This window comes from Coregonus lavaretus, assembly GCF_964263955.1.
Source record: "Coregonus lavaretus genome assembly, chromosome: 19".
In the NCBI taxonomy this organism is placed as follows: Eukaryota; Metazoa; Chordata; class Actinopteri; order Salmoniformes; family Salmonidae; genus Coregonus; species Coregonus lavaretus.
Window position 1 is genome coordinate 11,226,707 of NC_140006.1, and position 72,089 is coordinate 11,298,795.

The 72,089-nt window shown below is 42.5% G+C and overlaps 2 protein-coding genes across 3 annotated transcripts; both read left to right on the forward strand.

Moving 5' to 3' along the window:
• Positions 1 to 592: 592 nt before the first annotated feature.
• On the forward strand, positions 593 to 38,190 carry LOC311147045 (transcription factor E2-alpha-like). Of its 2 annotated transcripts, none has more exons than XM_084183652.1 (21): positions 593 to 892; positions 4,953 to 5,045; positions 5,929 to 6,001; positions 11,675 to 11,748; positions 16,751 to 16,826; positions 17,597 to 17,637; positions 17,943 to 18,072; positions 20,268 to 20,317; positions 22,237 to 22,339; positions 23,064 to 23,203; positions 23,342 to 23,480; positions 23,671 to 23,723; positions 28,691 to 28,769; positions 29,345 to 29,421; positions 29,575 to 29,754; positions 29,946 to 30,045; positions 30,183 to 30,315; positions 30,640 to 30,693; positions 34,105 to 34,355; positions 35,185 to 35,331; positions 35,438 to 38,190. In XM_084183652.1, the coding sequence occupies exons 2-20, from the start codon at positions 4,992 to 4,994 to the stop codon at positions 35,322 to 35,324; spliced, it is 1,947 nt and encodes a 648-aa protein (XP_084039778.1). In that variant the 5' UTR covers positions 593 to 892; positions 4,953 to 4,991; the 3' UTR covers positions 35,325 to 35,331; positions 35,438 to 38,190. The 2 variants fall into 2 exon arrangements, with proteins under 2 accessions (XP_084039778.1, XP_084039779.1); XM_084183653.1 differs by having other exon boundaries at positions 34,108 to 34,355.
• Positions 38,191 to 62,879: 24,689 nt separating this feature from the next.
• LOC311147052 (methyl-CpG-binding domain protein 3-like) lies at positions 62,880 to 68,730 on the forward strand. Its single transcript, XM_084183663.1, has 7 exons — positions 62,880 to 63,037; positions 64,873 to 65,035; positions 65,117 to 65,254; positions 65,997 to 66,087; positions 66,194 to 66,371; positions 67,052 to 67,210; positions 67,412 to 68,730. The coding sequence occupies exons 1-6, from the start codon at positions 63,024 to 63,026 to the stop codon at positions 67,203 to 67,205; spliced, it is 738 nt and encodes a 245-aa protein (XP_084039789.1). The 5' UTR covers positions 62,880 to 63,023; the 3' UTR covers positions 67,206 to 67,210; positions 67,412 to 68,730.
• Positions 68,731 to 72,089: the final 3,359 nt, after the last annotated feature.

Here is a 72,089-nt window from a genome sequence, read left to right on the forward strand (position 1 = left end):
TTGTGACTGAATTGTATAGGCCCTGTGCAAATAGTCTATATGTATGGCTTGTTGTTGTATCTAATATGAAGATACATAGTTTGCAATGGTTTTCAAGTTAAGCCTTTACCAATAACTGCATAATTCACTGTTATTGCAGTTAAACACATTATTAAAATGAAATGCTGTCCAAAGCACGGACCATAGCGGATCCATGATGGGGTAACATTGGAGGCAGGCCCAACGAATAATGTCGATATATATTTGGACTTTCTTACTGTCAATCAGATTCTCGTGGCATACCATTGGTTGTGCGTCTGCGGTATTATCGTTCCATCTCACACTGTTTCTGGTCTGTCACTCTTCGGTTTTCCGCAGTCTCCCTCCGCAAGTTGACGTAGTTCTCATGGTTTGCGATTTAAAAAATATGTCATTTTAATGCAACGACAATAACACTGATGCTGTACAGTATTTTAGTTTTTCACCATATCGATGTGTTACTGGATGTTTATTTAAAACGGCAGTGTCTAGTTGTAGGGCGTTTGAAATCGGACACCACTGGTGTTTTAAGGTCCTCGTAAGCCGCGGAGGGATAATCGTTTGGAACCGACAATGTGGAGGCTGTTAACATGTCTACTCGGAAGATAAAATGGTTACAATTGTAGCAACTTAAAGAATCGATTGAGATATCACAAGAGTTATGAAGATATTTGTATACATTGTTTCATTTTCGTGACGTGGACTGTATAACGAACCAATAAAGGTTTGGGAGAACACACGATATCGTCGTTCGCTCTTCATCTACAGTCCGGAGCACAGAGAGGGAATATATCCCCAACTTTGTTTTTCTCTCTACTCCAAGCGTTCATTTTTTTCCTGTTGGATGCCACATAATTAAAGAGGTTACTGAAAGGTAAACACACCACACGCTGTATATTAGTGAACGATATTATGATATTGCCCGGCATATGTTTTGCGGGGGCATTGTGCAACTTTAGCCAAGAATAATGAGTTGTGTGAGTAGCACGGCCGGTGAAAACGGGGTCTTCAGTTTTTGTCCGGCCTGGGCTATGGGAGCGAGCATATGCAGCAGTTGGGCAGTAACTACTTGCAGCCTTGTGGGAAAATACTTCTTTGTTCACTTTGGACAACATTGTCAAGTTTAAAAGTAACCTAACATGCCAGTTCGAACGGCTAAATTATCGTAGTGATACTACTGCCACTTCTGTATCAATATTTTCTTGAATAACAAACGAAATGTTTTAGACGGTTCGACATTTGGTTAAATAATTAGAGGAAAACTTCGTGGTGTAGAGTAAAGTTGCGCCCATAAAGGCACGCATGCATGCCTCTATTTTCTGGGTCAAATAGGCTGTTTGATATTTTACATCGTACGTGTATTATAAAATAAATGATCTTATTTCTATCAATTCCTAGTTATGTGCTCCTCAACATTTTCCACTCAGTTTATTTCGCATTTGGCAGTAAATTCCTTTTCCCCCACCCTCTTCTCTCGCGTTGAACCCCTTGAACAGAAACATTCGCAGTGTAAGTACGCACGGTTCAACACATTTTATTATCATTTTTCCATCAGCCCCATTGAATTGAATACGCAAGGAGAGCAACTCTTACTCCATTGTTCTAGCATTTATCACAAACTTTGTCAGGGCCTGACTCTCTTTGTGTTCTAGAGTAATACGCTAGTGGAGAAGTCGTGTGTATTCGACAGCTAGTTCACAACCGGTTTCTCACCCATGCCAAATGCACGAACTGAACAATATAATTTCTGGGTTGAGATAAAGCTTTTGTTGTTGTTATGGTAAAACCTGCATTCTAGGGCTTCCGTCGAAATCCTAAAAAACAATTTAGATTCGCCGACCGGGATGGCCGAAGTATTTTTTTTGGGGGGGGGGGGCAGGAGCAAGGGGGTTGTGGGGTGTCAGTGGGGCCCATTATGAAACTTCGATTTTAGGGAGGAAGCAGATTTCCTTCTTTTGACCGCAGCGAATGGGACATTCAGATAACTGTCAGGCAACTATTGAACGTCTGCTGCAGCAAGATTTTCTGAACCAACAAGATCATAATACATTCCTCTTCAATAGCAATGCATGTGTCAGTGTGCTCCTTTATATTTGTCATGTCCATCAAAAACATCCTGATCATGTGATTCTAAGTAGGTTATAGTATACTTTTTACAAGGCTTATTTAGCAATCATATAGCATATTCATGATTACATTCCCCACAGTCACAAGTTTACCAAACAGTTTTGCATGTGGCCCCTCTGATCTTTGCACTTTATTGTGCTTGGCCATGGGGTGCTGCCTGCCTGGTAGTGTTTCAGATGCTGCCTGCCCGAGGGAAGGTGCACTAACCATCACCAATAACACTGATGCTCAGCACACATAGGCTACTCTTGTTCTTGATGTGTCTGAAATCATTTCACACAATCAGAACCCAGGGCTTGTCAGTGCCCTGAGCTGTTCATTCACCTGCTTAGATGGTTGTGTAGTTTGAATTTAGGAACGCATAGATTTCGTTGCCTAAACCTCGAGTTATTACATTGATGTCCATTTTTGTCACATTACCCTGGAAGCTCTGGCTGAAGTTTATGAGAAAGACACTTGAGACCTGAGTTGTGTTCATCAGGTACAAACGGGGGGAAATGTTGTGAAACGGAAAACAACCAGGTGCGTTGTTTGATCAAACTAATGGGGTTACTGTGGTGGTAATATTCAGACATTTCATAGCATATGTAATGGCCTTTGATGCTGTGGCTGGTATTGTTCTTGGTGAGAGTATCTTGAAGCAGGTTGGTTTCTTAGGTTGCAGAGGCAGCCAGGGCTGAGGAAGGAGGAGAGAGGCGAGTATTGGCTTTGTGGTAGACCAGAGGCCATACTCCAGATAGCTGTCTGATGGGGAAAGCCCAGAGTTCATGTGACGCTAGATCTCTGATAAAGGTGCTCAGAACCTGTAATACCCAATGATTAAAGCAACACTAGTAGTTCATCCCAGAGTGTAAGTTTGCCAGTAGTTTCCCTACCTCAAGGGATTCCACAGCACCTGTTTTATAGATTGAGTTATGTAGCACAAATCTGCAGGCCACAATTCCAAATGAATGGGAAAGATTTGCATCTAATTCAATAACAGAGCAGGAAAACTTGTAGCAGTGAAATAACTAGTAGGCTATATTTGTGCCATCCCACCCTCTTAATGGCCTTTGAAGTATGTGTGTGTAAATGGTGATTTGTGTGTTTTGCCAACCCTAACATTGGTCATTCTATACAGAAGGCAAGTTATATCATGATGACACGATGCTTATGACATTTTCATCATGATGGCCGACTGGGTATCAAACCTGATTTACTTTTGTATCCCAAGACTGTTGCATGGGAGCCCCTTGCTCAGGGAGCAAACTTGAGTCTTCAGGTCTCAGACAAGGTCACTTATCACGGAAACCACCTCCACTACATGCTCTGTCAAATGTAAACTTATGTTCTGCCAAGGGATATGGTAATGTGATGTATCCATTCCAAAGAGAGGTCTAACCACACAGTAAAAAGTGGTTGCAATCAATTTAATGGTTTGTATAGAGAAATCTTGGTGTCTTAATAAGCAATTTGTTGGTGGATTTGAATCATGACGCTGAAAATGTACCCTTGACACAGGAATCAATTTAGTAAGATTTGACTTCACGCTTTTGTCACTCTGATTCTTCTGTCTTTCAACTATTTGTACCTCTAGAACAGGGGTCTCCAACCTTTTCTAGCATGAGAGCTAATTTGAGAGCCCCCCACGTACAAATTAAGTTATATATTTCCTCATGATGTTTTCTCCATTTTATTTTTCCTGATTTTAGATTTTTTTGTTTTTCACTCAAAATTACAATTGTTCATAAAGAAACAACGAAATTGGATGTCCTGTGTCCATGCCAATGCTTAAATCACATAAGAAGACTATTTTTGTTTTTAAGGTGTGGAAGAAAACAAACACATTTAGATTTGAGTGTAATTCCCCTTTAATTGTATCTAACGAGTGAGGAATGTGCCGTCTAATGTCCTGGTCTAACAATGGTTCTTTACTGTTGCTACTCATTACATGGCAAAGTATGCAAATAGTATATTCAAATTATATACTTACTCATGTTATACTTCTGCCAGATAAGCCTACTTTGCAGTTAACATTTAATTGAGAAGGTTTTGGGGAAGGTATTTCTGTCAACCCACAAGACTGTTATCGCATCAACGGCCTACACACGGAGTGATGGACAAACGCACACACCACACAGACAGACAGGGGCAATATTGCTGGAAGTTTATTGGCAGATGTTGTTTTAGGTTTGGCTTTTTAAGCTAATAGTGGGCAACCAGGGTGGGATAATGTCAATGTTGTGTTGATTATATATTAGCTCGAAGCTTGCGGTGTCTGATACTTGGGAGATTAGTTTGACAGTTTACGCTGCAACACGTGAAAATTGCATGTACTTTCAGTATTGTTTGGCGAGCTACTCATAGGTGGGCTACGCGCTACTGGTAACTCGAGATCGACCTGTTGGAGACTCCTGCTGTAGACCACGTGTCAAACTCATTCAATTGAGGGAGAGTGTCTGCAGGTTTTTGCTCCTCCCTTGTATTTGATTAATAATAATAAATAATATGCCATTTAGCAGACTCATTTATCCAAAGCGACTTACAGTCATGTGTGCATACATTGTTACGTATGGGTGTTCCCGGGGATCGAACCCACTACCCTGGCATTACAAGCGCCATGCTCTACCAATGAATCTAATTGATTAGTTAGGAACTCCCCTCACCCAGTTGTGTAGGTCTTAATTGGATACAAATTGAAAGGGAAAAACCAAAAACCAGACACTCGGCCCTCCATGGAATGAGTTTGACAATCCTGCTCTAGACTTTGCCAGTTTGTCTGTTATCCCACAAAAGATCAGTTCTCTCTCTCTCTCTCCCCCCCTCAGTTGCTGAGACTGTGAGGGCCAAAGGAACAGCAGCAGAGAATGGCTACAGTGGGCACAGACAAGGAGCTCAGCGACCTGCTGGATTTCAGCGCGGTGAGACATCTTTACTGTCAACAGCCTTAGAATATCTTTGTTCCCAATACTATAATATATTTGTCCTGAACACCTCCTTCGGGTATAAAGTAGGTTGTTTGTAGTCTAGTACACATAATCTCTTTTATATTTAGATAAATAGTTTATGTACACAGTAACACTTCAACACACCTTTTTGTTGTAGAAACAAGACAGTGTATATAAATCCAAACCCATAAAGATAGACTTGCCAATGACCATTTGCTAAAATGTCTCGTAACTATAATAAAGTATGTGTTTTTTGTTGTATTGTTTGAGATAAAAGGTTGGTACGTAAACTGAATAGCATGTTTTCAATCAGCCTGTGTTGTCATTGGGCAGTTTTTGTGAGTCACTCGCATCAATGACTAACTCCTAGCTTGGCATTTTTTCGATTGCTTCACACTGTTGACAGCTGCGGTAGTCTTAACTGAAAACGACTAAATCCTTCTATCGGATAGGTTCAATTAGCGCCTAGCACCGAACAATGTAACATCAGAGGTGTAATGTAATCGTTGTTATTGTACTTTGGTGTCTATTAAGAGCAGCTTTGGGTTCCTGTAGTCTAATGAAGATGACACGTTTTGTGAAGTGTTTCACACAGGCTAGCCATTTTTCTCAAGACATAGATGTCAAAAGGAGACTTCTGCTTGTTTTTTTTTTAAAGTTCAGGGCCCATATCCACAAAGAGTGCTGATCTAGCTTCAGTTTGGACTTTTAGATCATAATGAATAAGATTGTATGGACAGATCTGAGATTAGCACTCCTACTCTGAGATGCTTTGTGGATATGGCCCCAGGGCCTTTTATTTTTATACCCCATTTCTGGTTGAATGTTTTTGACCCAGTGTCTGTCTCTGTTTCAGATGTTTGCACCACCGGTGTCAAATGGGAAGAACAGGCCCACCACTCTAGCCAGCAGCCAGTTTGGAGGCTCCGGTAAGACCTGCCCTTTTGGTTTTAATACAACAATAAATGCCCACTGACTGCTTACGGCTCCCAATTAGCTTTTCAATAAAGCCTAATTATGGTACAATCATTTAAGCATTTCAGTTAACATGGTCTTCGTCAGGTCACCTTGGTGATAGTACAACAACATTTTGACCAACATGGTCTTCATATGTGACCATATGATCTAAAATGGTCAAAATCCACCTTTCCCCTACTTCTCATCTAAAGCTGCTCCAGTAATGTTGTTATTGCTTGTTAATGGTCCCCTATAGATGTCTTTAAGGAACAGCTTGGCAGCGATGGGCTGTTACAACCCTTTCAACAACACTTTCTTATTTGTCTTCGGAGAACCCTCCCCACTGTCCCACCTCTGACCCCTTCATCCCCCCCGCTGTCCCTCCTCTCACTGCCCCGTAGGGAGTGCTCTCAGTGAGGTCAAATCACAGTAGCTGTATCAATAATCTAAATATCCTAAAATGGCTTTGGCTAAAATGGCATACTGTCCTTCATTATCACTGATGGGTCGAAGGATTGGATATGATTCCACCATATTGCTTCCACCAGTCTTCTCCTTCCAGATGTTTGTTAATAAAGTTCATAAAGAAAAGGAAGCAGCTCCAGTCTTCCCCTCCCGGTGTCCCCTCCCTCACCTTCTCAGCTGCTGCCTCTCCATCACGCTCTATTGAGGGTGTTAAAACAGGAGGGGTGATGGGAAATGACCGTATTCACCCCCAAATTCCCAATCACTCACCCTGTGGGGGGAAAAACTATTTCCGTTATTCTTCGCTTCTCCTCACCCCCAAACAACTAACCAACCACCATCCCTCAATAGACCCCATCTCCTTTTGTTGATAACCATCCAAGATCAACACAAGAACCATGCTCTACATCGGGGTTCTTCAATTCCGGTCCTGGATGGCCGAAACACCTGTTTTTCATCCTCTCCTTCTAATCAGGGGCTAATTCAGACCTGGGACACCAGGTGACTGCAATTAACTACCAGGTAGAAATAAAAAACAGAAGTGTTTCGGCCCTCCAGGACCGGAATTGAAGAACCCTGCTCTACATCCAACTTGCATCCTCTCTGTCTCGGCCTCAAACCACTTTCCTTCAACCCTCTCTCACCCCCCCAATCACTTGTCCTCTCCTCTCCACCAATCATTTTCCTTCACCCCCTCTTCTCCTCCAATCACCTTCTTTCGCCCTCCTCGATCCCCTGAACCATTGATGTAGGTATTTTCAGGTCGTACCTGAAAAGAAACAGGATATTGAAGGAGCAGAAATAAGATGAAAGGGACGGAGTAGGTGAAGCGGGGAACCAATCTACAGTGTTTCTCTAAGCTTGAGGGCCACTTAGATTTTCTTTTGTAGCGACAAAAGGTGCACGCTTACAGAAGAAGGCTGTTACTGTTCTCAATCCAACGGCTGCTCCTGGTATTGTGTGGCAGCCCTCAGCACAGGTCTCCACAATGCTCATCAGAGGCCAAAACAAAGGGATTGGGCCGCAGAGAGAGAAGTAGATAGGCAGGCAGCATATGTGGCCCAGTGTATGATTTCACCCTGGAAGCCCCCTACCCATCATCTCACAATGAGGAGGAAGAGGCTCTCTGAGGGAAGGTTCCTAGTCTCTCTGCACTACCATCTCCTTGGTAGCATTGGTTAGTATCTGCTCTGCCTTGCCTTTTTTATAGATTTGATTTAGATGAGCTGTAGTTATTTTTTAGTGCTCATCCCTGTAGAGTGGAAAATGGTTGTCATGGATTAGGATGAATTTACCCTGACCCAAGGTACTGATCTATGGTGAATGTTGGGGGAAGGGTAAGCTGATCACAGATCTGTGTCTTTGGGAGACTTGTACCCATAAGAACGGTTGTTGTCATGCATCCCTAGTTCTCACTGACTTTGGGTGTCTGTGCAAATCCATTCCGACCAAGTTTCATTTACTGGCAATCAGAAACTGAGATTCTGAACTGGTATTTTTAAACTCTGGCTTGGGTTGAAATGCAAAAGAGGAAAGTATGCGTTTTGCATGAACTTTCTGTTCTTTAGGAACTTTCCTTCATGTGAATGGAAATGGTAATTCAGTAACTTGATCAGATTTGCTCTTGAATTGGATTCCTTGTGCGGTATTACATTTACATTTTAGTCATTTAGCAGATGCTCTTATCCAGAGCGACTTACAGTTAGTGAGTGCATACATTTTTCATACTGGCCCCCCGTGGGAAACGAACCCACAACCCTGGCGTTGCAAGCACCATGCTCTACCAACTGAGCTACAGGAGGTATAGAAGCATATTCTGTCAGACTTGATCAAACCACAACTTTAAACATAACATACATTGTCCAGAATATAATGCTTGTAGCTTCTAACTGAAATGATAAAAAAATTAATTGCAATATGAAAAGTAGCATGCCTAATCATGTTCAAATGTGTAATTTCAAGTTGGTGTTGAATATTGTCCTCCCAGCATCATAACACTGGCTCTTATTAATCATTTCAGGCACATCATATAACACACAAGATACTGTTGCGTATCCATTGTAGACATTCCCTAAATCATAATCACACTCCTCCTTAATACTTATTAGGCATCATGTATTGTGTCTGGGTGACTCACATTTCTGTCATACAGGGCAGGGACGGAAGAAAGGAAGAAAGTGTAGACAGCCAGACAATACACCAATCAGTGCCAGGGGAATTATCCAATAAAAACGAAGTGTGTATGTGCCTGCATGTTCCCTGTGTGTTGGTTCTGTAGCCTCATAGCTTGTGTGACTCAGGCTGACTGGTCGTTTCCAGTATCTCTTCCTGTGGTATTATAGACCAGCCTCGCTTAAAGGGGTGGTGAGGCCCGGGTTTAAAGGGGAGACTCGCTAGTGAATGTGTCTGGCCTGACTCAATCCTCTCGTTCTCTGAGCTAGCGTGCTGTGACGTTCACTCGCTCATTCTTAACTCAGTCACAGAAGTTTCCCTGGGGGGGTAAACCCTATAAAAGAGGTTAAGGTGTAGAGTTCCTGCCTCCGTGTTTTTTTAGGGTTGTTGTCATCAGCAATGGCTTGGTAACATAGTAGACAAACTACTCTCAAGATTCTTGGTTAAATGAATCCGTATAATTAGAATGTGGAGTTCAGTACCGGGTCCTCTCTACAACCAGGGTTCTGTGGACAAGAGCTGTGTGGTTTTCTCTAATGTTCTTGATGTCTTATATCAGGCTGTCATGGTAACGACTTGCAAGAGGAAGCCATTTGAAGTTTGAGAAAACAAAGGAGCGTCTAATTAGACGAGTCTCACTTATTCTCTCCTTTATACTAATCAGTAGATCTGTTAATTAGAAGGAAAACGTGGAGACCTAATGAATATGCATGAAAGCAATTTTAATGATTTTTTACTTCAGAGTTGCTCACTTGCCCTCTCCCTCACTCAATATGAGTAATTTGTGTGGTGTGAAACTTTCTTCATCTTTTTTTTCTCCCCGGTTCAAACACAACTCCCCCTCCATACATTTTAATACAGTCCAAATCCCTGCACCAACCTTTAAAATACCTTGCAATAAGAGTTGTGGTGCTACTTACTACTTACCCCAGAAGGTCTAGGAGAGCGCTTCCTTCCATGCATTCCAGACACCCCTCTTCTCCATTCGCGCCATACTTCCTGTCGTCCCTTCCTTCCTCAGGAGAACACATGAATAGCCCGAGGTACGAGGTTCTAGCTACCCGCAGAGCTCCCTGTTAGCCCCATGCCTTTGTGGATCTCAATGGTGTCAGTTCAGATCTACAGCCCCCTCCCTTGCATCTGTCAGTCTTCCTAAAGAGCAGTAAGGTATACCCACCATGTTCATTTCCTACCCCAGCGGCTATGCAAAGTCTTCCACATTCTTCAGATGACTCCATTTTAGCCGCCTATTCATAGTGTTGACTTGAGGAGGAGTGTGTGGCTTATGAAGGTCCGGCCTGATTCAGTAGTAGGATACCAGACCAAAACTTCCTGATAATGTTTGTCGGCAGCCCTCGACAGAGTCATAGAGATATTTAAACGTCCATTGCAGCCGTTTTTATCGCTATCAAATCATTTCTGGTTAATAATTACCTTAATGTGATTGTTTTAAATTAAAATGGTCAAAAAGAAACTAAATGTGCTTCTTAGCAAAGGGCAATTTCTCAAGCAAGAATTTTGATAGACTGCTCCCAGACAGTCCTGAGTGGGGAGGGGAAAACTGAGAATTAGCTGTTATTGGCAGAGAGGTTTGGAACTCTCTTTTTTGGGGTCTATTAACCAATGTACTGCATGGTAAGGCCAAAACTCCATCCCACCAAAACAGGCTGAAATTTCAGCCGGTCTTTTCAAACAACTCTTACACTAAAAGGGCATTATCATTTTCACAGTATTATTCCAAAACTCATTTATTTATCGCTACACAATATTAGGCACATTTAATAATTTGTGCGAGCTATCTCATTAATTGGTTCCTTTGCAATCCACGCAAGAAATGTCTAGGGGAAACACTAGTGTCATTTCAGTATTGGAAAGGACTGGTCCATATGTGTGCTGTTCTATGTCTGCTGTGTACATGCCCTCTCTGAGTCTGTTCTACTGCTGGACATGGAGAGTGACAGTCACGTTGAGGCAACAAACCCCTCATCTCCTTCATCTGCGATTCTGCTGCTATCTCTCCTATAGATGAGTTGTCACGGTGATATAGCAGCTCCCTCCACTCTGAACCCATCATTCTCCTTGATGGCAGATCCAGTCGCGCTTCCAGCCTGCTCCCCTCCGCCCCTCTCCATTTTTGTTATTAGACAACAAAACAAAAATATGAATATTCATAGAGCAAAGCCTTATTAATATGCACAATTATGCAAATCAGCACACAATTAAGCATCAGCTTCCCCCCAGAGATGCTGGGTAGCGGTAAGAGAGGAGATGGAGGGGGAGGAGAGAAGGGCAGGAATTTCTGCTTCACCAATCTTTAAAATCACCCTCCCTACTTTCCCCCTTTTCAACGCAAATCCTTTGACCAGGGACAACATGCATGACGTGTACCTCTTAGTCCGTTGTCATGCGAAGGGATGGTGGTACGAACAACTGCTGCGTTGCCATAGACAGGAGTGGAGAGAGAGAGTGAGAGAATGGCAAATGTTGAGGATGATTGTAGGAGGCTCATACTGGGTGTTAATTATTCAAACTTCCTACAGCTCATAGCTACACTAAGTGACAGTGTGGTGGCAGAGCTGTCACTGGGAGCTGAAGTTGCAGCGCTCAGCCAAAGGTTATTTAGAACACTCCCAGCCAGTTAGGAAGCAGCAGTACTTCCTAACTGGGTCACCCTCACTTGCATATTGACTTCTAGCCTCTATCTCCCTAGTACTGGTGTAGATCTTAAAGGATTAGATGGGTATTGGCATTCTCTTAATGGATCCCCCTTGCCCTCCGATTGGCTAGGTGGAATCTTCGCCATTTTGGTCACATCTCCAACTTCTCAAACCTACAAATGCTCAGGGGGAGTACTAGGGACTAGAGGTTTATTTGGAATTGGGCAAATGACTACCAGTCTACTACTAGTTTTGGTCCCTTTCCCTCTCCTTATCTCCTTTCCTTTTTCAGTCCAACATGGTTCTGTGTGAGCAGGTCCAACCCTATGTGTTCCATGTTCTGTGTTCTAGGTATGGATGAGCGGAGCGGTCCTGGCCCCTGGGCATCAGGAGAACAGAACAGCCCTTCCTTCAACCAGGGACGGGTAAGGGAACACTGCACACTACATACTGTATACTACACACTACAGTGACTACACACCGATCAACATGGACATGTTTTCTTACACGGGGCATCTTACTAATCATTAAACTGATATTGTTTAATAGTATATGACTAGCAGGGCTCTAAATAAATAAAATAATTGGTAGCACTGGTGCTTTTAACATAGAAAAGTTAGGAGCACCACATTTAACAAAACATTTAACACTATAATTATTATTGTTTTAAACAGATTGAGATACACTACATGACCAAAAGTATGTGGACAACTGCTTGTCGAACATCTCATTCAAAAATCATGGGCATTAATATGGAGTTGGTCCCCCCCTTTGTGGCTATAACAGCCTCCACTCTTCTGGGAAGGCTTTCCACTAGTTGTTGGAACATTGCTGCGGGGACTTGCTTCCATTCAGCCACGAGCAATAGTGAGGTCGGGCACTGATGTTGGGCGATTAGGCCTGGCTCGCAGTCGGCGTTCCAATTCATCCCAAAGGTGTTCAATGGGGTTGAGGTCTGGGCTCTGTGCAGGCCAGTCAAGTTCTTCCACACCGATCTCGACAAACAATTTCTGTACGGACCTCGCTTTGTCATGCTGAAACAGGAAAGGGCCTTCTCCAAACTGTTGCCACAAAGTTGGAAGCACAGAATCGTCTAGAATGTCATTGTATGCTGTAGCGTTAAGATTTCCTTTCACTTGAAATAAGGAGCCTGAACCATGATAAACAGCCCCAGACCATTATTCCTCCTCCACCAAACTTCACAGTTGGCACTATACATTAGGGCAGGTTGCTTTCTCCTGGCATCCGCCAAACCCAGATTCGTCCATCGGAATGCCAGATGGTTAAGTGTGATTGATCACTCCAGAGAACAATGGCGGCGAGCGTTACACCACTCCAGCCGACGCTTGGCATTGCACATAGTGATCTTAGGCTTGTGTGCGGCTGCTCGGCCATGGAAACCCATTTCATGAAGCTCCCGACGAACAGTTATTGTGCTGACGTTGCTTCCAGAGGCAGTTTGGAACTCGGTAGTGAGTGTTGCAACTGAGGACAGACGTTTTTTACGCACTTCAGCACTCGGCGGTCACGTTCTGTGTGCTTGTGTGGCCTACTACTTCGCGGCTGAGCCGTTGTTGCTCCTAGATGTTTCCACTTCACAATAACAGCACTTACAGTTGACCGGGGCAGCTCTAGCAGGGCAGACATTTGATGAACTGACTTGTTGGAAAGGTGCCATCCTATGACTGTGCCACATTGAAATTCACTGAGCTCTTCAGTAAGGCCATTCTACTGCCAATGTTTGTCTATGGAGATTGCAATGCTGTATGCTCGGTTTTATACACCTGTCAGCAACGGGTGTGGCTTAAATAGCCGAATCCACTAATTTGAAGGGATGTCCATATACTTTTGTATATATAGTGTATAGCCTACATTGGGCCTATATGAATCCTTCTTACTTTTGAAACACATCTCCTGAAGAAGATATCACTTTTCCTTTCTTTTTGTGCCACCAAATGTTTTCATATACTGGTGAAGTTACCAAGTTGTTAGAAGGGCTGCACGATATGGGCAAAAAATGTAATTGCAATTTTTCAACCAAGTATTGCGATATAGATCAAAACACTTGGGTGAAACATTGGAATCATAGAAATATAATGATTATTCTAATTCTACGCTTGGTGGTGTTTGTCATGAAAACAAACGAAAAAGCCATGTATGAGTTAAAAACGACGGGTAGGAACCAAAGTATTGGTCAGTGTTTCCCAAGGGACTCATAATCACATTGGAATATGTTTTTTTTTTTTTTTTTTTTTTGGGGTGGGGGGTTAGATCATCTTTAATATTGCAGATTGTGGCTTAGATCAATGTAATTGTCTGCATCATTTCCAATCATTCATTCATATATACACACTACCAGTCAAAAGTTTGGACACCTACTTATTCAAGGGTTTTACTTTATTTTAACTATTTTTTTTTTATATTGTAGAGTAATAGTGAAGACATCAACTATGAAATAACACATGGAATCATGTAGTAACCAAAAAAGTGTTAAACAAATCAAAATATATTTGAGATTCTTCAAATAGCCACCATTTGCCTTGATGAAAGCTTTGCACACTCTTGGCATTCTCTCAACCAGCTTCATGAGGTAGTCACCTGGAATGCATTTCAATTAACAGGTGTGCCTACTTAAAAGTTAATTGGTGGAATTTCTTTCCTTCTTAATGCGTTTGAGCCAGTCAGTTGTGTTGTGACAAGGTATACAGAAGATAGCCCTATTTGGTAAAAGACCAAGTCCATATTATGGCAAGAATAGCTCAAATAAGCAAAGAGAAACGACAGTCCATCATTACTTTAAGACATGAAGGTCAGTCAGTCCGGGAAAATGTCAAGAACTTTTAAAGTTTCTTCAAGTGCAGTCGCAAAAACCATGCGATATGATGAAACTGGCTCTCTTGAGGACCGCCACAGGAATGGAAGACCCAGAGTTACCTCTGCTGCAGAGGATAAGTTCATTAGAGTTACCAGCCTCAGAAATTGCAGCCCAAATAAATGCTTCACAGAGTTCAAGTCACAGGACACATCTCAACATCAACTGTTCAGAGAAGACTGCGTGAATCAGGCCTTCATGGTCGAATTGCTGCAAAGAAACCCCTACTAAAGGACACCAATAAGAAGAAGAGACCTGCTTGGGCCAAGAAACACGAGCAATGGACATTAGACTGGTGGAAATGTGTCCTTTTATCTGGAGTACAAATTGGAAGTTTTGGTTCCAACCGCTGTGTCTTTTGTGAGACGCGGTGTGGGTGAACGGATGATCTCCGCATGTGTACTTCCCACCGTAAAGCATGGAGGAGGAGGTGTTATGGTGTAGGCATGCTTTGCTGGTGACATTATCTGTGATTTAGTTAGAATTCAAGGCACACTTAACCAGCATGGCTACCACAGCATTCTGCAGCGATACGCCGTCCCATCTGGTTTGGGCTTAGTGGGACTATCATTTTGTTTTTCAACAGGACAATGACCCAACACCTCCAGGCTGTGTAAGGGCTATTTTACCAAGAAGGGGAGTGATGGAGTGCTGCATCAGATGACCTGGCCGCCACAATCCCCCGACCTCAACCCAATTGAGATGGTTTGGGATGAGTTGGACTGCAGAGTGAAGGAAAAGCAGCCAACAAGTGCTCTGTATATGTGGGAACTCCTTCAAGTCTGTTGGAAAAGCATTCCAGGTGAAGCTGGTTGAGAGAATACCAAGAGTGTGCAAAGCTGTCATCAAGGCATAGGGTGGCTACTTTGAAGAATCTCAAATATAAAATATATTTTGATTTGTTTAACACTTATTTTGGTTACTACGTGATTCCATATGTGTTATTTCGTAGTTTTTGATGTCGCACGGGTGCTCTCAAAATAAAACTGTCGCACAGCAAAATATTTAGTCACATATGGGACCAAATTGGTCGCACTTTAGAGCCCTGATGACTAGTCTTATCTGGACTAGGGTTAGGCGATATTACGATAGCGTCGTCTATCATCGATGGTGACGACATCATGATGTGACAGACGATGGTTTAGCCTATTTGAACTTGACTGGCGCCACGCAGTAAAAAACCGTCTCGCAGCGCCCAGCAGGGCAGCACACAAGTGACATTCTGAGTAATTTGCCTATTCCTATTTGCTATAGCCTTATTTCAGTAAATGTTCTAGCCTACAGAACACGAGAGGAATGTAGGTCAGACAGAGTGGAGAATTTCACCAAAGCAGCACAAAATGTCCAGTCAGAAAACATTGTTTCTCTCTGTCGGATCCATGGACATTAGGCTATAGCCTAAACCGTTTTTGTATTTACATTTTTTATAACCGACACTCCTTAACTCTTGTGTCGAGCTGTTTAAAAAAAAAATAAAAAAAATCGCCTATATTGCCTTCTCTCTCTCCATCTGATAGGCTGTGCATATGACTGAAGTCTACACTTTATCGTTTTATGCATGGCTTTCTCCCGATCAAACAATTAATGTAACGGAGTTCCATCTCAAAGTTATTTGAATAGCCTAAAAACATAAGCTTAAACTTGATTAAACTTGTCTTTAAATTTTTCTATTGGCTATTGAGATTTGTTTGTGCTCTCTCATTATTAGTCCTCTGGCTACCTTAAGAAAGAAATGATCCATGCGGGCCACGAAAATCCCTTCATGCAAGGTTGAAAACCAAATCGCCAATAACCTATCCTACTATGCCTATCATAAAAGCTTTAAGACAAGGTAGCTATGAACAGTAGCTTATTTCCCAAATATTTTAGCATACAAAAGCGTTGTCCTAAAGTTGTTGTGGCTTTCAAAAATAACAAAAATGAAACTCTATAGCATAGGCTCTTCTCAATCACAGCTTTATGAGAGATATTATTAATTGTTCTGTTATTTTGAGGCAAATTATTATCCAGTTCTATTTACAGTAGACTGCTTTTATCCATCCCATGATGTAGGCCTATAACCTAGCTCACAACGGTAAGACAGCCCGTTCCTCATCAGACAGTCACTTGTTCCATCATGTGTGCGCCAGACACACACAAACCTGTTCTGCTCCTCCACCAGAAAGGAATATTATAAATATTTGCCATTGCCTGCACTTAGCCTCTGCCCAGGCTTTCAAAAACATCATTTCATTATGATTCGTCCAGTTGCGTTAAATTTTGCGCTACAGCCCAACTGTTGTTTTTAGCGTTGTATTTTTGTCATTAAAAAATACAATAAAATGGGGGGTGGCCAATAGCAGCGATAGCATCGAATATCACAATGTTTAATGGGTACATAATCACGATAGGACAAAGGTTGACATCGCCCAACCCTAAGCATAGATTAGCCCAAAGAGCCCACAGGCGCAGTGCGTTTGGTTGAAGAGGGGCATACTGAATCTGTTTAAGACACAGCAATTGATTTTAAGTCTTCATATTATCTCTCTTATCCCCATCTCTCTCTCTCCCTCCAGGGTTATGGCGAAGGAGCTCATTACAACGAGCACGAAGGCCTCGCTTCCACCCCCTTGTTCGGCTCGGGGATCGTTGGTAAGGAAATCTGAATATATTTCCTCCAACCTGGAACAGGAGCAGGTTCTCTCCCCAACCCTCAACCCTTTAATTAAGCTCAGCTGATTTGACGTCCCCATCAAGACAAAGTAAACCCACTAACAGGTCCCTGTGGTCTTGTCGTGTGGCTTTCGGAGCTGCAGTAAGCCACCCCGTATTTACAATAAATGACCAGAAGAAGTGACTACGTAATGATGCGTCTTTAGGGGAGCAAATTGAAATGTACGTTAGTGAATGGAGATGGAGTTGTATGTGTGTCTCAGAGGATACAGAGATGACCTCTCCTACTGTCACTGCATATGTAGGACCTCTTCAGGGGCATTTCATGTGTGTGGAGGTGACTAGGAGCATACACAGGGACAGGGTGTTTAGGAGGAGGGGGGGGGGGGGGATGAGGGGTTTAGGAGCACCCAAGCACAAACAAACCTCTGCCGGATTAGTGTGGCCTATAGCGTGTGTATGTCTCAGCTGAGCTGTCAGAGGAGGGAGGGGTGTGGGTGGGGGGGCATTCATTACTCCGGGACCCTCTATAATGGTCCAATTTGTTGTTTTGCGCCTGTCCAAAGCCATAAATACAACACTTCATATACAGCACCACACAGCAGGCAGCAGATGGGGGTCACCCAACTGGAGAAAGGGGAACACCCCAGATTGGGTGTTAATGTGCTGGAGATGCGTAAAAGGCAGCTTTTAAAGGTTTTTACGATGGCCTACCCTGATTGTCCCTCTTGTTTATTTTGTTTTTATAGGCAAAGCTGAGCGAGGACCCTACTCTTCTTTTGGAGCACAGGTAAAATCACTTCTCTTCCAACGTGTCAAACGTTTTTTCTGTGTCCCCCTCTTCTCTCACTTCTCCCCTCTGAAGCCACTGTCTCTTCCTCTAAATGATGTTATTGTGAATGTGCCCACCTTGTCCTGTCTTCTCCTTCATCCTTGAGTTGTTTTCTCCTCTCCCCCATTCCCCCCCTCCTCCCGTCAACCTCCTCATCCTCTTTCCTCTCTCAACATTACTATAATCTCCCATGCAGTATTTGAGTGACTGACCTTGTCGTCTTTCCTCCTCTCTCATTCCTCTCCTCCTCCTCTCCTGCGTAGCCGGGCTTTATGCCCAGTGAGATGCCCATGCCCAGTCCTGATGCCCTGTCACCCTCGGGCCTGAAGTCTGGCTCCCAGTTCTACCCCTCCCAATTCAACCCTCGCAGGAGACCCACCCAGGAGAGCATGGGTAAGGACAGAAACCACTGAATATTACCCCATACAACACTCATGCTATCCCCATTCCCTAGCATGGATACATGCAAGGAAGATGGTGCACAGAATTAGAATGGGTAGAATAGACATACCAGTGGCAATTTTTGAATTGAAGCTTACTTCCATGGAATGGCACTTCTATTAACATGCTTACTGCATTGCATTTGGTGTAATTTTCGGACGTTCTACATAGGGCAGGGCGATATATTGAATTAATTTGAATTAATGTTTTTGCGCGATATTCCAAATGCCAGTGTCGCAGAATCTAGTTTTTTGGGGATTTTTCGTTTTTATGAGTGTTTATGTCCGCTTGTTCTCATATTGTCTTTTTGGTCTCGTCTCCTTCACTCCTTCTGTGCACCTTCCCATTTACACCAGAGATCTGTATATGCTGCTATACGAGATGCTGATGTCTCCGCCCTAACAATGGGAGTCGTTGTCCCAAAGGCGGGAAGGCAGGCGACAACCTTAGGTTGAAAATAAGCGCATAGAAACGCATTGGGCTTATTTTGGCCAGATTTTGGCCAGAGTGAAACCTCTGGCTTCGCCTCTTTCTCCCAAGCCCCTACCACTCACAACAACAAAGATGAGACATCACTTCTTCCTCTCTGACAAACGGTTTCTACTCGCTATTTGAGGTTTGGTCCAACAGAATCGTTCATATGGACACGTTCATATTTTACTGTAATAGAGGAGAAGTTAACCTTTCGAACCATACCCTGTTTGTTTCAACTCCTCAAATTTCGAGCAGAGCAGACACTACTAAAACAGATGTACCAATGAACATTCTTTCTGGAAAATGTATTCTCAGTTTGTTGCGTGCACATTACGGTACCATGTATCGCTAGCAGCATTTTAGTCAAATAAAGATGGTTATACTAGCTGTTTAGTCTGTTTTTATAAATGTGCAATAAGCATAAAACAATTATATAAGGAATTGGCAACTCATTATCATTCTGAAAAATAATGTAGGCCATTTGATTTCAACATCTGAACAAAGTGGACAGGCTAGCATGCTGTTTAAACAGCTGGAGACGGACAGAAGGTTGTGTTCATAACAATTCAACTGTTTGCCTTGTTAGCTGAATTCAGAGCTTGTGAAATTATACAAGTTGACTAAACTTTAAATATTAGCTGGTTAATCACTTGCATGTGGGCTTCTGCTTGAGAGATTGTTAATGAGACCAGTGTTAATTTTCTTTAATGCCTGCTACATTATTAGTGAATGCGCATTATGCAGCAGATAGCTTAGTGGTTAAGAGCGTTGGGCCAGTAATCGAAAGGTCGCTGGTTCGAATCCCCTAGCCGACTAGGTGAAAATCTGTCGATGTGCCCTTGAGCAAGGCACTTAACCCTAATTGCTCCTGTAAGTCGCTCTGGATAAGAGCGTCTGCTAAATGACTAAAATGTAAATGATTCTGGTGAAATGTGTTACAAAAAGGGCATTTTTATAGACAGACCTGAATGCCAGATCAGTGAATATTGAAGAAGAAAAAAAAGCAGGTACAACTATTTTGATAAAATAATTCAATTATTAGTGGGTCTTATGGTTGTGGAATTCATTAGATTATTGTTGACATTTTAAAATGCCGTGTATTTGACCTTTTTAATTGTACAACAAAGCTTACTTCGAGAAAACATTTTTTTTTAAATAGATAAATATATCGGGAATCGCCCATAAGTTTGAACAAAAATAGAGGTTTGAGTTTTAGGCCATATCGCACAGTGCTAGTTCTCCATGTCAAAATGTATAGCGTCGACTAATTGCTACCTCTTTGTACAATCACATGGAATTCATGACCATATCCGCTCCACTATTACTATGTGGAGGAGAGGAGTTGCTCTTTATTCTGGTTTATATTTCCGACTGTGATTACCCTCACTTCTCCTACTGAGGTTTAAAATAAGAACCTGAGAAATCTCACTTCTGCTAAACCTGCAAGGGGATTCAATGAAAGGAGCAGTGGTGTGAGGCTGCTGTATAAACACATTGGTTGTATAAGATTAGATTATGTTTGATTAAGGTATTTATTATGGGCCATAAAGACAGATATTCCTACCAGCACAGCGCTTACCAAATGGACAATTAATTGGAATGCCCTAACTGTTAGCACTGCTTTCATAACTCTGTTGTTTCATCTCCTGGGTTTGTTTGTTTGTGTGTCTCAGATGCCCAGCCAAAAAAGATCAGGAAAGTTCCCCCTGGCCTGCCCTCTTCGGTAAGTACTGTTACATTCCCCAGCATGAAAACCAAAAGTCGCTCAAATAGAAGGGGGAACTAACAAAGTCACTGACCACAACCAAAACGAAACAGGTGGGTTTCAGGAGGGGTTCTGAAAGACACTCATTGGGGTGTCCACTGAAAGTTGCATAGCAACAACAACTGGGACCTAAAAGACACTCACCGTGAGCGCCCACTAAATTTGCCCACTAAGAGGCAAACAAAAGAAAAACACACACCAAACATAAAGATGGGAAGCAAACCAAAAAGGTGGCGCAAAACGAAATCAAATAGGGAGAGCCATCTATCAAGACAACTGGAGCACTGGTCCAGCCGCTCTTAAATATCGCCTGGGCTAGCACAGTTGGAACACCTTCTGACTAACGAGATGACAAGCCAGCACAGGTGTAACACATACTGACTAACCAGGTGACACCAATCGGTGCCCTCATCGTGCTAATGTCCAACCTCGAAATATACATGGAAAACCAAAGCCTGTAAAACTGTCCACCACCACACACACACACACAGTCCCAGTGGAATGGCAGGCTTCTCCCTGGTGTTGAGAGCAGCAGCCTACCTGGCAGAGAGAGAGCCTCAAGCCCCACAGCTGTGTGCCTTGCACTGCAGAAGAGGTGAAAAAATAAACAGAGCCCTGCTCATTCACCCATTCATTTATTTAGACATATGTATTTCTAGAGGGTTGTATTTCTAGGCCATTTATTTTATAGATGTGCGTGCATTCCTTCCAGCCCAGCACCCTCGTCCACACATTACTTAAGGGAAATAATTATGCTTGATGACATGCAGACCTGGCCTTTACCTGACTTCACTATACTGTTTCTGCTCTTCTCCTGTACACTGTCGCTCTCCCTTCAACTCCCTCACTATCTTTTTTTTCTCTCTCCCTCCCTCTTGTGTTCTCTACTTCCTCCCCTCCTTTCTGTTTCTCTCTCGCCCTCCCCCCTCTCTCTCTTCCTCCATCCCCCTCGTTCTCTCCCTCCCCCATCCCTCTATCCCAGCTGCCCGTAGAGTTGGCTGCAGTCCAGGAATGGGCAGATGGCACAGTAATTAGTAGTGCATCTCTCCATTCCCTTTTGTACCTCTCCCCCTCTTCCTCTCTTCCTCTCTCTGTTCAATCAAATAACAGCAAAAACTTAACTGTGTAAGATCCGAGTTGTCGGGCGCATAGTTTGATTCTCTAACGCCTGCCAGAACAGAGCTGATTCTGAGGGCTCTGCTAATTCACGACCTCAGGACTTTCACCTCTTTAGTAACATGTCAGAGACTACTAGCAATCCTATGGGTGATGCTCTGTAAGCCACAGAGGAGACTGGATCATGTGTGGGCGACATCCCTCTTTTTCAGCCAGTAAAGAATCCATTTGTTGTCTTGGTAACAGCGCATTAAGATGATGTCAGATATTCGGATCATAGGGAGTTCAGACATTGTGCTGGGTTAATGGCAACCTCCATGTCATTAGTTCAAGGCAGTGTATTCAACCTACATCCAGCAGATTGTACAGGTGCACACAGAGTTTAGGCAGTACTGTGTATAGGTCAAGTGATTTCATAAAACGTGTGTCTGTGGACTTCTTGTTATTTTCAGTCTGTTACCACACTGCTTATTACTAGAGAAGTCAATGCCCCAGTGTCCTCAAATGTCAGAGGCTGTCGATTTAAATTAAGCAATAAAAATACATAAAATGTTTGCCGCAATTGAAAAACCAACAATTGAGAAGTGCTATATTATGTGCGGGTGGAAGGGTGTGTAGGGATGGGTGGGTATCCTAATAAAGATATCGAAACACGTTTTTTGACCACACCTAGTCTACTATTTCCAATCAATTGGGAATTATTATTATAAAGTACTCCATGTTTGATGTACTCATCTCCCTACTGTGTGTGTGTTCTGTAGGTCTATGCGTCGGCCTCAGGAGAGGACTATAACAGAGATGGTGCAGGGTATCCTGCCTCCAAGCCTGGAAACGTGGGCTACCCCGGCTCCTTCTACATGCAAGGTCATTACTTTATACCAGATCATGTCTGGGGGCCAAAACTACACAATATACTTATCAGAGTGGGTTAACCCATAGTGCTAACTCTGCTATATGGAGAAAGTGGAACAAAACACATTTTTAGGTGAGGTAAATCAATTGAATAATTAATTAGCTGGCCAATGATGTCATATGTGATGTCTATGGTGATGACCCATTCCTGTCTTTATTTTCTCTCATTCTGCCTGTGGAAACACCTTATGGCAGTGTGATAGTTGGTAGAGCATGGCGCTTGCAACGCCAGGGTTGTGTGTTCGATTCCCACGGGGGGCCAGTATGAAAAAAATAAAAATGTATGCACTCCCTAACTGTAAGTCGCTCTGGATAAGAGCGTCTGCTAAATGACTCAAATGTAAATGTAAATGATAGTGAGTGAGTCATAGCCCCGAGCTAACATGATACTCCACATACCCTGCCTGCCCTGCGTATCTGTCTGTACACTAGGATGAAGTCATCAGGCGGATGTGACATGCTTCATATGTGGCCCCTTAATGTCTTATCTCTAGAGGCTGCTTGTCCCTCTGGTGCTCACTCTCTCTCTCTTTCATCCACACCCCTCTCACCACCCCCCTACCCTCCACACACAAACACCCATCCCACCCTTCCCTCATCCTCTGTACCCCCCACACCCCTATCACCACCCCCTACCATCCCCTGCTCTGTCCCTTCCCCTGGTTCCCCCTGACAGAAGGCCTGCACCCCTCCCCTGACCCGTGGAGTTCTGCCGGGTCGATGGGGCAGCCGGGCTACTCTACAGCCATGCTGGGTAACTCCCCCCACCTGGGCCAGCCTGCCCCCTTCACCGCCATCAACCCCCAGGACAGACTGGTGAGACTACTCTCACACATATACACATACACACCAACTGGTTCTCTGTTTAAATAAAGGTTACATAAGATGGTATACACCATTGTCATCTCTCTCTCCCAACACCCAGAGAATGACTTTAAGCCTGTTTTTGTGCAGAAGCGCCAGCCGCTGCCTCTCTCACCCCAGAACTACCCCCTTCACGGCAGTGAGGTGAACGGGAGCTTCCACTCTGGATCCACTGGCTATGGAGTCTCCAACCACACCTCCCCCATCAACGGAACAGACACCATCATGGGTATGACTGTCTACCACTGACACTATGTAGACTAGCTTTTTCTATATATCTTCCTGTTCGTATCTATCTATTTTTCTCTTTCTCTCACGTTCTGCCTCTTCCTTTGTTAATTTCTCCCTTTACTTCTATATTTTCTTCCAAATTGAAATGTCAGTTCTAATAGTTTGCTATCTACTTTGTTCCATCACAGCCAACCGGGGGACAGGAAGCTCAGGAGATGAGATCGGCAAAGCCCTGGCATCGGTGAGTAGAGTGGCACAGACCACATCAACCATAGTCTTCAGGGATTACGCCATGTTGATTCATCCACCGAGACTAAGAAAAAACTAGGGCTGAACCCAATTTGTCGACTGGTCGATAATTTTTTTTATCGTTAGGCTGTTGGTCGACCGAAATTGTTTTAGTCGAGCAGTAATGTTATATATAATTGTGTGTGTGTGTGTGTGTGTGTTTGTTTATATATATATATATATAAACAAACAATCTCCATCTCAGTGAACTAATCCATTGCTGAGGCCTAGACTAAAACCCAATTTATGCTTGATCCGAAAATGTGGTCGGAGGCTCCATATGGAGGGTGTGATGCAATTGCAGAGCCTCCAGAGGCATGCAGAGGCCAAATCGAGCTCCGTACCGCATCGCCATGCTCCTCCCAAATTTGTTAATAATGCGGAGGACCCTGTATAGCTCCGCATTGACATGACTGGTTGGCGGTAGGTGGGTGGCGGTACATCCTGTATAAACACAAATTCACTTCCTTAACAACATTTCTGCACTGCTCCACGAAGCGCAAGAAGTATGAATGCCCTGACTTCTGCTGAGGCCGTATCACCTTAAATGCTGCATGGCCAATGCAGCTGTCGGATTGAGCATGCGCCCAGATGCACAATGCACTTCTCTCTCCAGAATGTCTCTCTCTCGTCAATTTGTGCACATTCATTGTTTCATAACTTAATTGTGTGAATTGTTTGCGTTTGGTTGTTAGTGTATATCAATTCCCCATTACATATATCTCCAGTAGTACATTTACCATTAATTCCTATAATTTCTAATCTACAATGTTTGTTACTTTGGTTACGGTAATTTCTGTTAATGCATTCAATATTATTATTAGTCTTCCCGTTATCATTGTCGGAGATGACACATTGTTTGCAGAGTGCACAACCTATGCTACACTTGTGAGAATCCAAACAGAAGTTTTGAGTTATTTCATTGCATTTACAAGTTTTGTCAATTTAGTCATTGTCTTTTTTTTGGAGTGCTCCTGTCAATGTTGAGTAGGCCTATAGGCTACCTGCGTGCAAATGTAGGCATATGAATGTGCCCATTTGGGGATCTGATAGTATTTCTGATTGGCTTAATGCACCACCACTAATGACCTGTGTAGCTTCTCAAAGTAATGTTTTCTTCACCTCAAACAGCAAGCAAACAGTCTGTTTTTACATCCATTGAGAATTACAATAGTTTCTCAATGTATTTGAAAAATCTTTCCAGCTCTCTCCCTTTCGATAACCACTCAGCATGAAAGGGAAAAATGTAATGCTCTGATCCAGTGGAAACGTCATAAAATAGGCGTACCTGATTACATCTTATCAGTGCTTGACTTAGACTGAAATAGGTTCCGGTACTCATTTTGGGTGCTGGTACTGTTTATATTTAGGTGCAGGAGCCCCACAATACTATTGAGCTAATATTCTATAAGATGAACAGGAGCTCAAGCAGTAGAAAATGTGAGGTGCCTGTACTCCGCTCAGGTGAGCTCCTGCTCAAGTCAAGCACTGCTTCTTATCCCTTGCGCAGATAGCCTACAGCTGTGTCTGTCCAGAGCTCACTGGCACAAGAAACTCTTGAGGGGCCCAGAATATTTTATACAATGTTGCAAGTTCTCTACCCCAGGCTTTGGGCAGGACCCAAGTTAATAGTTGATACAATGTTTCAAGTTTGTTGCAGACAGGCCATGTGTAGCCAATGTGATATTAATTTTTATCAGGATATTTCCTACCTGCAGGCTGAAATGTTTTTATTTGTTGGTTTTATGTAGGCTATTTTTACATTGTTGGCAATGGCAATAGAAGTTACTTTCTAGGTTTGTATCATTTTCATTTAGATTTGGATATAATTTTGACCCCATGACAATGATTTTGAGATATGAAGACGTTATAATAAATTAAATTAAACTGTTTCATGAAAATGTCCATATGAAAACCATAACTGGCACGCGGATTGGTAGAAATGGTAAGATAAATTGGCATTCCACATGAGAAAGGTTGCCGACTCCTCCTGTAACTTATTACCGGCAACTTCAGGAGAGTAATGGCAGAATCTGCGAAAGCCAGCAGGAACGGGAGGAGAATAGTTAGGTCAGGTGAATTATTTTTCTTCTTCTGGTTATCTAGATCTCTGGCACCCTCTTGAGGCATTTTTCTTATTTCTTCAAACAGTAAGCTTAAAGCATCAGACAAGCTCATTGCATATAGTTGATTTGATTAAAACACAGGGTGTGTCTATACAGTGCCTTGCAAAAGTATTCATCCCCCTTGGCGTTTTTCCTATTTTGTTGCATTACAACCTGTTATTTAAATTGATTTTTATTTGGATTTCATTTAATGGACATACACAAAATAGTCCAAATTGGTGAAGTGAAATGGAAAAAATAACTTTTTCCAAAAATTCAAAAAAATAAATTATGGAAAAGTGGTGTGTGCATATGTATTCACCCCATTTGCTATGAAGCCCCTAAATAAGATCTGGTGCAACCAATTACCTTCAGAAGTCACATAATTAGTTAGATTGCACACAGGTGGGCTTTATTTAAGTGTCAAATGATCTGTCATCTCAGTATATATACACCTGTTCTGAAAGGCCCCAGAGTTTGCAACACCACTAAGCAAGGGGCACCACCAAGCAAGCGGCACAATGAAGACCAAGGAGCTCTCCAAACAGGTCAGGGACAAAGTTGTGGAGAAGTACAGATCAAGGTTGGGTTATAAAAAAATATCAGAAACTTTGAACATCCCACAGAGCACCATTAAATCCATTATTAACAAATGGAAAGAATATGGCACCACAAAAAACCTGTCAAGAGATGGCCGCCCACCAAAACTCACGGACCAGGCAAGGAGGGCATTAATCAGAGAGGCAAAAAAGAGACGAAAATATAACCCTGAAGGAGCTGCAAAAGTCCACAGCGAAGATTGGAGTATCTGTCCGTAGGACCACTTTAAGCTGTACACTCCACAGAGCTGGGCTTTACAGAAGAGTGGCCAGAAAAAAAGCCATTGCTTAAAGGGGAAAAAATAAGCAAACACGTTTGGTGTTCGCCAAAAGGCATGTGGGAGACTCCCCAAACATATGAAAGAAGGTACTCTGGTCAGATGAGACTAAAATTGAGCTTTTTGGCCATCAAGGAAAATGCTATGTCTGGCGCAAACCCAACACCTCTCATCACCCCGAGAACACCATCCCCACAGTGAAGCATGGTGGTGGCAGCATCATGCTGTGGGGATGTTTTTCATCGGCAGGGACTGGGAAACTGGTCAGAATTGAAGGAATGATGGATGGCGCTAAATACAGGGAAATTCTTGAGGGAAACCTGTTTGTCTTCCAGAGATTTGAGACTGGGATGGAGGTTCACCTTCCAGCAGGACAATGACCCTAAGCATACAGCTAAAGCAACACAAGTGGTTTAAGGGCAAACATTTAAATGTCTTGGAATGGCCTAGTCAAAGCCCAGACCTCAATCCAATTGAGAATCTGTGGTATGACTTAAAGATTGCTGTACACCAGCGGAACCCATCCAACTTGAAGGAGCTGGAGCAGTTTTGCCTTGAAGAATGGGCAAAAATCCCGGGGGGGGGGGGGGTGAATAGTTATGCACGCTCAAGTTTTTAGTTTTTTCTTATTTCTTGTTTGTTTCACAAAAAAATATATTTTTCATCTTCAAAGTGGTAGGCATGTTGTGTAAATCAAATGATACAAACCCCCCCAAAAGTATATTTTAATTCCAGGTTGTAAGGCAACAAAATAGGAAAAATGCCAAGGGGGTTGAGTACTTTCGCAAGCCACTGTATATGGAAAAATATGTTTAGAAATGTCAACCAATCGATGGGTCAAAAGAACAGACGACTTTCAGTCGACCATGATTTTTTTAAAGTTTGGGACAGCCCTAGAAAAAACTATCTGCAAATAAAAGAGAATGCCAAGTCTTATGTAGTTTTCTGTGTCACAGATCTTACTACTATCAAATTGCATACTACAATGCTCCAAGCATGCAAATTGGAGCACGGGAGGGTCAGATTATGAATCCAAATCAAAGTATTCGAAACGGCGCACGGAGGGCACTTCTTGAATGCATACTCTGTTTGTACATATTTTGAAGCATGCATCGATGCAAGCTTCAACAGAAAGTATGCAAAGAAATATGACGCAACCACGTAAAAAATGTACCACATTTTCTTGAAATCAATGGTGGACATTATTTGAGCTGAAGCGAGAGAAAATTCACTCAGACTTCAGAATGAAGTGTTGCCTATTCACATCTCATATGTTGCCTGACTACAATATTTTATCTTGATACGTTAATAAACACATGCTGTGTAAATTTTGGCATGGTTACCTGCCTACAATACCCACTATGGTGTGCGTAGGTCGCAAGCCCATATTAATCAATAGTGTTAACTGGCTAGCTACTATTGTTAGCTAGCCAGATAGCCACGAAGAATTGACATCTTCCTTGGATAACATTGGTTTTAGGTCATTTTTGCCTGTAGGGCTAACTGGCTAGCCACGAAGAAGTGTTAGCTAGCTATCCACAAGGAATCGACATCTACTGTACCTTGCATAACATTAGTGTAGGTAATTTTTGCCTGTTTAGTTGGCTAGCTAGATTACAACGATTCACATATATCTAGCTAATATTTATGAAGTAAAATGTTTGCTTGGTGTACATCTTGTTTCATCTCTGTTGTTGCTATTGTCCTGGCTGGAAGAAGGTTCAGTAAATGGGGAGATGCAGCTTGCGGTAATACATTAGGGGGAGTGCGAGTGCTTCTCAAATGTTATGTTTATGCATTCTCCCCACACTCGTCCTCACAAGAACGTACTCAAGAGAATGTCCACGGAGAATGCACTTGGAGCATGACAGTGTGGAGCACTGTAGTATGCATATTGAGAAACACCCACCATTTCATGTTGTCTTTGTTTCTGTGTAGATTTATCCCTCAGACCACAACAGCAACACCTTCCCTTCGTCTCCGTCTACTCCAGTGGGCTCTCCCCAGGCCATAGCAGGTGAGTGGGCAGGGAGAATACACCTGTAGCTAGGAGGATCACACCTAGGTTAGTTAGCCCTTAGTGAAACTTAGCATAGCGTTTCCCAAATGGTGGGTTGGAGCCTACTGCTAGTTCCTATTCCGTCGTGAATTAAGACTGGGATAAGGCGTTATTTTGCTAAGTCTTTGGGTGAGTGAAAGGGCAAAAACGTTAGTGAATCGCTTACCTATGAGATCACAACTGATTTAGTCCTTAGGGGGCCCTATCCTGGGGTGTAAGGTTACAGCCACTTGGAAAACGACAAGAAAATATATTTTGCAGAGGAGGCCTAAATGACACTCTGTTTACAATGATAATATGGCTCCATCTATTGGTTTAGAGTGGAACTGAGTAATGAGATTAGGTTCTTGCTTAACAACAACAGTGCTTTGAGTGTGGCGTCTGAAATGGGGTTTAGGGTTGACTGCTGTTTAGCCGTCATGAATGGACCGTTTGCCTGATCGATGGACAGACCCACTCTTGCGGTTAGCGCCAACTATTTTCACAGACCCATAAGGTTGTTGTCCAGATGCTCAATGTCTCGGTCTCTGTAGGTTCTGCCTCTCAGTGGCCCCGGGGTTCGGGACAGGCCACACCTTCTCCAAACTTCGAGGGTGGACTGCAGGCCCTGGTGAGTTACATAGCATGTTCAACTCCATGCATGTGTGCAGTCGCACTGGTATGAGTAACAGCCCTAGAAGATAGAAAATACCACCTTGATCCTAAGCCAGTTGGATTAATTGAAGTCGATAAGTAAACAGTGTTGACTCATTTGTTTTACTAGCAAAACAAGATGGAGGACCGTTTGGAGGAGGCCATCCATGTGCTGCAGCGTCACGCCGGGGGACAAGGGGGTCCAGGCGGGCTGGCTGACATGCACAGCCTCCTCAGCGCCGGGATAGGAGGCCTCGCCCAGGCCTTCAACAACGCTGGCCTGGGACTGGCCAACAGACTGCCCAGCCTGGTAAGAACAGGAGGGATAAATATATAGTGGCCATATCTAGTCACGTGGATGGTGTAATGGTTTAGGGTGTTATGTCCATTGATTAGAGTCATGCTATTATGTACATCCTCCTTCATGTAATACCAATGTAACACCTACATGTCTGTAATACTGTCTAATTGCCTAATCCATGGTTCTCATCTGCTCTGTAGATGTCCAACCACCATGAGGACTCGACTGGTCTGCCCTCTGGTGGTGGTGTGCATGGTCACCACGGCCCTCCCTCTGGCAGCCAGCCTGAAGGCTTCACCAGTGAGTTTTTTTTCCCCCTCACTCTTTCTTTTCCTCTCGTCATTTCAGGAAAGGACACACAATGTTTGTGACTATCTGTCTTTCTCAAATGATCTGCTGTGCTTTTCATTGACTTATCCCCCCCTATCTTCCCTCAGGCCTCTCTCGCTCCACACACTCATCCAGTGGCTCTGACATCAAAAGGGAGGACAAGGAGGATGACGAGAATTCCTCCGTGGCTGACAAGTCAGAGGATGAGAAGAAAGACTCGAAGGCCCGCACTCGAACAAGGTGACTAACCCCTCTGATAATAGGGATAGAACATATCATGAACACACACATCCATACGATTGAAGTCCGTCTCTCTCGACCAAATCCTAACTTGAGATGCGCGTATGTGGGGTCTGTGCCACTGTCATAAAGGGGGTAAACTCTCACTCACTGAACACGATCATTATTTATTTTATTATTTAATACTTGAAAATGATTAAATCAATTCAGGGAGTGCAGGTTTACCCTCGTTATTTCAACGTAACACGGCCCCAGCACCCAAAAAGAGGTTATTCTCCGTAGCACTGTTGTCATTTTTGCCCTCGTGTCTACCGTTGTTTTCAGAGAGACGTTCTCCTTCCAGACCTTCTCCTCCTCCCTATCAGACACGGGAGCAGAGTAAGTCTGCATCCAATCACGTGAGCCTCTCACCTAAGGGGGTGTGGCCATAGATATATACAGCTATTTCATTATTTTGAGAATAATGGAAGAAAAAAACGGATTATATCAGAACCATTTTAGACTGTGGGCAGAATTTCAGCATAATTGGTCTACTCAGGCATAGCAAACGTTTTTCTCGTTCCTTGAGCCATGCTGTTAGTGCCTTGAGAATTAAGGTTTGTATCTTCTTGAAATTATAACATATTCTCATAGCACACAATCTCTGAAGCAGATACCCTGAGTTTAATAACTGATGGCGTAAGTATTATGAATGTTCAATTTGATGCCTTTCATTTCCTTTAAATAAGATGGTGTCATGTCAGAGCTATTGCATGAATGTAAACCTGGCTTTTACCATAAGAACATTTTATACATTTATAAAGAAAAGCTGTTTATGTTCTGTCAGTTTGCAGAAATATGTAACTGGGGATTTATATAAAGTCCTGTTTTGTTGTAAAATTGCTAGCAACATGTTTGCCCCAAAATACTTACTTGCTTAAAGAATGAGGAGCTAATTCTTTGTAATCATAGTCCACAAACTAGTACAGCACCCTCCCTGAATGATAGAATTGAGTAATTGTCTAGCATGAACAGAACATAATACTTGTTTGGACAGTCTTGTCCACGTTAGTAGATATGTCAGCCATACCCATGTAATGTCTTCTATCCCCCCCTTCCAACCAAACCCCCCCCCCCCCCCCCCCCCCCCCGGCCCTCATCAGTCGTGATGATGAGGACGAGGATGAAGAGGATCTGCCGCCGGAGGTGAAGGTGGAGCGGGAGAAAGAGCGGCGGGTGGCGAATAACGCCCGCGAGCGTCTGCGCGTGCGGGACATCAACGAGGGCTTTAAGGAGCTGGGGCGCATGTGTCAGCTCCACCTGACTAATGAGAAACCCCAGACCAAACTGCTCATTCTGCACCAGGCCGTTAATGTTATACTCAACCTGGAGCAGCAAGTCCGAGGTCAGTGTGCTGTCACTGGGGTCCAGGTTTAGACAGGAGAAAAGACCAGGGTAGGGCCGCGTCCCAATTCTGATGGTTTCTAGTCCCCTTGTCTCCTTTTCTTCAGGTTGACGGGATGTGTCTCGGTAGTCTTGAAGGGTTTGCTCTCTGTGACTCTTTTCCTTCATTGATGTGATGTAATTGGAAAGGTGTCAGTCATATTGCTTTCACCTGTTCTGTGTTTTTAGATCATTGCAAATGAAGGAGAGGAGACTAGGAGAGGAGGCCACTTTCAAGTATCGAGATGCTGCCTTTAGACAAGTTTCCAACCATCAAGTCCTGTTTGTTGATCAGTGATGATGGGAGGAAAGGGGATGAGGAAAGGAGGCTATTTAGACTGTTCGGGACTAGCCCTTCTCCAGTCCTATAAGGCTTTGCTGCTGTGGACACACATACAGGCCAGCACTGGACTCATGTCTGGTCTGGTGAAGTATGTGTTGCCTGATCTAAATGGCATGGGGCTGTCTGTCTGGGCTGTCTCCACTGTAAAAGATGCTTCATGTGACTCTGCCTCACCCTCCACTATATTAACATTACATCTCTGATTTCCTTTATTTGCTTCTATTGCTGTCTATGTCCCATCACTGTGCTTCTTGTCTGAGGCCTTAGCAACATAGCAACACACATTTTACATTTGAACAACATCTTCTTACACTTCACGTTAAAATGATTTCAGGACCAGATGATGGCTTCTGTATTCGTTTCATCAGCTTTGGCTAATGGCCCAATTTTGAAGTGTGAAGATTATTTTGTCTGAAGGGGTTTTACATTTTTCCAAATGTAAAACACTCTTAAGCAACATACCACCGTCCCAAGTTACGTTCTAGTCTTGTTCTCGTCATTTTATTTCTCTGTGTTGAACTTATGTGGGCTTGTCTGCTCTGTTATCCACAACAAAGAAAGGATAGAAGTTCAGGCAGCTATCATTTGACTTTTACAAATGTGTTACTGTTATCTGGCTCTATGCATTGACCCCCCCTCCCCCCCTGTATTCTGCCTGCTGATTGGCTATACAAATGCAGATACAGGCTGTGATTGGATGGAGGGGCTCACTGTTCTGCTCCTATCCCATTCCTCCTCAATGTATTAACTTAACCCTTCACTTCCTTATTGCAATGTCTCTGTTGCATGCCCTTATTTGTCAAATGTTAACCTTTTTCATTTACTGATTTTAGTTAGTCATCTCCATGCCTCCTCTCCCTCTCTTCACCCCCCCTCTCTCTCTCTCTCTCTTTTCGTCGTTTACTTTTGCAGATGGCAGCAGTGATTTCAGCTTCCTTTCATTCAGATAAATACATCTCTGACCGCGGATGTATTTAACATGAGGCACCAGTGGCATTCAGCTCTCTGTCTGTATTCCTGTTTCCCATTCTCTCCCCCTGGCTTCCTCTGTGGCCTTGTGTATGATCTAGACCTGGCAGAGGGTGTGTCGCTCTCTTTCTCCTTCTCTTCCTTGGTCTTCTTACCTCCTCACTGACAGCCCCCCAAAGTCCTCATATTATCCTCTCTGACTCCCACCCTGGACCCTGATCAGCAGAAGACAGACTTGTCTTGGCTTTGTCAGATTCCATTTGGAACATTTGGTCTGATAGTTGTCAACTCATAACGGCTCAACATTCAAAACGCTCAATTTTACAAAATAACCCTAAAATGATCTATTTTGGCCAAGTGAAAGTCTGCAGAGAAGTAATAAAGTTGCTTTGCGAAAACGGTTTGGTTGTTACATGCCAATTTTCATTCTTCAGATGTGAATATAATTTGCAAGGACCTACGCGGTGCCTTCGCTGACAGTAACAGTAGTGCTCTGGCCTCAGGATTCCTCTATAAAAAAATAAAAAAAACATATTAAAGAAAGAAAATGATTTTTGGCGGTCCATCCCTCCGCTCGATCTCTCGCTCTCCTGCACCTTGGCACCACTCCACTGGGATCATCCATTCGTGACCCCCACCTCCTCACTGGAATACATTGTCCATCCGGACCTCCGCAGCTTTCTGCTGCTGGCCTCCTGCCCAAATATGGCACTTAAATAATGAATGCTGTCACGGTCAGCCAACCAGGCCGTCTGCTCTAGGATGTGAATTGAGTAGTGTGCAGGAAGCAGGGAATGCTCTAGCCCCTCTGAGGGCACACTCCAGGGAGAGGCTGCCCCTAAATGCTCGTCTAGGATCAGATCTAATGATGAGCTAACTATGCCAGACAAAAGACAGGAACAGACCCTGGAACAGCAATTTGCTATCCACAGAAACTATCTGCAGAAACTGTCCTTAGTGCTGTATTTAGGGGCAACTTAAATCTGTAGGGGCAACTTGGAGGGTAAAAGCAGCAGGTGTTGGGGTATACCATAACGACCCTCCTCCCTCCTCAGCAGCAGCAGCTGCAGCACAGCCTCGCTGAACGATGAGAACCTGACGGCCGAGGAGAAGGAGAAGCGCGAGCGGGAGCGCCGCTCGGCCAACAACGTCCGGGAGAGGGTGCGCGTGCGTGACATTAACGAGGCGTTCAGGGAGCTGGGCAAGATGGTGCAGGTGCACCTGCGCAGCGACAAGGCCCAAACCAAACTCATCATCCTGCAGCAGGCCGCGCAGGTCATAATGGGTCTGGAGAAGCAGGTCCGAGGTAGGCCTCTCTTTACGAATAGATCCAGAACCGCCCACCACCTTCACCCAGCCAATTAGCTCTTAATACGGGGCCTGGAGAAGCAGGTACAAATTAGGGCTTCCTGTACCAACCGACCCAGTAATGTCCACCTCCAACCAGTCAACTAGCGCTTGACTAGTATGACGGTTAAAGAGATCATACTGTGCCTGGAGATGCAGGTGCGACGTAGGGCTTCCTTTTAGCTGTGGAAGGCTTCCTTACCAAAAATACCAGATCCAGTAGGATTCACCTATAGGCCCTCTACCTCCACTCAACCACCCAATCAGCACTCTCACCTCTACATGCGCTCACCTGCCTCTGACTGTCCTTCTATCCTCTTGGACAATGGAAAGAGGGCGAGCAAAAAGAGATGGAGCTGGGGAAGATGGGGGCTGCACCTCTGTCAAATACTTAATGACCTCACCACTGCTGCCGTCTGGTCGTTCGTCTGTCCTGTCCAGCTGTCTCTTCCGTTCTCCATTTTGGTCTTCTGTCCTCCATGCTTTTCGATGATATACTTTTCTATTTGTTTCATGACTAGAATCTCGCAGCATTTACACCTTAATCATACCTTCTTTGCCTGTCACATCTCCCTGCCTTTTTGTTTTTAACATCTCTCGTTCTTCGATACGCCTAACCTTCTCAGTTTACTAGAATATACTGTGAAACCTGATGTTTCTGCCCCTTGCTTCCATCTCTTTGACAATTTTCTCGATTGTGCTCACCATTGGTTTACCTGAAGTTTCAGACAAAACCTGTAGTTCCACTTCACCCCTCTGATTCTAACCTGTGTCGCCTCTTCCTAAAGAGCGTAACCTGAACCCCAAGGCAGCATGTCTGAAGCGGAGGGAGGAAGAGAAGGTTTCGGGGGTGGACCCCCAGATGCAGATGGGAGGGGGGCACCCCGGGTTAGGGGGCGATGGACACAACTCTGTGAGCCATATGTAACACCGAGGTAAGTTCTCATTGTCTGCTGTCATACTGTAACTGTCCATATCACATGTATTGTTGTGGCATGTGTGTGTTACCATAATATAACAATCCCTGTTTCTCTCTTCCAGCTCCTGATCCTGTTGATTGTACAGCTCTTAGAAGACGTGGCCTTACTCTCTTATCATGCATCTCAGTGTGCGTCAATCCACAAAGGTGCTCTCTATATATGCTAGCACATATAGTGGAGAAGCGCGTTCTCACACAGACACACACACAGACAGACGGACACAGACACAAAACTGACAAACGCCAGTGGCCACATTCCTGACCATGAACACGAGCAACATACACACCTATACACACACAGTTTTGAAGATTACTTACAGTAAACACACCCTGAACTCCAAGGAGAGACTGGATCACAGGCAGAGGAAATGTAAACGCAACAGTTTTTTGTCTAATGGTCATGTTTTTGTAAGCCATTTTGAAGAAGTTGCTTTACATGTTGGGAGCAAAATTTGTTTGGATCAAATAGTATTTTTGGATCAATTGCTCATGTGCGCAACCTAGGATTTTGTGTCCTTTGATAGTCATTTGCCATTCCCACCTGAAAAGGAGGTCTTACTTTCATTACAAGAAAAGGTGACATCAGAATCTAACCTGTATGAGTAACTATGTGCCTGAGAACATGCATAACGCCAAGGCTGGGCAAGTTACAATCGTCGTCGTCCCCACCACCATTTTAATTTTTTTCTCAAAATGTCAAACACAGAAGTAGAGTTTGAGGTATCCAGCCACCCCACCAGAATTGAAAGGACTGGACTGTCATAGTGACAATTGGACACTTATTGAATTGGCAGGCAGAGTGCTGTTATATAGCACAATGATAAAAAGAAACCCTAGCTAACTTTGGCCATATTTCTTTGTTTATGCCTTCTCGTAAGGGCTGCCCAGACACAGGCCCGTCTGAAGGATTAGTATGGTGTGTTTTTTTAATTTTTAATCCAGGGATCCTACAAGACTTCCATTTTTGTCCTCATCTGTTTGTTGTCACTGCCATGAGTGGAGTTGAAGGACTGCCAGTGAGGAAGGTGAGCTCATCAATACATACCGAGACCCAGGACAGGTCATGATGACTCGCTACTAGCTGAAAACCACTCCCTGTTCACCTACTATTCCACAGGATCACACGGGCATGGTCATCTCAAGACTTCCTCACTCTGTCTTGGGGAGATTGGACTGAAACATGCAGGAAGTGTGTGTGCTCTGAACCAGAGCAAGCCTCTCTCCCTCCACTCCCTCTACCTTACCTGTCTTTACCCCTCCTGGTCTGTTTCCATTTCAGCCAGGCCATGTGGACACATGGTCAGTATACTCTGCCCCAAACTCAGTCAACCACCTGCCTTCATTGACTTCTCCTCTTCACGTTTGTTCAGCAAGTGTCGTCAGTTGGCAAGGCAAACCTAGATGTCCAGGTCATGCGAACTTAAAGACTTTATGTAAGATGGAAGGAAATTAGTCAGTTTAAGTAGACTACAGTTAATTTGAAGATTATGAAAGGGGAGAGGCTATATGGACACGCTCGCTGCCCAAATCGATGACTTATGTCACGCAGCTGACTCGAGTGGAGATGAACGGATTCAGTTCAGTCAGTCGTAATGAAGAGCCCTTCCCAGCTAGCTAGTTTATGCTTGTGGCTAGAAAATACAGCAAGAATTTGAAACTTGTCTGCCGAAGTTGGGACTTGGAAGAGTGTTCAGAATCATTCCGTTTTAATCAGAGTAATTGTTCATCCAGATGGTTACTACCAATAGTACAAGTTATTTGTAGCCTACTATCCTACTCAAAAATAAAATCAAGTGGGATGGAACAAATTGGCAACTTTAACTACCGCTGGCGATAGGTTATACTGCTGCCCGGCAAGCGCCTCGTCATTCGCACCGGCTTGTCGTTACGTTAGACCAATACCACAACATCGCACATAGAAATAAACATATTTCTTTTACAAGTTCTTTAACTAGCGCCATGCTGCTGTTTTTGCCAGCTAGCCAGCATAAACTAGCTAGTTGGGAAGGGCTCATCAGGACAACAGACTGGACCGAAGCCATTCGTCTCCACTCGACCCTCAGCTGCGTCATCAACTTGGACACCAGCCGTATCTGTATAGCCTCTCCAGTACAGAAGGAATGGCTGTTGGACTTCAGGAAGGTTCATTTTGTGGGGTGGATCCTGAAATGTCATTTGATATTTTCTGTTGAATGCATTCAACTGCTATCAATGGACAATTTTTATTCCTTAAATTACAGGAAGCATTGGGTGTTTTGAACAATTTTCAAAGCCTGTTTGTAAGGATCCTCCTTTTTGTAGAAGTGTTTTGTTTGTGTTTTACTTTGTAAGATAGCTGTATGAGTTTTCTTTTGGATTGCCGACTTTCTTTTCATTTACATTGTTTAAATGTAAGACGACTCATTTTAAAGATGCCAGGAACAAACTTTAAGTGTGTCTCTCTTTCCAGCCCAAATATAGTGATCTCTTTTTTTATGTTGGGAAAAGCCTGACGTGCCAGTTGCTTTGGGGTGAAAGTAGTTAATGCCAACTCCTAATCTGGCTAGAACATCCTCAAACCGTTTTGGAAGTACAGGTCATTTGGAGAATGTCTGTTTCAGAAACAACTGCTAAAGGTCTGTATACATCATTTAAACCAGTTACTACTACTTACTCCGTATGAAAGGAAAATGGAAATGTCAAAGTATAGAGTACCACAGTATGAGTCATAATACCCATAAAACCTAGCGGTCAAAGAGGGAAATGGGTCCAATTGTTTTTCCACCATTCATTTTTCCCATAGGGGATTTTAGGCACACTTAAAATAAGGGCTGTGTTTTGTGTAGGCTTACCCAGGCTTACCCCCCCCCCCCCCCCCCCCCCCCCCCCCAAAAGAAAATAATAAAATAAATGAAATGCTAATGTGGCTATCATAAACAACTACAAATGCCATGATGATCTGGTCAAGACTGCCGAATCGAGGTGAAAGGTAATCTCTGGATTAACTATCTGTTAGCTAATTGTTGTAATTAATAAATTGGCTACATTTCTTTAAATTAACAATTCTGTGAACGGTCTTGTGCAAGTCCTAAATTGACGCAATACCTGTTTGCAAAGGTGTCAGCTTGAGATGACGTGCAGGAGCTTGCAGGGATTTGTGGTTTTGCATGATGTCTACTTTGATGCTAATTAGCATATTCGAATCAGAGTAAATGGAGCCGAATATATTGATACAATTCACCTTGTCTGAGAGAGATTTACATGGTTGTCAAAACGTCACGGCAGGGTAAGCCTACATGAAACACGGCAGCCCTTATTTTAAGTGTTTCTAAAATCCCCTGTGTGAAAAATGAATGGTGGAAAAACAATTGGAACCATTTCCCTGTTTGACTGCTAGGTTTTATGGGTATTATGACTCCTACTGTGGGGCTCTTTTGGCAAGCTTTGTCACGCAAACATTTAGTACAAACTATTGAAAAAGGAACAAAATTGTGTTGTGTTTCATACAAGTTACATTTTATAGCAATACCTTTCAGCTTGCCAGGTCTTCAGTTGGTGTATTGTTAATGTCTGTTGGTCCTAGTAAAACATGACGTTAAACATTTCAAAACAAACCGAAAAAAAGATATGAGGAAAGGATGAATATGGCAACCTTAGTCATTCTCCTGACTTTGGGATCATTGTTAGTGGTTACTCACCAGTGCCTGAACTTCACTATTGAATTGTGATTGTCACTGCATGTGTGGCTTTCCAAGAGAACCTTTAACAGAATATCAAGGTTGACATGGGAGGGAAGAGTGGGGCAATGTTTCAATACATTTATATGAATATTGTTCTTATTAGCGCCCAAAGTAAAATTAAATAATAAAGTAATGTTTTTTATGCTTTTTCTTTGTCGGTGATGGGCATCCCAGAATTTGGCAAACAACTGAGTCCACTTCGATTTACTGAGCCCTATTACCAGTTTCTGTAATAGGAGTGTCCCCAGACCTTTTATCTTCTGTATAAACCATTGACGATTTGGACACAATACTCATGTGGAATAGGGTACCATGCCCATTCTTTTGATTTTGTATTTGCAACATTCTGAACTTTGTTTTCTACTGAATTGGGCAGAGATTCATTTTTGTTTTCATATCAAACATCTGAAATTGACATGTCCTGTATGTACCTATACAGGACTTGGCCAGTTTATGTTTTAGTGATCAACTAAACAGTATTTTCCCGTGCAGAGTGATACTGAATTGTAACAGTATTTTCTTGACTTCTTTGTCAGTTTGTCTTTCATAATAACCATCCTCCAGATTAAACCCTAAGCATTCGTATTGGTAATGTATTATTTCCACCTCAACTGCCATTGGTTTGTCTGTCTCACAGAGGACATGTATTGTCTTTTGATTTATTACTCGAATGAGATTTGGAAAAAATCAACATCGCTGATGTTATGTTCCTTTTTGTTAATATTAACTGAATGTTAAGTACAGTATCCTTAACTTCCCTTGTCAAAATGCACAACTAGTATTTTGCCGGGGGCCCCTCATGGTCTGCCAATCTCTGCCCCGTTCAACAGATGGACACACTGCTACAAAACCCACTGTCTCTCTTACATTGGGGACAGAATCCATTTGTCCTCAAAGTGCCTCCAGTTTCCTATTTTTTATATATAAAGTAGATATTGAGAACTGTCGTGTATATAACAGTAATGTAGCAATAAATGTGCCATTTTTAATAACAGAAATATACATTTTTTCAATGTTTGTCTTTTTGAGCTTGTATACCTAAATGAGAAAAAAAAAACATTGTAATAAAGGGTTGAAAACATACTTAGATTATTGGCTTTGATTGTGTGTAGAGGCTACTGTGTATTGAAAACATGATTTATCTCTCCGCGTAGGTCTACTACAGTGCGATTCCACCCTTCTCCCGATGCGCATGCTCACTCCCTACTCTTCATGGATTTAGAAGGAATAGGTAATGTAAGAAATAGTGGGATCTCCCCCTGGCCTAGCATCAATACAACCATCTGTTCCTTTTCAGTCCTCAGGCCTCCTAATATTTGGGATCTGTTGGCAATTTTGTTGTTGAAGGTGTGTGCTGCAGGTAGCCTAAAAGAAGCAGTTGAGAATGCACATTAGCAAACAGTTGCGGCTAACACAAAGCAAATTGAATGTTAGCCAACGTTCAAACTATTTCCCTTGTTAAACACACCTATTAGGTGTTATTAATAATTATAAAATGAGTAGTTCGAGCCCTGAATGCTGAAAGCCGTGTTATCAGGCCATATACCATGGGTATGACAAAACATTTATTTTTACTGCTCTAATTACGTTGGTAACCAGTTTATAATAGCAAAAAGGCAACTCGGGGGGGTTTGGGATATATGGCCAATATACCACGGCTAAGGGCTGTTCTTATGCACGACGTAACGCGGAGTGCCTGGATACAGCCCTTAGCCGTGGTATATTGGCCATATATCACAAACCCACGAGTTGCCTTATTGCTTAATTATTAAGTCATAAGGCATATTAAGAACATAAATTGTAGAAATGGGCGGGGTTTATGACTTCCTAACTTGCCCAGAAAGTGACGACCATAGAATTAGGAATTAGAATAATAGAATGGTCATTTTGGTCAGGGAGTTGGTCAACCATGGTTTGCCAGAGCTGTGATGAGATGTTGTGTAAAATAATGAATTTGAAGAATTTATCTGCACTGTATGTTTGTTAGCTATCCAGACAGTTTTAGGGGAATGATTCCATAAATTGTTCAAATGAACTGCCAATATGCCATCATTCCATTCAAACAATACAGTCAGTGTTTTCCCTTTCCACAAGTTTTTGTGAACTCAGTGTGGTTCGCTCCAAAGGAACTCAGACCCTTCAAAAGAGGCCCTGAAGCGAACCGAACTGAGACCATCTGGAGAGGTGGTCTGAGTTCGGTTCACTTGAATTCCGCGGTCCGTTATTTTTTTAGGCCAATGTGAACATAAAGCTCCCCAGGTTCCCTTGTTATTATCCCTGCACCACACACTAGACTCCTGCAACACTGTTTCCCCTGCCCGTGCCATAAGTATTCACATTGGTGCCACAAAAGAGAGAAGATGATGATGTGCAGTTTCGGGGGGTTAAACGTGTGCCGTTTTTGGATATTGATTAGCGATTGTGAAGGATGCACAGAAATTCCAAAATATTGGTGGAACTTTTTGTTCAGATTATTTGTTTGCAATATGTGATCTATAGGCTGAAAGAGCTTCATAGGCTGTTTCAATAACATTATTGAATCTGCAGTTATTATTCTGCTATTTTTTTGTATGTTAATAGTATCATCTTATTAAAATTATTTTCTAATTTAACTCAATGAAATCTATTAGCTTTCAAAATGTAAGTAGGTACCCTACTTTGCCAAAAGTATGTGGACACCTGCTCGTCGAACATCTAATTCCAAAATCATGGGCATTAATATGGAGTTGGTCCCACCCTTTGCTGCTATAACTGCCTCAACTCTTCTGGGAAGGCTTTCCACTAGATGTTGGAACATTGCTTCCATTCAGCCACGAGCATTAGTGAGGTCGGGCACTGATGTTGGGCGATTAGGCCTGGCTCGCAGTCTGCGTTCCAATTCATCCCAAAGGTGTTTGATGGGGTTGAGGTCAGGGCTCTGTGCAGGCCAGTCAAGTTCTTCCACACCGATCTCGAGAAACCATTTCTGTATGGACCTCGCTTTGTGCACGGGGGCATTGTCATGCTGAAACAGAAAAGGGCCTTCCCCAAACTGTTGCCACAAAGTTGGAAGCACAGAATAATCTAGAATGTCATTGTATGCTGTAGTGTTAAGATTTCCCTTCACTGGAACTAAGGGGCCTATCCCGAACCATGAAAAACAGCCCCAGAACATTATTCCTCCTCCACCAAACTTTACAGTTGGCGCTATGCATTGAGGCAGGTAGCTTTCTCCTGGCATCCGCCAAACCCAGATTTGTCCGTCAGACTGCCAGATGGTGAAGCGTGATTCATCACTCCAGAGAATGCGTTTCCACTGCTCCAGAGTCCAATAGGCGGCGAGCTTTACACCACTCCAGCCGACACTTGGCATTGCGCATTGTGATTTTAGGCTTGTGTGCAGCTGCTCTGCCATGGAAACCCATTTTATGAAACTCCCAATGAACAGTTATTGTGCTGATGTTGCTTCCAGAGGCTTCAGCACTCTGCGGTCCCGTTCTGTGAGCTTGTGTGGCCTACCACTTTGCAGCTGAGCCGTTGTTGTGCCTATGCGTTTCCACTTCACAATAACAGCACTGGGGCAGCTCTAGAAGGGCAGAAATTTGACGAACTGACTTGTTGGAAAGGTGGCATCCTATGACGGTGCCATGTTGAAAGTCACTGAGCTCTTCAGTACGGGCCATTCTACTGCCGATGTTTGTCTATGGAGATTTCATGGCTGCTCGATTTTATACACCTGTCAGCAACGGGTGTGGCTGAAATAGCCGAATCCACTCATTTGAAGGGGTCACCACATAATTTTGGCCATGTAGTGTATATCTAGCTATCTGATAACACATTCTGATAGAATGGCTTGTCCTCCACATGGTACAAACCCAGAGTGCATTGAGTGAATGTTGGAAAATTATATTGGTTCCTTTCTAAACATAGCAATGTGAATGCAAAGAGGACTTGGACCACAAAATAGGTGAAGTGAACTGGCAAAAGAGTTGAGTCCTCATTCAATGGCAAGGGCAGTGTGAATTCAAAGAGAACTGTGTTATTTTGCCTTTTTCTATACCCCAGAGTTCACTTTAAAGAGGAATATATGTGAAAACACCCTTAAATCAGTTGATAGCACTTAGGCAAGTACTGATATTGTACTATAAACTGGGTGGTTGAAGCCCTGAATGCTGATTGGCTGACAGCCGTGGTATATCATGCCACGGGTATGACAAAACATGTATTTTTACTGCTCTAATTACGTTGGTAACCAGTTTAAAATAGCAATAAGGCACCTTTGTGGTATATGGCCAATATACCATGGCTAAGGTCTGTATCCAGGCACTCCGTGTTGCATCATGCATAAGAAATGCCCTTAGCAGTGGTATATTGGCCATATCACCCCCCACCACTCGTGACCGGCGGTAATACGGTCACCGTAACAGCCCTAGTGAGGATTCCCTTCAGCTAGATCTCTGCCCCAGCCGAGTGTCTGTGGGGTCTGAGAGATGATATCTGTCAGCCATATCTAGACGACAACCGAGTTCACAGTCAGTCCTTTGATGAACAAACAGTCCTACGTCAATACCAACAGCATGGCATCAAGCTCACTGCTAAAAAATGTGAACTGTTCAGGGCAAAAGTGAGATTACTAGGCAGGATGGTGTCAAAATACTGTTATACCATGGACCCAGCAGAGGTGGCTCCTCTCCAGACCTTGAAGGAGAGACCCAGCTACAGTAGGGGATGTCAGGCAAGTGTTAGGGTTCTTATCCTACTACAGGTTGTATACAGGACTTTTCACAGATAGCGAAGCCAATATACGACCTGCTTGCTGCTCCTCCCACTAACTCACCACCTCTGCCTAAAGCCAAAGGCTACAAAGTTAAGGCAAAAGCACAGAAAGCAGAAACAGCAGGAAAAGTAGGCCCGCTGCGGAGTGCAACCCCCATCCAATGGACAGAGGAGCACCAGGAAGTGTTAAACAACCTTGCCGACAGGCTATCCAACCCTCCAGTGTTAGCCTACCCAGACTTCAACCAGCCTTTTGTCCTACACACTGATTCATCACAAGTAGGACTTGGAGCTGTGCTGTACCAGCGTCGAGAGGGCAAGTTGAGAGTAATAGCCTATGGGGCCAGAACACTCACTCCTCCAGAGAATAACTACAATCTGCACTCGGGCAAGCTAGAGTTCCTGGTGCTGAAGTGGGTTATCTGTGAGCGTTTCACAGACAACCTATTCCACGCTCCTTCCTTTGTTGTGTATACGGACAACAACCCCCTCACGTATGTGCTGACCACCACTAAGTTGAACGCAACAGGACAGAGGTGGGTTGCTGAATTGGCTGATTTCAACTTCACCATAAAGTACAAACGGAGATGTCTTTGGATATGGAGCCGTTCATGACGGTGTACAGAGGGTTTAAGTCAGGACACTGTCAGTGCCACAAAGTAGGGCATCCTCATGCAGCATGAAGAGCCTACTCCACTGTTCAACTTCATCACATTCAACGCCATCCAAAAACAAGCAGAGGCAGAGAACGAGAGACCACTCAGCACAGTACAGCCAATCTCCGGAGATGAGATCTGGGAGGCTCAACAGGAAGATTCAATGATCAGAAAAGCGTGGCAGTACAAGATGAGAATCCAGAGGCCAAGTGCAAATGTCATTCACACAGAGGACAGTGAAGTGAGAGCCTTGCTCAGAGAATGGGGAAAACTAGGGATCAAACTAGATGGAACACTGCACAGGAGTAGTCATTCCAGATGTCAACTAGTTCTTCCCAAGCTCTACCATCCTCTCATCCTCAAGGAACTGCACCAAGCAATGGGACATCTGGGCACAAAAAGAACATTGAGCTTAATCAGAGACCAGTTCTACTGGCCCAAAATGCAGCGTGTTGTGGAACACTTCGTAAAAACAAATATGTGTGAGTGCCTGAAGAAGAGGAAACCAAACTGATCAACACGAGCACCAATGATGAGCATCAAAACCACTCCCCACTTTGAAGTTAGTCTCTGTAGACTTCCTTCACCTCGACACGTGCAAAGGTGGTTATGAGTACATTATTTTTGTCATGGACCACTACACACGCTTTCCCCCAAGCCTATGCAACCACAAACCAGTCAGCCAAGACAGTGGCAGACAAACTGTTCAATGACTTTACACTGAAATTCGGATTTCCTGGGAAAATACACCACGACCAGAGAAGATCATTTGAAAACCAACTGTTACATCGAATGAAAGAGCTCTGTGGAATACAAGGGTCACACACCACTCCGTTTCACCCACAGGGGAATGGTCAAACGGAGAGATATAATCATACTTCTCTCCATGCTCAGAACACTTAACAGAGGAACAGAAGACAGACTGGAAAAGCTACTTACTCAAGGTCCATCATGCCTACAATTGTACTTAAAGTGATGCTGTAGGCTACTCACCATTCTACTTACTGTTCGGCAGGCCTCCACGACTCCCCATCCATCTTCTGTTCGGGATAGAAAGAGAGGACAATCCAGGCACCTATCAGGACTATGTGGAGGTGGTAAAATAGAATGACTGAGGCCTATGAGATAGCATCTAAAAATGCAGCCATGTCAGCTGACAGGGGAAAGAAGCAGTACGACAAGAGAACCTATGAGTCAGAGCGTCAAGAAGGCAGCAGGGTCCTTGTAAGGAACATGAGAGAAAGAGGGGGGCCAGGCAAGATCTGCTCCTACCGGGAAGATGAAGTCTATGTCATCCGGGCCCGCAAAGGTATAGACAGTCCAGTGTTCGAGGTCCAGCCCAAGAGTAGGAGAGGTAGGATAAGAGTGCTCCATCGAAATCTGTTGCCATGGGACTTCCTACCTGTAGCTGAACAACCTCGGAGCAAAAACAAGACAGAGCAACAGAACAAAACAGAGACCCCATTTGACACAGAACCATCAACACACAGACAGCGAGGAAGAGTCTGATGACGAGTTCCAGACAGGACTTCTTACCTGGTCATCTTACCGAGCCACCATGTCCACCCACACTGAACCCCACAACACATGAGTTCCATCCTCAGAGCACACCTGAAGTACAGGAGAGGTGTCAGTCACCACAAATGGCTGAAGAGGAACGGAGTCGAACTCAGCTGGAGAAGGAGTGGAAAGGGTGCTGGCCACAGAAGACATGGATGAGAGTCAGGGCACCTAGAGATGGTACAACGCAGGTCACAGTATCCAAGAAGAGAGAGGAGACAGCCAGAGACTAACTTATGAAACTCTTGGGCAGCCCAGCTTCACACAGAGAACGTTGGCAGCCAAAGAGATGTCAATGAACTCTTACGGGAGACCTTGGTAAATGAAATATACTTAGCATACTCAATGACTGCTTAAAAAGTGAGAATACCCCATCCTTGACCATTTTGAATCAGAGACACTATACATTCAGTGCCTGGTGACCTAGGAAGAGATTAGTATACACCTTTGGCCGTTGTGTACAAAATAAACATTTAGTAAAGCAGTGGGTAAGAAGATTGGAGAAAACCCACCTAGGTCAAGGGATGTTGTTTGGTTATTATACTAATGCATTTAGCATACCATTATAGTTGAATTGCTCATTTTTGGGTTACCTGTGTAATGCCAAGAAGTAGTTGAAGATGTAATTTGCCTGTAAAGTTGTAATGTTGGGACAACATTTTTCAAGAGGTGAAGAATGTGAGATATATGGTCAACTTTGTAATTTCTAGCTAATCATTTATTTATAGAAGTGTGGTTTTGCTGGTTTTGGCCAACAGAGGGGGCTGCTCGCTCTAGTGGTTACTTCGAGCTCTCACTGTAGTTCTCACGCTAGGTTGTTGTCAGATGAACGTGTGACAAGCCAACTGTAGTTGTACTAAGAGCAACCAAATATGAATTAATTGTTTTAAACTTGATTTACAAGGTGAGGAAGTTGTAAAGCACATAATAAAAAACACTAAATTAAGAGCCATCTGACATTTACTCCTGAGGTACTGACCTGTTGCACCCTCTACAACCACTGTTATTATTATTTGACCCTGCTGGTCATATATGAACGTTTGAACATCTTGAAGAACAATCTGGCCTTAAATGGCAATGTACTCTTATAATCTCCACCCAGCACAGCCAAAAGAGGACTGGCCACCCCTCAGAGCCTGGTTCCTCTCTAGGTTTATTCCTAGGTTCCTGCCTTTCTATTGAGTTTTTCCTAGCCACTGTGCTTCTACATCTGCATTGCAGGAAACATTGTTTCTTGCTGTGCATTGAGCGCCAGCTGACGAATGAGATGATGATTAAATATAATTGTGAAATTAGATAATTGCAATACTTGTTTATTAATTACCTTAATACTTATGGAATACCTGGGATAGGATAAAGTAATCATTCTACCCCCCCCCCCCCCAAAAAAAAAATATATATATATTGTAAAGTGGTCTGCTAAAGAGAGCGTCTGCTAAATGACAAATGTAAAATGTACAAATGTTAATTGTTTTAAACTGTATGTTGGCTATTTATTTAGTAATTGTATAAGAATAGAGCTTGTCTGTTGAATGAGTGACAAGCCAACTGTAGCACTAAGAGCTAAACTCATTGTTTGAAACTTGATTTCCAAGGTGTCAGGCTCAATCATTCTACTCACCACACCCAATTATAAGAGGGCAACAGCCCAATGTCCAGAGCATACTGCAGTGTGTTTAGGGGGGCTAGGGAAAGCCACTGAGGTGATTAGGTATGACTCCTTTGGGTTTCCATAAAAAGCTGGAAAAAACACTTCGCATCTGTGGTAGGCTAAGAAAATAAAGTGATACCCTCCGCCTGTAATATTTTATGTTGATTTATAAAGGGTGGGGTTAAGTTTACCATTGAAGCTGCTTCACTCAACTCTGCCTCACACCCCACCACTACAGATTTTAATTAGCTTCTTAGCTAGCTGTAAAAAAAAAAACGTTAGTATTATTAGCCTTAGCCTATTTAGCTAGCTCGAACCAACTAATCTGCCACTGCCACGATGGATATCAGCAATTGGCTTCACCAAAGTACCCAAACAAAGCCAGAAGGAGAGCGAGGCCGCCATGCCCAACAGCGATGATGCGGCCGAGCTCCAGCTAGCTCCACGTGCAGAGCCTACCCACTCTTCCACAAGCGCCGCCAGGATAATGTCTCCACAACCCCTCCACCTCCGACTGTTCCTGGCGATCTTGGAACAGAGGAGGCAGCCCAGGTAAGCCTACAATCCTACGCTAGCCGCCAGTTTTCTTTAATAGCAACTGGTTCATAGTGACTGGAATACTTGGTTACTGCAGATGCGGCATTTTGATATTGATAATACCAAAGGATTTGCTAGGCACGCATCAAGCAAAAAGCATTTGAAATGCACTGTGGAATCTTGTAGCCTATATTCATTACCAAACGGCGTTGTTTAGTGTGTAGGGCGCACAATACAAACAATACAAAACATTCACATACAAATGACAGAATACAGACGCATACAAACATCAATGACATCACACCTGCCCAGACCCACCTGTTCACACCCCCATCTCCAGCGCTCACATCACTCTCTTCCACATGGCCTCAAACTGCACCATTTTGTTTCTCTCTGTCGTCCACACACTTTCAACATTTAGATAAAGCATCTGACCTTTCCATTGTGTTAACGATGGAGGATTGGTTGATTTCCAGTTAAGTATAAGTTTTTTCAAGATGATTGACAAAAAAAGTATCGTCCAACCCATCGGGTATCTCACAGCTTTGTCTTGAAATATACAGAGATGGATTAAAAGTACATTTACATTGTAATATCCGCCCATAACTTTTTGACTTTATAGCGTTCCCAGAAGGCATGGATTATTGAGTCATTCTTAGTTTTACGCATAAGACATGACTGCTGTTGTGCTGTAGAATTTGTGAATTGTTATACATTAGTTTATACTGGATTAAGCGTACATTTTAGTTAACTGTAATTTTGTCAGTTATGTTCCAACATTCCCTCCATCTTCTGCCAATATCAGTTATTTTTAAGTCTTGGTTCCAATAGTTTATATATTTTTCTAAGATATTGTCAGTTGGATAGGCTCTGCAAGGTTTTGTAAATCTTACCTATCATATGAATATCATTTTCTGACTCAAATAGGATTCCCTCAAGATTGCTCTGATGTCCAAAATATTTCAAATTTACATTTAAGTTGCATGTATCTACATTGGTCAGTCCAAAATTGCTTTTTAATTCTATCATGGAAAGAAATGTATTTTCTATTACCAAGTCATTTACGGTTTCTATGCGTTTAGTTTTCCATGTCGACAAATTTATCGGTGAATTCTGAAAAGCTATTCAATGATTGTTCCATAGGGTTGTGTTTTTAGGGAGTGATATTGGTTCTTGTATAATACGTTTCATTTTCTTCCATATTGTTATAGTGTTCTTAACTATGAAGTTGTTAATGTTCTTAGCTTTATCCTTTGAAAATAGACACGTAAAAAAATTCTGGGGATGAGCATCTTCAATATTTGCCCATGTTCCTCTAGTGCATTTAACTACACTAAACAAAAATATAAATGCAACATGTAAAGTGCTGGTACCATGTTTCATGAGTGGAAATAAAAGATCCCAGAAATGTTTCATACGCACAAAAAGCTTATTTCTCTCAAATGTTGTGCACAAATTTGTTTACATCCCTGTTAGTGAGCATTTGTCCTTTGCCAAGATAATCCTTCCACCTGACAGGTGTGGCATATCAAGAAGCTGATTAAACCGCATGATCATTACACAGGTGCACCTTGTGCTGGGGACAATAAAAGGCCACTCTAAAATGTGCCGTTTTGTCACGCAACACAATGCCACAGATGTCTCAGGTTTTGAGGGAGCATGCAATTGGCATGCTGACTGCAAGAATACCCACCAGAGTTGTTGCCATAGAACTGAATGTTCATTTCTCCATAAGCCGCCTCCAACGTTGTTTTAGAGAATTTAGCAGTATGTCCAACCGGCCTCACAACCACAGACCACGTGTAACCATGCCAGCCCAGGACCTCCACATCCGGCTTCTTCACCTGCGGGATCGTCAGAGGGGGGAGGAGGAGTATTTCTGTCTGTAATAAAGCCCTTTTGTGGGGGAAAACTCATTCTGTTTGGCTGGGACTGGCTCCCAAGTGGGTCGGCCTGGGTGCCCCTGCCCAGTCATGTGAAATCCATAGATTAGGGCCTAATTTATTTATTTCAATTGACTGATTTCCTTATATGAACTGTAACTCAGCAAAATCTTTAATTGTTTCACATTGTGTTTATATTTTTGTTCACTATATATGTCGCAAGTAAAAGCCTTGGGTGGCGAGTTAATACAATTCCAAGTCTGGAAGGTTAAAATCACCCTCAGACATAGGAAGATGTAAAACGTACCTTTTTATTGTAGGAGTTTTATTTGCCCATATAAAAGTCTGTTATGACAGAGTATACTTTTTTAAAGAAAGTCTTCGGTGGGGTAATTGGAATTACCGAGAATAAATATAAAAACTTTCGGAGCCATGCCATTCTGAAGAGGTTTATTATACCTGTAAGATTTATAGTAAGATTGTTCCATTTAATTAAATCTGCTTTCATATTGTTGAGTAATGGGATAAAGTTATCTTTATATATGTTGTTTGTCGTCACTTATTAAGCATCCTCTGTATTTTATATTTTTTGTTGTCCACTTAAAGGATTGTGGTCCACGTTTTCTTTCCACGTTCATTTTATATCCTGAGATTTTTGAGTATTCTGAAAATATTTTTAGCAATTTCATCAGATAATGTATTATGTGTATTTTTGCTTTAGGACATTTATATAATATTTTTATTAAATGTATTGTTTCAGCTGGAAAGTTGAAAGCTTCCAAAGTTTTGAATAGAAAAGCCTTTTCAGCATCAACAGCCATTATTGATAAATCTATATCTTGTTTTTGTGTGTATTAAACTGAAACATGTTCTTGTATTTGTTTGTCTATTTTTAATAAACCCTGTTTCATTTATATGTATTAAGCCTGGTAAGACGTTTGCCATTCTATTGCTTATGAGCTTTGTTATTATTTTATTGTCACAACTTATTAAACTTATGGGTCTGTAATCAGCAGGGGACTCTCCAGATTTTCCTTGTTTTAATATCACTTAAATAACTGTTTGCTACATGGAACTAGGAAGCACTGAATTAAGTGACATACTGTATGTGTTGTCATTTGTGTAAATTGGGGCACTACTTTGTCCCAAAATGTTAAATAGAATTCTATGGGAAAGCCGTCCATTCCTGGGCCTAGATTCACCAAACCTTCTTAAGGATCGGACTCTTTTTTTCAATTTTCGCCTAAAATGACATACCCAAATCTAACTGCTTGTAGCTCAGGACCTGAAGCAAGGATATAAATATTATTGATATCATTTGAAAGGAAACACTTTGAAGTTTGTGGAAATGTGAAATTAATGTAGGAGAATATAACACAGATCTGGTAAAAGATAATACAAACAAAAAAGTGTTTTCTATTAATTTTGTTGCTGCATCATCTTTGAAATGCAAGAGAAAGGCCAGACAGTGATGTAGGAATCTAGGTGTAATTTAGATTTTGTCCACAAGATGGAAACATTGTGTGTGCAAAGTTTCAGACTGATCCAGTGAAGGATTACGTCACTACCCAGTTCCTACATTTGAATATAAAAATTTATTTTATCAAACAAAACTATGCTTCATTTTATCTATGGGACCCTCAGGATGTCAAATCAGAGCAAGATTACTGAATGTAAGTACATTATTTACCTTCACAGGTGAATGTATCAAACCAGTTGCCGTGACAAAAGGGTTTTGTTGTTGTGCACTATCCTCAAACAATAGCATGGTCTTTATTAGCTGTAATACCTACTATTGGACACTGCCGTTAGATAAACAAGAATTTATACTTTCTGCCAATATAAGACATGTCTATGTCCTAGAAAGTTGGCTGTTGTTTACAACGCCATTCTAGTCACATATTGCATATTGAGCAGCAACCGTCCTGGTACAATGGCTTGTGAAAGTATTCACCCCCCTTGGCATTTTTCCTATTTTGTTGCCTTACAACCTGGAATTAAAATTGATTTTTGGGGGGGTTTGTATCATTTGATTTACACAACATGCCTACCACTTTGAAGATGCAAAATATGTTTTATTGTGAAAGAAATAAGACAAAACAACAGAACTTGAGCGTGCATAACTATTCACCCCCCCAAAGTCAATACTTTGTAGAGACACCTTTAGCAGCAATTACAGCTGCAAGTCTCTTGGGGTATGTCTCTATAAGCTTGGCACATCTAGCCAATGGGATTTTTGCCCATTCTTCAAGGCAAAACTGCTCCAGCTCCTTCAAGTTGGATGTGTTCCGCTGGTGTACAGCAATCATTAAGTCATACCACAGATTCTCAATTGGATTGAGGTCTGGGCTTTGACTAGGCCATTCCAAGACATTTACAGTGGGGAAAAAAAGTATTTAGTCAGCCACCAATTGTGCAAGTTCTCCCACTTAAAAAGATGAGAGAGGCCTGGAATTTTCATCATAGGTACATATCAACTATGACAGACAAAATGAGAAAAAAAATCCAGAAAATCACATTGTAGGATTCTTAATGAATTTATTTGCAAATTATGGTGGAAAATAAGTATTTGGTCAATAACAAAAGTTTCTCAATACTTTGTTATATACCCTTTGTTGGCAATGACACAGGTCAAACGTTTTCTGTAAGTCTTCACAAGGTTTTCACACTGTTGCTGGTATTTTGGCCCATTCCTCCATGCAGATCTCCTCTAGAGCAGTGATGTTTTGGGGCTGTCGCTGGGCAACACGGACTTTCAACTCCCTCCAAAGATTTTCTATGGGGTTGAGATCTGGAGACTGGCTAGGCCACTCCAGGACCTTGAAATGCTTCTTACGAAGCCACTCCTTCGTTGCCCGGGCGGTGTGTTTGGGATCATTGTCATGCTGAAAGACCCAGCCACGTTTCATCTTCAATGCCCTTGCTGATGGAAGGAGGTTTTCACTCAAAATCTCACGATACATGGCCCCATTCATTCTTTCCTTTACACGGATCAGTCGTCCTGGTCCCTTTGGTGTCTTTGTTGCCTCTCTGATGAATGCCCTCCTTGCCTGGTCCGTGAGTTTTGGTGGGCGGCCCTCTCTTGGCAGGTTTGTTGTGGTGCCATATTCTTTCCATTTTTTTATAATGGATTTAAATGGTGCTCCGTGGGATGTTCAAAGTTTCAGATCTTTTTTTATAACCCAACCCTGATCTGTATGGAGAGCTCCTTGGTCTTCATGGTGCCGCTTGCTTAGTGGTGTTGCAAACTCTGGGGCCTTTCAGAACAGGTACAATGTATACTGAGATCGTGTGACAGATCATGTGACACTTAGATTGCACACAGGTGGACTTTATTTAACTAATTATGTGACTTCTGAAGGTAGTTGGTTGCACCAAATCTTATTTAGGGGCTTCATAGCAAAAGGGGTGAATAGATATGCACGCACCACTTTACCGTTATTTTTATTTAATTTTTTTGAAACTAGTAATTTTTTTCATTTCACTTCACCAATTTGTACTATTTTGTGTATGTCCATTACATGAAATCCAAACAAAAATCCATTTAAATTACAGGTTGTAATGCAACAAAATAGGAAAAATGCCAAGGGGGATGAATACTTTTGCAAGGCACTGTATATCTGGGAGATATAAGAAAGATCAGGAAACAATGTTATTTCTTTAATTATTTTTTTTACATGTATTTAACCCCATATTTTTGGCATTAAACAGTGTTCATATATACTGTACTTCCATCAATTTTTTCAACTGGTACCAGGGGACCTTCAGACAAGTCTTGTGAGTCCTGTGGGCGTCCTAGAGCAAAATGTGTTCGTTAGAGTCTCACCTTTGCACAGAGGGGTCATAATAGTTTGTAGGCCAAACCATTCGGACGCTACAGACGATTTTGTGAGAAAACTGATTTTCGGGATGTCTCATGGTCTGACAAACACCGCTCTAGCTCTTATCACCTTTCATCGCAGATGTGGAAGTGCAACATTGGCAGATGGGGTGGATTGAGACGCATCCAATGCAAAAAAACATATCTCTAGCTTAAATTGACAGATTTTTATGGGGATCGACCGTAGGGGGTTAATTGACTGATTAATTGGGACACATCTCGAATTATTAACAGGCAAATCACTTTTTCAGAAACTTTTTTCACCAACTTTTAATTTTGTAACAAGTCGTATGTATTGTTGTGATTGCGTTGTGTTGAATAGAACATATCATACAACTGCTAGGTCTTGAGGTGCTCATATAGAATTAGCTAGAGCACCTGTGATTTAGTTTTCAATAAGTTGCCTGCATACAACTGCATACACAAAATTCCCTTTCATGTTTAGAGTGGTTGTGGTGCCTACAGAATTCCCCTCCCCAACTAGTCAAAGCCACGCAGATCCATGTCCCTGGCAACATTGGTAGAACTCCCAAAAGCTTCCCACGCTCATGCTCGTGATGACGTTGCTGCTTGCGCTCATGTTTGTGCTGCTCCGTTACTAGTACACAGGCGGAGTAGTCCCAGTAAAACCGGAACTAGCAAGATGGCAGCAGCACGAATCGGTGTGTGCGACCGTGAGTATATTATGTTGAAAACAACAGTCGGCCATCTTGGAAGCTGTCTCTAGTTCTTATTATAACTCAGTGGCTGCAGCTGATCCTATAGCTGTACAGCAAATCAGTAATCTGTTCGCTAGCTCACCCGATATGTGTTGACTGACAGTTTACTGGTCCAATCAGAAGGCTGAGTGTGCATTTAACTTGCCAATCTGTTGCACTTTTTTTTTTTTTTTTGCAAGGGCGATGCTGCGGTCACTATCTCTGGCTGCGTGGAGAGTAATCCACTGAGACTCTGTGCCACAAAATAAGTGACAAGTCATCAGTCAAGTCAAAGTCCCGAGTCTTGAGGCTCCAAGTCAAGTCTCAAGTTATTTTAATTTCTTTCAAGTCGAGTCTCAAGTCATTTGTGACTTGGGTCAGACTTGAGTCCAAGTCATGTGACTCGAGTCCACAACTCTGATTGCTATGGTCATTAACTGTACCGCACAGATGGAAAGGAAATCCCAGAAGATTGAATTGGTAGTAGCACCAGCAGAGAAGTTTTAGGGTATCAGAGATTTTAGTGCAGAAGAACTACATGGGGTTTTGAGAGAAGGGGTTCCAGCCTCCCAGACCGACTGCCTGGTGTAGGATCTGTTGGGGTCAAAGTAGTGGGGTGTGTTGGGGAAAGTGGTATATACACTGAGTGTACAAAACATTAGGAACACCTCAGAACAGCCTCAATTTGTCAGGGCATGGACTCTATAAGGTGTCGAAAGCATTCCATAGGGATGCTGGCCCATCTTGACTCCAATGCTTCCCACAGTTGTGTCAAGTTTGCTGGATGTCCTTTGGGTGGTGGAGCATTCTTGATACACACAGGAAACTGTTGAGCATAAAAAACCCAGCAGCAGTTTTTGACACACTCAAACCGATGCGCCTGGCACCTACTACCATACCCAGTTCAAAGGCACTTCAAACTTTTGTCTTGCCCATTCACCCTCTGAATGGCACAATCCATGTCTCAATTGTCTTGAGGCTTAAAAATCTTTCTTTAACTATTTAACTAAGGTATAGGCCAGAGAGACAGTCACTGTATTTAACTAAGGTATAGGCCAGAGAGACAGTCACTGTATTTAACTAAGGTATAGGTCAGAGTGACTTACTGTTACGGTATTTAACTAAGGTATAGGTCAGAGTGACTTAGTCACTTTATTTAACCTGTCTCCTCCCCTTCATCTACACTAATTGAAGTGGATTTAACAGGTGACATCCATAAGGGATCATAGCTTTCACGTGGTCAGTCTATGTAATGTAAAGATCAGGTGTTCCTGATGTTTTGATTTAATAGGATCTCTATGGTGACAAACTTTTTCAGCGCCCGGAGAAGACATGTTTCCGAGGTGAGCAGGACCATTATGCTAGCAAAGCCGGGAGAAGTGGAATATTGGGAGAGGGACACAGAAAGGTGGATTTTGGACGAGGAATGGAGGAGGAAGAAGAGGTGGAATCTGAATGTGATGAAGATGCCGATAAAAGGGAGACGGTGTGTCGAATACAACTGGGGTGAAGTACAATCAGAGTGAGATGTACGCTAGACCGAGCTCTGGAGGTGAAATGGAAGCAAATGAGGGAGATTTAAATGAGGTGGAAGTTGTGGTCAGGAGCTCGGAGCCTGATCCTTGCATCGATGGACATGGTTATGATAAAGATGAGTTTGGTCCAGTGGGAGTGAGATTCTTGAAGAAAATGGATCCAGGTCTTCGCCCATCATTTGGTACGAAGCAGACTCTGTGGGGAGCGTGGTGAAACAGAGGTGACACAGTCCGTCCTTTTGAGTTTTGAATAAGTCTTTACCCGACAAAGTCAGGTTAGGCTATATCAGTTATCCTGTTAGAGCTTTTGCGCCGAATCCACTGCGGTGTTTCAGGTTTATGGTATTGTCACAGCAGTGTGTAGGAGGGAAATTCCAAGATGTGGGAAGTGTGCAGGAGGGCATGGGACAGAGGATTGTGTTGTTTCGGTAAAAAAAGTTGTATGTTAACTGTAGAGGTGCCCATGCTGCTGGGGATCGGAATTGTCCGGTGCGAGAGAGGCAGGTTGAGGTGGCCCAAGTCATAGTAGTGCAAAGGGTGTCATCTGTATATATAATAATATAATAATAATATAATATGCCATTTAGCAGACGCTTTTATCCAAAGTGACTTACAGTCATGTGTGCATATATTTTTACGTATATACAGTGGGGAAAAAAAGTATTTAGTCAGCCACCAATTGTGCAAGTTCTCCCACTTAAAAAGATGAGAGGCCTGTAATTTTCATCATAGGTACACGTCAACTATGACAGACAAAATGAGAGAGAAAAAATCCAGAAAATCACATTGTAGGATTTTTTATGAATTTATTAGCAAATTATGGTGGAAAATAACTATTTAGTCACCTACAAACAAGCAACATGTCTGGCTCTCACAGACCTGTAACTTCTTCTTTAAGAGGCTCCTCTGTCCTCCACTCGTTACCTGTATTAATGGCACCTGTTTGAACTTGTTATCAGTGGTCCTCTGTAGCTCAGCTGGTAGAGCACGGCGCTTGTAATGCCAAGGTAGTGGGTTCGATCCCCGGGACCACCCATACACAAAAATGTATGCACGCATGACTGTAAGTCGCTTTGGATAAAAGCGTCTGCTAAATGGCATATTATTTTATTATTATTATTAAAAGACACCTGTCCACAACCTCAAACAGTCACACTCCAAACTCCACTATGGCCAAGACTAAAGAGCTGTCAAAGGACACCAGAAACAAAATTGCCTACACAGACACCCTGCAAAACAGGTCAAGCAGACCTCTTGGTAGAGAGCATATTAACTTACTGAATGGCAGCATGCAATGATACTCACCTTCAACTACACAAACGATACCTCTAGTCGTCCTTCTTGAATTTGCTGCTGCCGACGTTACCGCCGGTGTGTAGGCAGGGCAAACCCGATTGTAGATGTGTATTGTTGTGAATTGTTAACTAGATACTACTGCACTGTTGGAGCTAGGAACACAAACATTTAGCTACACCCGCAATAACATCTGCTAAATATGTGTATGTGACCAATCAAATTTGATTTGAACAGACCTTGAGGTCGTCAGGCACTTAGCCATGTTAAAATACTCCAAACCTCAATTACCTCGACTAACCGGTACCCCCTGTATATAACCTCGCTATTGTTATTTTTACTGCTACTCTTTAATTATTTGTTACTTTTAATTTGTATCATTTTATATTGTATTTTTGTGCAATTTTATTTTTTTGGTATTCTTTCTTAAAACTGCATTGTTGGTTAAGGGCTTGTAAGTCTACACCTGTTGTATTCGACGCATGTGACAAATACAATTTGATTTGGTAGTAGCGTTGCTTGGCAATGTGTGTTGCTTAGTTCATGGTCTAGATTCCAATGTTAGCTAGCTGCGCTAATGTTGCTATTTTGTAGAGCTAGATGACGAAGAAACAATTTAATTCGCTCTCCATAATCCCATGCTGCCAGTGTCAGCCCATGGCCAAATATATAGCTAGCTAACATTACAATATTCGCTAGCTAGCACAACATAGCTAGCTAGCACAGGCAGCTGTTTCATGTAAAGTAATCCATTGTGATTTAATTATATCAATAATAGCTACAGTGGTTAGCTACCTTGGAAGTATTGTGTCTGTGTACTTAGCTAGCTACTATCCCATAGCCTACATTGCATTGAAGTATGAAAAATGTATGCACTCACTAACTGTAAGTCGCTCTGAATAAGAGCGTCTGCTAAATTACTAAAATGTGTGTGACTGGCTCATGACATTTAACCGTGGATGTATGGAGAAAATGCCATATTTTTTCCTTTTTGTTGTCACTCCTGTTGGCTTCCCGACGTGGGGGGTTCGTGCTTTTTCTTCTTCGATGAGGTTTAATGGCGGTTGGCATCCAATATGTTGCATTACCGCCACCTACTAGACTGGAGTACAACTCCCTTAAATTTTGCATGAAAAATAAAATAAAGAAACACCCTAACACTACACTCACAAAAAATAAATATATAATACAAAAATAACATTAACATCACCCTACTCCAACATTTAAATATATTTACTCCTACCTCATGCCCTCAACCTGAAAGGATGGGACATCACCACTTAACACACCCTGTAACTCTTCTGATGTCAAGTCTCGCACACCCAAATACCTCTCTGCAGCTGCCACCACAACCTCCATTTTCTTTGACTTACATTCCATCCCTGCAGTACAAGTAATAACCTTTGCTATAAATGCTGAAAATCTAATCTTACTGAAACATGTCGCTTGTTGGCCTATCCCTCTGTACTGGTACAGATCTACTACTCTCATCACTCCTTCCCCTTGACCCATCTTACTCTACTTTCTTCACTGCCTCAGCATATGACAACTTCTGCACTACTCTTACCCTGAACTTCAACCTGCCTCTCTCGCATGGGACATTTCTGATCCCCAGCCCCATGGGCACCCCTACAATTAGCACATACCACTACTTTCCCCAATGCTACACAATTCTTTGCCTCATGCCCTTCTGCACACTTCTCACACTTTGGAACCTCCCTCCTACACACTGCTGCCACATGCCCATAAGTTTGACACCTGTAACATCGTAATGTATTCGGCACATAAGCTCGTACAGGATAACTTATCCTAACTTCACTTTGTCGGGCAAAGACTCAACTTCAAAACTCAAAAGAACAGACAATGACTCTTCTGTTTCCCCACTCTCGCCACTGTTTGCGTCACACCAAACGATGAGCATCACAAACACCGGGAATCTTCCCCTTCAGTTGGTCAACTTTTACATTTACTGCTACCCCAGTAAACACTCCTTTCAATGGCGCCCTTTTCTTGAGTGAAACAATTCACATTTCTTGCCCCCATTTGTTTAACTCTGAGCACCTTCTCCCTCTGACCAGCAGAAACACAAACAATTATCACTAGACCACTTCTGGTTACCCTCACCGATTCCACTATACCCAACTATTTTTTCACCCACCTTGAAACCACAAATGGATCAGCCAAAAGGCACGGGTCCACTTTTTCCAAACATTCACTCCTACTGTCACAGACTCATCTTTATCCTGACCCTTGGTGCAAGCCTCAGGCTCCGAGTACTTCACCACACCTACCACCTCCGATACTTCACCCTCATTCACTTCCATTTCTCCTCCTGTCTTCAGCTCACTCTGTGGAGCATGTATTGCTACATTTTCTACCATTCTTCTTTAACAAATCTTCTCCCTTTTTACCTGCATTTTTAACCGACTCAAGCTCACAATCTTCCTCCCTCTCTCTTAGACCTCCTCTGCCTCCATTTTTCCCTCCTCCGTATTCCAAGTATATGTTTCCTTATGGTAATACTGCACTTCTCCTGACATACATCTTGTTCTTGCTTTCTCAAGGGACGCCATTTACGAGGCTCTCCAACCGAATCTTTGTCTAAAGTTACTCCCACCGTACTCCTGGTTCGCACTAAATTTTCGTATCTTGTTCTTGGCTAACCCGTCCGAAAAGTTCAGCGCTCTCTCGATTTGCGGCAGAGTCCTCTGCCCTTGGCACCCGACCAGTAGAAAGAAGTGCAGTTTTGTGTGTGTGCGTCCTCAGAGCAAAGAACTCGTGAGGCATGAGAATGAGTGTGCGTATGCTTGGAGATGTGAATGTGTATGTCTCAAGGGAAAAACTCGTGGGGAGCAACCAGATTGTGGCCTGTGGCGTGGGTGTTGTCCTTGACAAGATATGGTCCTCTGTCCATTGTTCTTGCATAGGAACAGCATTGATTGAAAACAAGCTCCTAACATTAAAATGGGTCATGCACAAGATTTTAGTCAGACCAAGCTATAACATTTTATATTTACTACGACAGCCACCACGAACATACAGGACACCAGGCTCTGGGGGTTTGTGCTCTCTGATTGGCTCAAAGTCAAGTCGTTGTCCACTGACGAGCATTGTGATTCTGCAAGTAGAAACGACAGGATCGTCACTTCTTCTTCTTCAGGGGGGTTTATCGGCGGTTGGCATCCAACGTTATGGTGCATTACCGCCACCTACCGTACTGGAGTGTGGGCCAGAGACAGGGATAAACTAAATCCTACCTGCCAACCCCGTTTCTCTTAAAGATAACCAAATATTTGAGACTATATCTAATGACGCTATACTCAATATACTCTTTAAACTCATTTCCTGTATCCCCTTCTCCCTCATACTAAATGTAATCCTCTCTCTTTCCCTCTGATATTGCCCACACTGTAGCAATACATGCTCCACAGTCTCTATTTCCTGACAATAATCACACTTTCCAGATGGATGCTTTCCTATCACGTTTAATGTCTTATTCAACTGGCTGTGTCCCACCCTTAATCTTGTAAAAAAATAGCCTCCTCTCTTCTGTCCCTTCCTGCCGTCCTCCCCTCCCCGACTTTCCTCTGTACCTGAAATAAATGCCTTCCCTTATTATTTACATTCCACTGCTCCTGCCATCTCTTCACCATCACTGTATATATCAGTCTTTTTGCCTCTGCCTTGCTCATTGACACTTCAACATCAACATCCCCACTACTAAGTGCTTGTTTAGCCTGTTCCTCTACCACCTCGTTCCCCTCCACCCCAACATGGGCTGGAACCCAAGTAAATCTTATCTGAATACCCATCTGTTTAATCCTGCCATGGGTTTGTAGCACCTCATAAAGCAGGTATTTTCTGCTACGTGAGCTAAAGGACTGGAGACTCATTAACACTGCACATGAATCAGAACAAATAACTACTCTGTCTGGCTTAACTTCCTCCACCCTCTCAGGATCATCACCCCAATGCTTTAGCCTATTTGTAGCCACTTTACTGCTGCATCAGTTGGGCTACAGGTGATGATGCTTATTGCTAATAGCATACCTGATAATATGGACCATGCATAGGCTATATGCATTGTCCAATATGTTAACATATTTGTTATGTTATTGGGCTCATTTCTGGAGGTGGAAATTATGTTTTAGATGGCGTCAGCATAATTTTATTTTCATTAACTTTGGAGTAGAATGTCCTTTTTAAAATGTCACCAGAACTGAGCTTCTCAGTCCTTCTAAATATACATTCTCACCTTGGACCCCCCTTCAACCCCCCACTGTCTGAAATCAATGATGTTTGCCTGTAGGTCAGTCTGTGCTTTAGGAGATAAGCCAAGAGAAATGGGGACAGTGTGACCAGAGCTGCAGATGTCATCAGATGCAAAGACACAACTAGACACCAGGGCAATGAGAAGAGAAACAACGTGCTCTCCTCTTTTTCAATCAACTTAACTGGACTTTTCAACCTGATTTTGACATATTTTTAAAATAACTGTTGTGCATTTTTTTTTTTTTTTTTTTTAAATGAAATTGCTCAGCCATGGAATTACATGGAGGAATGGGAAATGCAGGCATTATGAGAAAATGTTTCTCTTATATACCATTTTTATGCCTTTGTTAGTTTGATTGAAGTCTGTATTTTATTTTTAAAGTTAAACATTTCTCTGCTTTTCATGGTCCGTTTTCCATAATGACTGCTGTGAATACTGCTAGCTAGCATGAGTACGAAAACGGCTGTTTTCCGGGGAAACTAGCAATATTTCAATCTTCTCGATGGAGCAGTGTGGATAAAGGTAACATTTGGAGTACGTTTTCCGACCCATATCTCACACAGGCTCCACAGTGTGTTATTGTAACCATGATTGCGTTCTGACTTCAGCGTAAACAAGCGCAACGGTAGGATATGTATCTTCTGGCAAACCTGACATGGTGGATAGCTGTTTTCTGGAGAGAAAAAATATAGTATTGGGTTATTTCATCCAGCTTGGTTGATTTTATTTATTTTATTATTGTTTTAATTGTAATGTAAATTGTTCTTCCTGTTGTGAGAAAATGTTTGTACTCGGGGCACAATTGGGAATGCAACCCTGGTCTCAATTGGGCTACCCTGAATAAAAGTTTTAAAGTGTTTAGTGTGAAATTGAAATAATTTTGTATAAACATACAGCTAAACTGATGAGAAAAAGACTAGCAAAGGTAGCTAGATTAAACAAAATTAAAACACTCAACTGATCCCAACAAAGACAGGACTTCAATTGGGACTAGTTTGTGGACCAGCGGATTAATTGCCGTCCACTTTATGTAACAGTGGTCTAACGTGGCGGAGTGATTTTATGAGTGTCTAGACACGAGAAAGGGGGTAGGACAGCTGACATCGAAAAGGAAAGCAGATCCACAACAAAACATTCTACCCACATTTTTCAAACCCATGTAGATTCCCGAATCGACATAAATCGAGCAATCATAACCTACAAGAAGCATGGAGAGGAAAAGGTGGGTTTGTATGACTTGTTCGAATGAGTTGTAAGAAGGACAAGTAGCTAAGTAAAAAGACGGTAGCTAGCTAATGTTAGCTGGTCTGCAGCAGGGAAAGCATGTCTCTAGCTAGCTAACATTGTTTCTCGATGGAGTAGGCGGGACGCTAACTAGCCACTAAAGTAAGACATCGTACACGTAGCTAACTGTCTACCAAAAAGTTAAATGATCAGTGTCTACAGATTGCGTCAAATTTGATAAGTAACCATTAGATAGCAAACGATAAGTCATTGTCGATTGCTAACGTTAGCTTGCTAGCAAACGTCAGCTCCCCGCACACTTGTCAACAAATGTGCAAGTAACGTTAGCATCGGGAGTTAGCGTAGCTATCTGTTACAAGTCTTTGTTTACATTTGTGTAAATTGATTCACATTATGTGGACTTTATAATGCAGTATTGTGGGTACGGTGCTATGGGTTAACTACGACAGTAGCTAGCTAACTTTCATTGTTTACTACAATGCAGGGGTGAAAGTAAGGCGGTCCAGTACGGCGTCCCGGCAAAATAAATAGTTGGGGTACGCCATACCGGTAAAACGTGAGCCGATCACAATTAAAACACGCCCAAAAAACTATAGGCTACTACACCAGTATTTAACATTACTGCATGTAAGCCCCATGAAACATTTGCGAATTGACTGGAAACTGGGTGGTATACTGTCCAAATTGCGTTGTGGTTTGAGGAGAACGCTTACATTTAGTCAAGGCCGAGATGAGTTGCGGAGACGCTCGCGGACAAGGCAGAGATTAGTGGCCGAGACCGAAGCGTGCGTGGACAACCGTGAATGCATAAATTCAGGCTAACGTTACAAGTGTGTCTCTTTCCATTGATTAAATTTCTTTCCATTTATGAAATTGCGGGTGCACAGTGCACTGTTGGGGTTTGGATGTTGAAATTAATTTGTGAGTGGACGAATGTGCGCGGGTAGCCTACAGCAGCGCCTTTGTTAAGTGATTGTTTGACAATCAGATGAAAACATTATGACTGGTTGTGTTTATGCCACATTAAAAAGCATAGCCGGCGTGTCCATAAGTCTAGGGGAAGCTTTCCCTAAAGTGAATTAAAATAAACTGCCAAAATTATATCGCCTAATTAGCTTACTCCTGTCTATACCGAAATGAATAAAATCATTCAAAATAGGCTTCTACACCAGAAAGCATGATTTGGCCACAAAGGGTCATTAACTTTTTTTATGCAGTGGATTGTTTTAAATTGCATAGCATACAGTCGGAAGGGACCGCAATTTGGGCAGTGCACACTTCAAATACCAAAATAGATGATTGTTGAGTTGCTACTGTCAGTGAAAAGCAGAGACCCAGCCAGGCATATCTCGAACAAACTGTTTGGAAAGCAAATGGCTATTGCTCCAAAGAGATGACAATGAAAAGACTCCAATCCGTCTTTTAGTTATCAAAATTCTTAACTTAATGGAGCACCAGCTGAGAACATCTGCCATATCCCCTGTGAGAAGTGTCAGTGACACTTTACTATATTTTATTTTTTGGACAATACTTTCCTCCTCCAGGTTAGATGGATGTCACATTGTATTTGTGTCTCCCCCTTTAGTAGGCCAATTATATGGATCAGACATCGTTTTTATTGATCTGTTTGTCAGTGTCAGCAGAGTAGCCTACCCTGTAATTTTTGTAGTATAAAAAAAATGCGTGCAGGCACTTGGGTGTCCCACACCGGTAAGAAATTAAATCTACTTTCACCCCCGCTACTATGGTTGTTTTGCAGGCTGAGGCTCTCTGATGTTTTTTTCCTGATGGCCTGTCTTCCTGCCCCTTTAGTGACCCTGGAAAGAGATTCCTGAGCAAACCCCAACTAGCTCGTTACCTGGGCAACACCATGGAGGTGCACGCCATTGACCCCCGTGCTGGAAGGATGCTAACGAACAAGCTGCACAGGAACAGGCACAAGCATCGCTATGACAACAACAACCATCAGATCAAGGTGAGAGGGAGTTTGAGTCCAGGATAATGTGTAATCTGTTTGACCTTTGATCCCTGACCTGTTTCTCTGTCTGTGTTGAAGGTCAAGCCGGACCTGAACACGACCCTACCAGTCCGACAGACAGCATCCATCTTTAAACAGCCTGTCACCAAGGTGACAAATCACCCTAGCAACAAAGTGAAGACAGACCCCCACAAGGCTGTCGACCAACCAAGACAGGTGAGACCAACGATGCTCTGCGCTTATTGGTTGTGATGTAATGATACTGTAATGTTATTTCTTTAATTGCTGCCATATGGTTGGTAGATGAAGTCATCTACTCTGGCCTAGCCCTTGGAAACGTATTATTGCAAATTGGATGAGTCGCTCGATTTAACAAGCTTACTTAAATGTCCAATGCAGCCGTGTTTATCTCAATATCAAATCAATTCTGTGTAACAGTTAAGTACCTTACTGTGATTGTTTTCAATTAAAATAGTCAAAAAGAAACAAATAGCTTCTTACCAAAGAGTAATTTCTCAATAAATAATTGGATGAGCGTAATGGTAGGGATATGTAACCTGAAAACTAGCTGTTCGAGAGGTTTGAAACTCTTTGTTATTGGTCTATTGACTTATATCGCCTGGTGACGTCACCAGGCAGACCAAGATTCTATCTCACCAAAACAGGCTGACATTTCTGGCTGTATTTTCAAACACTAAAAGGGCATTATCATCATTTTCAAAATGTTCAGTGGAAATATATATAAAACACAGGAAAATCACTTTTTTGACTGTACTGGGCCCTTTGATCTTAATCAAAGCTTGTTAAATCCTTCCTGTAATGTGGCTAAACATTTTGAGTTGTTCTGGGTGGCAGCAATAAAAACATGAATTTCCATGAATTATGAAGCACATCATTATGTGATGCGTTTAAAGTTATATGGATAGCTGTTGTTTACACACTGTGTGTTTGTCCTCAGCTGTTTTGGGAGAGGAAACTGAGTGGTCTGAGTGCGTTTGACATCGCAGAGGAGCTGGTCAAGACCATGGACCTTCCCAAGGGCCTACAGGGTAAGTACACACGGCAGAGAGTACTTGAGACTCATACACATAAAACCAGTGTTTTGGGATTTTATGTGTGTGTTTTTTATATCTGACCCTGTGAATCTCCCCCCAGGTGTTGGGCCTGTGTGTTCAGACAAGACCCTGCTCTCTGCCATTGCCAGCGCCCTGCACACCAGCCCCACACCCGTCACTGGTCAGCTGACTGCAGCCGTGGAGAAGAACCCTGGTGTGTGGCTCAACACCACCCAGCCACTCTGCAAGGCCTTCATGGTTACTGATGACGACATCAGGTAGAGTACACATACATTACCCTGTGGTGTGGCTCAACACCACCCAGCTACAGTGGGGCCTTGTTGTTAAAGGGATAGTTCACCCAAATTACAAAATGACACATTGGTTTCCTTACCCTGTAAGCAGTCAATAGACAAGGTATGACAGCAATCCATGCTTTGGTTTAGTATGCCTGGCACTGTTTCCACATGCTAACGTTATAGCATTAGTGGCACAAATCCCAGCTATGGGACCGATATTAGCATTTTTTGCGCATCATGTCCAAATCATCTGAAATAATCTAAAATTGATTGTGAAGCTCAACATAGTCACTTATAGATGATTTTAACATGATGTGTGAAAAATGTGCCACACGTCATGTTCAAATATGTTAAGCTTCACAATCAATTTGAGATTCTTTCTGCTAATTTGGACATAGTGTGCAAAAAATGCTAATATCGGTCCCATGACTGGGATTTGTGCCACTAATGCTAAAACGTTAGCATGTGGAAACAGTGCCCGGCAAACTAAACCAAAGCATTGGATTGCTGTCATACCTTGTCCATATACTGCTTACAGGGTAAGGAAACCAATATGTCATTTTGTAATTTGGTTTAACTATCCCTTTAAGCCACGAGGACTGTCATCCATCCATTGCTCCCTAACCCCTCTCCTCTCTCTCCCTCTGTGGTATATGTAGGAAGCAAGAGGACCTGGTCCACAGTGTGAGGAGGAGGTTGGAGGAAGCGCTGATGGCGGACATGTTGGCTCACATAGAGGCCTCCACCAACGAGGCAGACACAGACGCTCTGAAGGAGGAACAAGCCGAGCAGGATGACAAGGAGGACGTATAGCAGAGGTACAGCAGAGCAGTATAATGTAGAAATGAAATAGATAGAGGTTACTTTGTCTTTAAGAAATGGTCTAGGTTCTGTTGTGTGGGTTTGTTAGTAATACTTTATGTAGCGAGATAACGGGTTTAAACGTTTACGTAATTCTGTCATTACCGGTAGTAACATGCTACAGATGAAAAACCTATTGATTTTTCTCTCTCCTACAGGGTTGGTGAATGCTACAGAGAGCTGCCTTGAACACAGTATTCTACCCATACACACCCATACACATACAGGACATTCACCAGGATCTGACTAGCATCTGTCAACATGAAGGACCCTCTCTCGTCTACGTCTGTCTGTCTGGAAGACTGTCAACAACAATTCAATCTAAATATAGTTTTGACCAATTTAAATGCAATTTTGAAATATGTTTTTAAGCCCTTGGACAAGGCTTTGACGTTCAGAGTTCAATTCAATTCACAAATGTTTACCCTCTAATTGTATGGAATGTGGAGAAGTATGTATGGTGCTTTAGGCAATATAGTCTTGCCCTCTTGTGAACACAAGTTTAAGGTTAAAACACAGAGTTAATATGTGTTTGTCTGTGCACGTTTGTCTGCGTGCATGTGTCTACACGAGAGAGGAGAGGGAAAAGAGTGTGTGTTTTTGGGAGGGGGAGAGTGTGTGTTTGTGGGGCACCACTCGGCCCATTCCATTTGAACGGTTCCATCTGTCTCTGTCTTGTGTTGCTCTGCTACCACTCAGTATCCTTTGCCCAAGTGGAGAATTAGTGGGTGGTTCGAGGGGTGCAGATTGGGCAAGGGACCACATGCTGTAAGATGACGGTTGGAGGCTCAAAGCGGACTTTGCAAAAGACAACCTAATGTGTCAGAAATCAGTCATAGATAAGCATGCATCATATGATCTGATATAGGTTATAGGATATATCCTATGGCTCTTGTTATCCCTAACAAATAATTGGGTTCTGTGTTCTCCATACTGTCTTCTGGACGGTCATGAGGAGTGGTGCTCTCTGCACAGAGGTTGAACAGGCTCTCATGACTCAAACTCTCCTATAAGTTCAAAATGGTGCTAATTTTGTCTGGTCTCATCTTTCTAGATGTATTTGCTTTCATGTTACATTGATGAACTGTCAATAGGTGCGACGGCTGACGTAGACGGCTACTCTGAAATAGTTGCCTATTTGGGATTTTGTATTTTTTGTTGTTTAAAACGTTGCTGTGTGGCAAGTCACAATTATTCCATAGTTATTTAACATTGGTTGTTTTAATAGGTTTTAAGTGCTGACATTTTCCCCTAAACTTGTTCTTGATTTGAGTTATGAATGGGAAGATCATTCACTGTCAGAATGATCCCCCCATGAGATGTTATTGTTCAAATTATGCTTTATGGTTAAAAACCTTTGTTTCCATAGAGGGATTTGTTACCATTTTCTCTTGTAATTTGAGGTCAAACATCAAGCAATTCATTCTGGATGATTATTTTTTTCCTATAACTAAAATAAATGCAAACTCTTTTGTAATTTGTGTAGTGTGTTCTTTTAGACCAGGGGTATTCAACTCTTACCCTGTTGGATTGCTGTTCTACCTGATAATTAATTGCGCCCACCTGGTGTCCCAGGTCTAAATCAGTCTGTTATTAGAGGGGAACAATTTTAAAAAGCAGTGGAACTGGCTTTGAGGTCCACAGTTGAGTTTGAAGGTTTTAGATGCTTGGTTTGTGAGCGCAGCAGACAACCTGGAGAAGACTCATCACTAGACTTGTCTGTTTTTTTAGGCCACCTAGCGAGTCCCTAAGTCAGGGATGGGCAACTGGCGGCCCCCTTTTTGTAGGCCCGTGGCTCAATTTCCATAAACAAAACAAAAAAACATGTTTTTTATTTAGGAACTCAGTAGGGGTCTCAACTTACTGTTAAAAGTTAGAATAGTAGAATACAGAAGGTGAAATTCGGTTGTGCATCAACTGTTTTTCTCTTGTCGGTCACTGACAGTCACTCAGTTAGCCCAAGTCATCTAACATTTTTAAGATAGGTAAATTAGTCTAGCCAGCTATGTAAACTTTTATTAATCGTGGTTAGTCATTCATATTAAAAACTGCAAACATCTCTCTGCCCCATGGCAAAATGAGTAGAATTGCATGAAATTATGCTGACCAAAAATATGAACGCAACATGCAACAATTTCAAAGATTTTACTGAGTTACAGTTCATTTAAGGAAATCAGCCAATTTAAAGAAATTCATTAGGCCCTTATCTATGGATTTCACATAACTGGGAATACAGATATGCATCTATTGTTCACAGATACCTTAAAAAGGCTGTCGCGTAACAGAAATGTGGAAAAAGTGAAGGGGTCTGAATACTTTCTGAATGCACTGTATGTGATGTCTATGGCGATGACCCATTCCTGTCTTTATTGAATCTATTCCAACTCTATTTCTATAAATGCAACAATTTCAATGATTTTACTGAGATACAGTTCATATAAGGAAATCAGTCAATGGAAATAAATTCATTAGGCCCTAATCTATGGATTTCACATGACTGGGCAGGGGTGCAGCCATGAGTGGGCCTTGGAGGGCATAGGCCCACCCACTTGGCAGCCAGGTCCACCCACTGGGGAGCCAGGCCCAGCCAATCAGAATGGGTTTTTCCCCACAAAAGGGCTTTATTACAGACAGAAATATTCCTCAGCATGCCAATTGCACGCTCCCTCAAAACTTGAGACATCTGTGGCATTGTGTTGTGTGACAAAATTGCACATTTTAAAGTGGCCTTTTATTGTCCCCAGCACAAGGTGCACCTGTGTAATGATAATTCTGTTTAATAAACTTCTTGATATGCCACACCTGTCAGGTGGATGGATGACCTTGGCAAAGGAGAAATGCTCACTAACAGGGATGTAAACAAATGTGTGAACAATATTTGAGAGAAATAAGCTTTTGGGGCATATGGAACATTTCTGGGATCTTTTATTTCAGCTCATGAAACATGGGGCCAACACTTTACATGTTGCATTTATATTTTTGTTCTGTGTAGTTATACAATTGTTAAATCTCTGCCCAATGGCAAAATAGAAGGAGAATTGCAGCAAACTTGCTTTAAACAACATTTTCTCTACACCCCATGGCAAAATGTGTAGAATTTTAGGAAATTAACTCTAAAAAGGAACATTTTTCTCTACACTGTCAAGAGGAGGGGGCTTTCATGCCAAATAGTGTCCCACTGCTATTTCGATTGTCATTATGGAGACAACTATTTCCAACCCTTTTTCAATAAAACATATTAATACTATAGAACATCAAGAAATAATGGGGACAAAGCACTGGAAAACGACTTTGGGCGCATTTTAGCGCATTACATAAATTCACTAGGAGGTGGTTTAAACTGCAATATTGACTGCTTAAAGAAAACGGTATCAAGTGAAGTGCTTTATGCATGCTCAGTTCTTGGGTCTCTGGGGCTGCCTGAGTGGAAATTTGAAATGGAAGTTATGGAACAGGTGGTTATTTTTATGAGGGAAAAGTCCTCAATGAAACTGACATTAGGCTACATGTGGAGAATTATACATTTGCCTCTGTTGGCCATCAAGTAGCCGATTCATGTATATACCATTGTAGGCTACCATTTGATATTATAAATATGTTGAAATGACGATATCACCGGAGTCATTGCAAATCGTTTTGTGCCACTTGTGTAGCCTACCTGGAGCTGGCAAAACAATTTCATAGCCTATGACTTCAGTTTATTGTTGTTGTAGCCTTGTGTTATTATGAACGCATTAGATTGACGGTAACCGTAGTCAGATTAGGCTACAGGTAAAACAGATTTTTTTTAAATAAACACTGGCTGTTGTTGACAAGCATATTCAGTTCATAGTTGATATTATTAATATTTAATTCAGTGATTGAAATTATAACCCCATCCTCAGTAGCCTATTCCAGCAGGCTATTGGGAAACACAAGCACTTCTTATTGCGAAATCGCCTCGTTATTCATGTTGATTGAAATTAGTCTGTTAATTTGAACTAAGCATTCTGCTAAATCGTTCAGTTTACATCTTGCCTACATCTTGTCTAGGCTACTGTAGACTATCTGAAATTAGATGTAGGCCTATCAGGGGCTATAGGCTACCTGCCTTTAGCTAAGCAAACTATGGCAAAATGTAATTACAAACATAAACCCAGATTTTAGTCTGTAGCCTATGCCTATTGAAATGACAAGTCAATCTCGCAAATGGGCCATTTATAACGGTTTGTAATCTTAACATCTGGCACATAATAACAGCACAATTGCCAGAAAATAGCCTAACATTAGTTTTTCTTCCTCAGAGTTTTCGAGATCCTCTGTCCAACTGCTGATTGGCTGAAAGCCGTGGCATATCAGAACATATACCACAGGTATGACAAAACATTACTTTTTACTGTTCTAATTACGTTGGTAACCAGTTTATAATAACAATAAGGCCTTAATAAAGATAATTGTAGACCTCCACAACTCTAGTTCATCCTTGGGAGCAATTTCCAAATACCTGAAGGTACCACGTTCATCTGTACAAACAATAGTATGCAAGTATAAACACCATGGGACCACGCAGCCGTCATACCGCTCAGGAAGGAGACGCGTTTTGTCTCCTAGAGATGAACGTACTTTGGTGTGAAAAGTGCAAATCAATCCCAGAACAGCAGCAAAGGACCTTGTGAAGATGCTGGAGGAATAAGGTACAAAAGTATCTATATCCACAGTAAAACGAGTCCTATATCGACATAACCTGAAAGGCCGCTCAGCAAGGAAGAAGCCACTGCTCCAAAACCGCCATAAAAAAGCCAGACTATGGTTTGCAACTGCACATGGGGACAAAGATCGTACTTTTTGGAGAAATGT

Excerpts from the sequence above, each read along its gene's own strand:
- LOC311147045 (XM_084183652.1), top strand. The coding sequence starts at position 4,992 with ATGGCTACAGTGGGCACAGACAAGGAGCTCAGCGACCTGCTGGATTTC. Across the intron at positions 16,827-17,596 it reads GTTCGGCTCGGGGATCGTTG|GCAAAGCTGAGCGAGGACCC; the intron begins GTAAGGAAATCT and ends TTGTTTTTATAG. Across the intron at positions 30,694-34,104 it reads CTATCAGACACGGGAGCAGA|CAGCAGCAGCTGCAGCACAG; the intron begins GTAAGTCTGCAT and ends CTCCCTCCTCAG.
- LOC311147052 (XM_084183663.1), top strand. Across the intron at positions 66,088-66,193 it reads CCTTCCCAAGGGCCTACAGG|GTGTTGGGCCTGTGTGTTCA; the intron begins GTAAGTACACAC and ends ATCTCCCCCCAG. Across the intron at positions 66,372-67,051 it reads GTTACTGATGACGACATCAG|GAAGCAAGAGGACCTGGTCC; the intron begins GTAGAGTACACA and ends TGGTATATGTAG.